Here is a 72,089-nt window from a genome sequence, read left to right as displayed (position 1 = left end):
GCCAAATCCACATGTTTCCCAGCTACGGAAGTGATTAGTAGATGACATGGAGATTGTACCTTTAGAGGATATCCAGGTTGATGATAACCTTAATTACATTGAGAGACCGATGGCAATTCTAGATCGCAAGACGAAGGAGCTGAGGAACAAGAGGGTCGAGCTAGTGAAGGTGTAGTGGCAGCACCGCAAGGGCTCGGAGTGGACTTGGGATCCCAAGGAGGAGATGGGGGAGCACTACCCAGAGTTTTTTTCAGACACAACAGACTTTGAGGACGAAGTTTAAGAAAAGTGGGGGAGAATTGTAACATCCCATTCCTGGTACACATTTAATTTTTTTAAGTATTTATTTTGTAAGAGCTACTCGATGAGTTGGTAGCCTTAACTCATTGAGTAGATGCCAGTTTGGACATGGGATTTAAGTGGTCTACTCGACGAGTCGAAATCCTTGACTCAACGAGAAGTTCCGTCAGGAGGAAAACCTAATCTCTAGGGTTTGCACCCAACTTAAGCATCATATCAGGTCTGCACCCCAGCCTCTATCATCTCCACATCCTACTCTCAAAACCCTAATAAGCTCTTGAGTGTTCTTAAGCTTTTTCTTGCCATTTGTGTGATTTGAAGCTAGGAGAAGGAAGGAAACCCTTGGTGATTCAAGAAGAGGCAGTAGATCCAGAGTTTGTGTTGCATTTCAGACCCTTTGGAGGTAGAAAGCTTATACATTTTAGACCCTTGTTCTACCAACTCGTCGAGTCCATATCCCTCAACTCGATGCAAATCCCTGTCTCCACTTGTCGAGCCTGGCAAGAACTCGACGGGTTCTTCTTCAATCTTACCCTCAGGGCCAACTTCATCTAACTTGCCGAGTACACAAACAAGGATAGGGTTTCGATATACTGTCTTGTGGGAGTGATAGGGATGAAGGAGGCTGGGATAACTTGTTTAAATAGGGTGCAAACCCTCAGATTTAGGGTTTCACCCAAACAGTACCTACTCGTCGAGTAAGCCACTTAAACTCTCCCGCAGCCACGACTCTACTCGAAGAGTTGGGCCATCAACTAGTCAAGTCCCAGAACAAATACAAGAAACCTTGAATTAATACATACCGGGAATCAGGTGTTACAATTAAATTAACGAAGACTAATTATGTAAATCAATATTGTTTGGACTATTGATCCATGTTGGGCTAAGTTTATGTAAATTTGTGTACGAGTTAGCCTACATGAGATATGGATCATAACCTAAGTGTCTGTGACATCCCCAATTTCACGGCCAGAAAAAGACCGATTTGTTTCTGCTTTGTTTTTAAAATCAGAGTAATCTTTTAAAGAAAACAGTTGCGGAATTTGTTCCCAAAACAAAATATGATAAGAGTTTTTCAGAGCATATCTTTAAAGAAATGTATTTTCATTATATAACAAAATCTCGGGATGTCATGTTCAATACAGACCAAAAGCATAAACAAAACAAAATAGACCTTACAACAGTTATTCATAACTATTGGCCTATAATCCAAAATCTCTCGTTATGTCAGCCAACTTATGCTCTCGTGCCATAAGCTGTAATACAAAGAAAACTGAGAGGGTCAGGCTTGGGAGTCTGGTGAGCATATAGGGTTTTCAACCCACAATAATATAATTATTATATTTAATTATCAAATAATCAATCCAATTACCCACCCCCTTTATCTCCATTTATTTAGTAAAGATTTACCCTAAGAACCGAATACCCTTCTCCCATTCATTCCTAAGAATTGCCCTAAGGAATTGGCACAAAGTCTAGTGCTGCCATGGTTCTTAGATTACCTTTGGTGAACACGCAGTTCAAAATAATTAATAAACACCTAGTTCAAGAACACCCATTGAACACACTCCGTTCAATAATACCTAATGAACACCTAGTTCAAAACACCTAATGAACACTTAGTTCCAATATTATCCAATGAACACCTAGTTCACAAACACTTAATGAACACTTAGTTCAAATACTACCCAATGAAAACCTAGTTCACAAACACCCAATGAACACTTAGTTCAAATATCCCTAGTGAACTCAATCACCTAAGGAACACAAAGTACGAAAGCTCTTAGTTCAAACCACGTGATAATAATGTATATCTCGATCCTACAAAACCACTAATATTATTAACACATATAAATCATATTTCTAAAACAATCTATCCCATCCCGTCGATCCCCACATACTAACCTTATACAATGATCTTACGAGATCTAGCCTAAGGAAATCGATATAAACAACAACTGACAAAGCTGCTTCGGAAATTCCCTAGCAGCAAACGAGGATCAATAAAGACATCAAATGAGGGGAATGGAATAAGTTTCACCACGAACCTTTGTTCGTAAAAGAAAGAACCACAAGACATTTTAAGTCAGGGGTAGTTATCTAGATAACAATGCCTAGGCGTGGTCTGACTATCATGAGGTATTATACCCCCAGACTCTACCTATCCCAGCATCGAACTTTGCCTAGCAGTGGTCTGAATACATGAGGTATTTAACCCCCAGACGCACCCTATCCAGCAATATAACACCAAACATACCTAGCAGTGGTCTATTACCGACACACTTTACTAGGCAGTCTACGAAGTTCCCTTAATTACTTTATGAAAGAAAACGCTGACATATGAAGCTCGGTCAATCACCTCATAAAAGAAACGCTGACTCCAAAGCTCTCTCAAAATAAAAGTATGGGGAAATACTACTAGAGTACTCCCGTACGCTCCCGTAACTGACACACAAAATTGTCAAACAGACTTTGTACATGATAGTACTTCTGGCACATTATAGTACTATGGTATGCGAAAGAATCGTACCCGAGAACATAATAGTACCCTAGCACAAGCAACACCCAAGACACAGAGCTTTGAAAAAGACTTCGTACATAAAATGTACTTCTGTACGTAGGACGTACTCCACCGATCATCAATCTCGCAACGCACGTACTCTTAATAAGAGACTACCCAATGTCCAAACTTAATTGAACTAAACATCCCATTTAAGTCTTAACCCATCACTAGGCAAACCTACAATACTTATAATCAATTTCCGATACTATCTTCATTTAGGAAAAAGCTAACTAGTGTATACTTAACACAAAGTTTTAAGTAATAATATCATATATATATATATATATATATATATATATATATATATATATATATATATATATATGTATGTATATATATATGTATGTATATACATCTTAACACATATTGAACCATATCTGATTCGTATGTTGTATATCATCAAATATATCTAACACGTATTTCGGACAATAACAAATACTTCACATACATATGTATATTTCATACTTTAATCAATTATTGTATTAAAATCACGTTCCTAAAAGGGACTATACACATGATACCTTATCGAATGAACACGTAATTCAAAAATACATAATCTGTACTCCCGTATCTAAAATTAACCTCTTGATCTGATCCCTACTCTTGGATCTAAAACTAATCTCTTGACCTGATCCATAATCTCGGATCTAAAACTAACCTTTTGATCTGATCCATACTCTCGGATCTAAAACTAACCTCCTGATCTGATCCATACTCTCGGATCTAAAACTAACCTCCTAATCTGGTCCATACATCCAGATCTAAAACATGTTTATCTATTTATCCTTTTATCTCATGGTCCAACCCATATTTTATCACCTACCAACGACCTCATCTACCCATGTTCTACCCAACATATTTTTTTGATACAAAATACATATATAGCTTAACTCATTAAAACTTATATAATTCATCCATTCCACAATCATCTCAAATAAACCACAATATATTATACACACACCACGTATTTCATAGCAAATTCTTAATATTTATGTGTTAGAAGAAAGTGACCACACACTCACTTGATCAGAAGATGATCAGACAGCACTACGGCTTGTAGAAGTAGTATTCTTCGGTGAAACCGGGATCACTTCACACACCGGGTTTCTCGCGGATAGAATTTCGGCTAGGAAACTCTTTTCTTCTCGGGATCTTCGGGCTTCGGGACTTGCTTCGGGTCTCGGGGTTGATACCGGGGCTTCAGGGGTACTTCTTTGCACGTAAATCGAGGTAATATGGGTGAGAGATGAGAGAATGAGCAACCAAACTCGGCTGACCCTTCAAATCTATTTATAGGGCAAAATTGGCCATTGCCACGTCGTGGGCTTAGTCGTCACTGCATGCGTCATCTCAAGTTGCATCTCGGGGACTCCTGGAGGTGTCAGAAGACCTGCCACATCATGGCACTACTTGCCACGTCGTGGTCTCTGACACAGCTTTGGGGTTCGCGCCCCGAACTTCAGAAATTCATAACTTTCGCATACGAACTTCGTTTTCGACGTTCTTCATATCGACGCGAAGGTGAGATTATGATCTACAACTCTCGTTTAGACTCCATTAGCTAATGTTGAATTTATTTTCAATATATTATAAGTATATTACTTATATATTATCTTTAGTAGGCCGGGACAGGAAAACTCCGTTCGAAATTCATAACTCCTTCATCTGAACTCCGTTTTCGTCTGTCTTTTTATCGTTGGACTACTATCGAAGAAATCTCCGACTCTCGTTTAGATCACTAAGGATAGATATCTATCTACCTTAAATTCACTATTTACGTCGCGCTGGGTCATGTCGGTTATGTCGCGAAACTTCGACAGATCATAACTTCTTCGTTATAACTCGGATTTTGGCGTTCTTTATATGCACGGAAACCTTGTGACATATACTACAACTTGGTTAAGATTAATCCTTCTAAATAATCTTTCATTAAAAAATCATTTTTGACGCCTATCATCTCTAAAATTGACTAGCCCGGATCTACGGGCGTTACAATGGATTAGGGTTTACCCATGACTTTTGGAATCCTACACTATATTTGTATTTCCCTCAGGCTAAAAATCGGACCTAATGAGTTCTAAGAGAACCCTAGCTGATTTTGGTGGTGCTTAACCTCTCTCTCAAAGTCCTCCTTTGTTCTTGGTGTTTGTGAACCATTTGAGACATCACACTTGAGGTGTTAAGCTCTTGAAATGACAAAACTACAAGCTACAATAAAGAGGTATTCTTCTAATTTGATTTTATGATGAATTTGACTTTTACAAGTTCAAACATTAAAAATATACATAAATAAGTTGTAGATTAATCCAAATACATTAAAATAACACATAACTATAAGTTTTATTGTTTTATGTGAATCCATAGGAAAATAAAATAGACACTGACACAAAATGTAGTTTTACATGAATACAAACAAGTTAAAATTTTTTATAACATTTACCATATGTTTTTATTTAGAGAAAACTAAATAGATTTGAAAAAAATACCAAAGTTTATTATGTTGATGGTTCTTTTCTATGTGTTTTTATTCGGTTCAATCAGTTTATTTTGACTGGTTTAACCGAGTTTTTCTAAAAACCGGTCAGTTCAATCCGATTTAAAAATCAACGTAAAATTAGTGATAGTTGAACTGTTCTCTCTTCCGGTTTCCGGTCCAACCGGTTCGATCGACTGACCGGTTCAAACCAGTTTTTAGAAACCGATTGATCCGACGGTCGAATAGGTTAAACTGGTTGAATTGGTCACCATATCGGTTCAACTAAAAAATCGATTTTTAAAAGATTAGTTTAACCTATTTTTATGTAAAGCAGTAAAAGACATCAATTAAATTAAAATATAAAATCTAATATAAAAAATATAATCCCATTAATATATTTCAAACTATTCCATAATATTCTAACAAACAAGCAATAATTTCCACCGAAAAAAAAAAAGAAAAACAATAGCCACCACATGCATTTGTGAAATCATTTTTTTAATCTAATATTTTTCCCTCTCAAAACCCCTTCCATCAGTCGGCAGACACAACTCATCCTCTCTCTCTCTCTGTACCGCACTTTAAATTTTCCTACCCTCTCCCCATCTCTCCCTACACTTTACTCCCTCTCCTCCCCTCCATCTTTCCCACCGATCAGAATCATGCCGCGAAGCTTCGCGCTTTGCATTGCCGTCGGAGCTGCTCTCCTCGCCATCGCCGGCGCCGAAGATCCGTACAGGTTCTTCAACTGGAATGTTACGTACGGTGATATTTATCCTCTCGGAGTCCGTCAACAGGTTCATCAATCATCTCATTGTCGATTTACTTACGTTTTTCGTGTTCTGATTCATCGATCATTGCGCTATGAAACGGATCTCGAAGTTAGATTTGCCTGATTTCAAACTGTTTGTCGTTAGATCTAAACTAGAAATCATCAATCATCAAATCAATGGCTGTTGATTTTCTAACTGTGTTTCTGTTGTGTGTGAGTGCAGGGGATTTTGATCAACGGACAGTTTCCTGGACCTGATATTCACTCTGTTACAAATGACAATCTCATTATCAATGTCTTCAACAGCTTAACTGAGCCTTTTCTTGTCTCATGGTAATTAATTACTTTTTTTAATTTTATGGAGCATAAACACTGTGCTTTTGACTGTAGCAATTCGAATTTGAATAAATATGCTAAAAAGCTCCATTGCATATTCTCATACAAAATTAAGGATTTACTATTTAGTATTCAAAGTGTTGATTATAATTTGAATAAATATGCTAAAAAACTCCATTACACATTCTCTTACAAAATCCGAGTTCAGACAAACATGCAAATATTCTGTTTTCAAAGTTAAATTATTCTCAAGAATTTCTAACTTTTTTGATTATTTTTATCAATAGACATGATCTGGTGGTAATCTAATCAATACCATAAAAAATACCACAATTTGTTTTTATTCATTTCTTATATCATATTTATTAAATATCTATTTCCATATACAACAACTTGTGCATATTATTTTCAAAGATTTGGTAGATTATGATTGCTATATTTATCACCATTAGTGTTACGTTAATTCAAATCTATTATTGAACCATATGATTTATCATAAGTGTACGTTTGTTTCCAACTTTTGACCCTTCTTTAATGGATTTGGTTAAAATCCGATCTACTCTCTGATTGTCTTTCCACAGACAAAATTTGAAGGTTTATTTTTGGTCAATCTCTAGTTATTTTTGCTATATAATTCAAGTACACCAAAAAAAAATTAAATTTTCAAATAATTCAAATAATGCCTGCCAATTAGATCCTTTTGACACAGAGTCATAAAATTGTATTGGGTCCACATAATGTAAACATTATAAATTGGCTCACATTTTAAGATAGTCATTTGTACTATTTTTCTTTAATTTGTTTTTTTCTTTTAAAAACACAAATCATCGAAAATTCAAAATAGTACTTGAAACAGGTCAGATTCGGTGCTCCCGTGTTTGCAATTGCAATCGCACGTGAAACTAACAAATTCGAATTCCGTGACTTTTTCGTCTTTCGGTAAAAAAAAAAAAAAAGCTACAATTAAATTCTCATTAGAATATGCTTCCTGTTTTTTGTACTTAATTATTTTAGGTGTTTCTTTTTTCCAATTTATTTTATTGAAAAACAAAATAACTGATTTTGTAGGAATGGAGTTCAACAAAGAAGGAATTCTTATGAAGATGGGGTATTTGGCACCACGTGTCCAATTCCACCGGGTAAAAACTTCACATATATCCTTCAAGTGAAGGATCAAATTGGAAGTTTTTACTATTTTCCCTCTTTAGCATTTCACAAAGCTGCCGGCGGTTTTGGAGGTATCCGGATTTTAAGCCGGCCTAGAATTCCGGTTCCTTTTGATGAACCGGCCGGAGATTATACAGTTCTTATCGGAGATTGGTACAAAGCTAACCACACTGTAAGTAAATACTAAATACTAAATACTAATCCTTTTCATTTGATTAAAATCTTATCTTATTCGTGATTATGAAAAGTTGCTTCGCTTATAAAAAGTCAAAACCCTAGCCCCCATCGTATTTATTTTATTTATTAATTGGCATAGGTCCTGTTTTTGCATTAACTAGGGTTTGGTTTGGTTTAGTTCTTTGGTCAACTTCTGTAGACTGCGTAACTCGCTATTACTTGGGGGAAGGGTAATTTGATTTCACGCGTTACTAAAAAAATCTCCTTACAAATATTTTCTACTAATTTTCTTTTCACTTCGTTTGGGGTTTAAAAAAAAAATCATTTTCGATGTTTGAGCTAAATTCCACTTGAATAAAATTTGATCTGATAATAGAAACAAATACATTATTAGTAAAAGTTTACAGCTATATGTTTTGGATCTTGTTTTCGTAAGTAAGTAAAACTTATGACTAATGTTTAACGCATACAAACTTGGCTACGTGTAAAGAAAGAAAGACGTAAAGATAACCACAACAAAATTTCTATAAAATTACATAAATTATTTCTACTGACATAAAGCTACGTAAAAGCTTATGATAGATTTAACAATATATGATTATATTACGTATTTTGCAAAATATGATTTTTTTCGGAATATTTTAAAAGATTGTGCCAAATTGTTATATATCATTATCAATTGGACCACATATCACTTTTGGTATTTTTGTAATCATCGAACATTGAAACGTTGAAAATAGCAAATTTATTAACACGTGACATAATTTAAGTGGACATAAAATTTATTGACCTGTAAATAAATATAAAATAAAATAAAATAATAACCAGTATGAAGTTATGAAATATGAAAGAGTAGGTCGATCGTCGGTAACCATGGTTACTATTTTGGGTTTAATAAGACTGGCCTACGACAGTCTTGTATACAGCTGGACTACCTTCACTTTTGATATATAGCAACCTTGTTGTAGCCCAAAAGACAAATTTTGGGTCCCACTACCTCAAATAGATAACAAAGCAATTAGATCCCCACCAAAGTTTCTTCTAGACAGTTGGTTCACAGCAAGATCTGAATATTATCGCACTAAATGCAATCCCAACAATATTATAACAAGTTAATACATCTATTTCCATTTCGAACAAACTTTTGTTTATTTATACTCAACTCAACGTGCTATTTATTACATATAAAAAGGTGATGTGTTTTAATGTTTTATGGATAGTGCTTTTATCTCAATAAATGTTTTTTAGGTAGGAGTAAAAAAAGTGTTGAGTTATAGTTGTCGCTTTTGCATTGTATTATAATTCACATGGGGTGTTTATTGTCGATGGCAATATATATGAAGTTGACACTATTGAGTTGCCACTATGTTGGTTCGAGTAAGTGGAACCTCACATGAGCCATGTGCAAATTTAGCTGATTGCCAAACTCCAGCCTAGACCCACACATTTTCATAGTTTTGTCACTTTTCTGCCTTGGCGTTTGTAGGTTTGTTTGTCATTCCACCGACTTAATTTTAGCATAAAAAATTCTTATTACTATCTTTTTTAAAAAAATTTATTATTATTATTATTTTTTATTATAATTCTGACCTACTCACAAAAGAATCATTTATTTTAGAGGTATTTACAATTTGGTCCAAACTTTTACTTTTTATAACTTTTTGTTTTTTCATGTTTAAAAATAGTTGTACAATAAAAATATTTATAAAAAAATTGTAAAACGGAACGCATCTGTTTAAGGCATATGTTTTTAAACTTTATAACTATTGTTTGTAATTTTCTAAATCATTTTTCTGTTTTCCAAAATCGATGACAAACATCCTTTCTTTTTTGTGGTGTTTAATTTTGTAAAAAAAAACATAAGTAGAAATTTAAATGAAAATATTTATAAAAATACTTAAATAAATGCGCTAAACATAATAAAACATAAGTAGAAATTGAAAGAAAAAAAAAAGGTTATAAAAAATTATAAGACAAACTAAGTTTGAGACAAATTTGTTTGGACAAATTTCGTAACAAAGTTCAAATATGGTCCAAAATAACAAAAAATAAATATTAGACATAATAAATAGTTAGTTAACGCATGTTTAAACTTTATAACTTCTTGTATTTGCTATATACTATGTCATAATTGGTTAAAATTTAGTATAATAAAATACGACAAAGGAGATAATTCATTGGCCAAATAGGATGTTAACCTCTTTATGTAAAATATATTAAAAGAATACCTGATGCTAAAAACTTACCAATATACCATATTAATTTAACATTATCCATAACAAATTTATTTTAATTGTTGCAGACCTTGAAAACAGTTCTAGACGGAGGTCACAAGATACCATTCCCCGATGGCATTCTCATCAACGGACGTGGCCCAGGTGGCGCCTCTTTCGCTGTCGAACAAGGTAATTATCACTTCAAAATTAAACATTTAAACCTTAATCTATAATGATTTTAAGTTTTAAACTTTGTTGTCATCATGGCAAACAGGAAAAACATACAGATTACGAATCTCAAATGTGGGACTACAAAACTCCCTCAACTTCCGAATCCAAAACCACAAAATGAAATTAGTAGAAGTAGAAGGAACACACACAGTCCAACAAACCTACTCTTCACTAGACATCCACTGTGGTCAATCCTACTCCGTACTCATCACCGCAGATCAACCCGGTCAAGACTACTACATCGTCGTCTCCTCCCGCTTCACCACCCCAATTCTCACAACCACCGGCGTCCTCCACTACGCCAACTCCGCCGGCCAACCCTCCGGCCCAATCCCCGGCGGGCCCACAATCCAAGTCGACTGGTCCTTAAACCAAGCCCGATCCATCAGAACCAATCTCACCGCTAGCGGACCCCGCCCCAACCCCCAAGGGTCATACCACTACGGTATGATAAACACCAGCCGCACCATTGTTCTTCAAAGCTCCGCCGGACAAGTTGGTGGAAAACAAAGATATGGAATCAACAGTGTCTCGTTTAAACCATCTGATGACACTCCGCTTAAACTCGCGGATTATTTCAACATCGGAGGTGTTTTCCGCGTCGGAAGCATCTCTGATAGACCCACTGGCGGCGGACTTTATACAGACACGTCGGTTATGGGAGCTGATTACAGATCTTTTGTTGAGATTGTATTTGAAAACCCTTCCGATATTGTTCTCAGTTATCACATCGATGGGTATCAGTTCTTCGTTGTCGGGTAAGTCATTGACTCTTTTTTATTTTTTGTTATGAATTAGGTCAAATATGAAATATGTTAATTTTGTTTATGAAAAAATAGAATGGATGGAGGAGAATGGACACAAGCAAGCAGGGCGGGTTACAACTTGCGAGACGGAGTTGCACGGAGTACGATCCAGGTGTACCCAAAATCATGGTCGGCGCTTTATGTTGGACTTGACAACGTGGGAATGTGGAATGTGAGGACGGAATTTTGGGCAAGACAATACCTCGGAGAACAGTTTTACTTACGTGTGTACACAAATTCAGGGTCGATTAGAGATGAGTTTCCGATTCCAAAGAATGCACGGGTGTGTGGGAAGGCTACAGGTCGCCATACACGGCCTCTTTGAGAAGGTATGAGGATTTGAGTTTAGAGATGTGTTTTTTTTTTTTTTCCTTTTTCTAGAATTAAATTTATTTTGGGTTGGGTTTATTTAATTCTTTCTTGTGGTGCTATGTTAGCACTGCTTGAAAATTAGTTTATCGGGTTCTTTTGTGTTAGTATAACTGTTTATGACCTTAACTCAAGGTCGCAATTCTTTTTTGTTTTTTTTTTTATATGAGTGTGGTGAAAGAAGGAATTCTATATTATTGTAATAAGAGAAATGGTTGTAAGAAAATTGTGATTCATGTTTATTACTTTTAACATTTTGTTTCGGTTTGGAATGTTTTTGTTGAATGTGATCGTACTTAAGTTCTAGTAAGTAATAAGATTTTATATTTGCTTAGAAACCATTCATCTATCCAATACAAGGGCATTGAATAATGAACCATTTTATTCTAAACAAGATAACCTTTGATCAAAAACTAGGATAGGATGACGACTTGGAAAAAGTTAACAACCTTACTTTTTGTTAATCAGTTGGTCTTCTCAAATTGATTGTTCCTATAAAACTGTCAAAATCTCAATCCTAATAATCACTACACCACAATGAACTTTTATGATAATTTGTCAAACTTGACAAATTATGTTTTTTTTTTCTCATAAGGTCATCTAACTTTTGCAATTAAGTTATTATTGTTAGTTTTTAACCAATTAGGTCATCTAACTTTTACAATTAAGTTATTATCGTTAGTTTTTAACCAATTTTCTGTTAACTAGTTATCTAAATTACACGAATGGTTCCCATGGTTTAAATTTCTTTTGTAATTGATCGTTATCAGTCATGTTTTAAATCACTCAATTAAAACTACCACAATCCTGAAACTCTAGGGATCAAAGTGTAACATTGTCATTACCATTAAATCTGTTTGAAACACGAAGCTTACTATTGGATTGGATTTTGTAAGCAACAGTCGAACTCGCCAATCATTCATCAAAAATCGAAGTAGATTTCGACTCCAAAAGTATATTACCAGTACAAGATCTAATCAATTGAAACATTTACATTCAACCAATTTCGATTCAATTCACTTCTCAACGTCAAAGCTTTAATTTTGACTTTAATTCGTTGACTTTTCAAATACAACCAAGTCGATAATCAAATAAACTATCATCTTCAATCCTTCGATTTCCATCATCCCTAGACCACAATACAATCGACTTTCAACACCATATAACGAATACAACACAATAAACCAGGTTATCTGACCCCACGATGTTGGACCGTGATCCCAAAACGAAACCCAGATCGGGAATGAAAACCAATTCGAACTCCATTCAGTCGACTAACATACATAACACAATGATTCGACTTTCACAAATCAAAATCAACTTCAAACTTTAACTATCGACTCTAAGCTTTCGCTTTTCACAAATTGCACCTTCGAAGTCAAAATAATCGTTGTACGTTGTTCACTCACGAAATCAAAACAATTGGATCCAAAATCAAATTGATATCAACATATCGACATTCGAAGTCAATTTCAACTCCAAATATATATATTCCCTGTTCGCTTTCAACCATCGATTATCAAAGACCTTTAAAATCATCAATTTTGACTTTCTGTGTTTGACTCTTAATTGAACTTCAAGAATAGATTCGATTTCCATTAACGTTGCCACGACATCAATATGTAAACAACAATGCTAGTCAAAATCAGATCGAATGAATCAACTCCATATTGAAACTATAGTGACCTTTTGATTCCTAACCCAAACATCGCCAAAATCAACTCCGATGCTTGACTTGATATGAAAATCAAATTAAATGAGTTAAAGAAATATATGGGCTTCGAAGTCGGATGAACAGTAAATGATTTTAGGTTATGAAATCCAATGGTATATGCTAACATTAAAGAAAAATTTGCCTATTATTTGGTTTGGTGCTTATGAAATCCAATGGTAAGCTTCGTGTTTCAACAAGATTTAATGGGGAGAATAATAACAATGTTACACTTTAGTCCCTAGAGTTTCAGGATTGTGGTAGTTTTAGTCGAGTGATTTAAAACATGGCTGATAACCACCGATTACGAAAGAAATTTAAACCATATGGGCCATTCACATAATTTAGATAACTAGTTAACGGAGGAATGGTTAAAAACTAACGATAATGACCTAACTGACATGTATAGTAAAAGTTAGATGACCTTATGAGCAACAAAAAACATAATTGGTCAAGTCGGACAAATCACAAAAGTTCGTTGTACTACATTGACATTATCCCTAGAATAATATGATCCTACGATCATCGGTACGAAAAACAAGTTGAATCGTATAATTTTTGTGTTGAATTACATTCAAGATCATGAAATCATTTGCGGGATCACTATTTAAATTGATCCCACCGTCGCTTGAAATTTTGAATTATGTTACCATGTGAGTCAATTTGATTCTGAAAAGTGTAACTCTTGAAACTACCTTCCTTGGTAAGACCCTACATCAACTCATGAAGACCATAATGGAGTGAAAATCTTGAATAATCAACTAAAGCTTACAGTTGGTCAAAACTACTAAACTACAAGATTCGACTTCTTGAAAGAGGCGAGAGTTAGAAGTAATTGTGATGGCATTGGATATTATGGAAGTACATAAATGTAGTTTTTTAGGTTGGAAAAAAACAAGAAGAGTTTTATTTTTGATAGTATTGTCATGTATTTTTATGATTGATTTTCGAATAGTTATAGAAAATGTAACTTGACTTAGACATTGTGGTTACAAAACCCAATGATCGAAAACTTTGTTTTTTGTTCTTTTTCTTCCGGCTTCTTTCTAATTTGGTGGTTTATAAAGTTCAATGGTTCAAAAAAATCTACTATTGATCAACTATCAAGTAGGTTAGTCCTGATTTTTTATGCTCATTCTTTTCTACAAGTTAATAAAATGTTTTTTCCAGGTTAATAAAATGTTTTTTTTGGATCAATTTTGACATTCTCCTCGCCTTTGGAAGTTAATGAAATGTTTTGATCAGATCAATTCCAACATTCCTCTTGACTTTGGAAGTTCATAAAATGTTTTGTATCGTTAACATTTGTTCGGAATTTATTATTTAAAGTATGTGTTAGATTGTACATTGAACTCCTATCCTATGGTAGACATGTAACCTTGTGGGGACATAGTTTCTACGGGCATAATAAGACTAATTTTATGCGGTATTTGAGACTCAATCATATGTATCTAGACAAACATTCTATTAAGTGCATACAAGATTGAACTTTTAAGAGCAGTTAAAGCATTCCTTATATGGTAAGTCGGTGCATGTGACATAACTTTGTGTCACAGACTGACTCAAGGATTCAAACACAATAAGAACTCAAAATACAAGGACTGTATTAATGATTGCAAGAAAACAAGAGGATATTCCGATACTGATTTGAGACACTAACGATCTTATAAGAAAGAAAACTGAACAATATTATCTGATGATTCATAAAGGGGGCTGATTTATCCATATGTTTTTTTTATCTATCCACTAAAAAAATGGTTGATAGACAATTATACCCTCATTTAACGTAAGAGTAAATTACGTAAAACAAATCTGCAAATACCCAACTAGTATTCTTCTTCCACTTCCTTTTCAGTGACCATGGAAAAGCAGGTCCTCCGAACTCCGGTCACTGTCTCTAGTGACCATCTCCTCTAAACTATCACCTCCCTCCATCCGCCACCACCACTAACCTCCACCCCTCTTACTCAAAAGTAGAACCTGACCCTCTCTTTCTCTCTCTCTCTCTCTCTCTCTATATATATATATATATATATATATATAACCCTCTCTATACTATCTTCCCTTCTCTTCCCCAATTACCATCTCCGGAAACCACTGATAAGTTGAAGGTCTGTAAGGTTGTGTTAGATGACACCCTTGATTATCTCTTTGATTCCATCTCCTCTACGGATGTGAAATACAGTGATAAGTTGCTCAGCGTTAACAAAATCGATGACCTGAAAACATGGTTGAGCACTGATCTTACCAACCAAGAAACATCTTTAGATGCTTTGGAAGAAATGAACTCGACATTTCTTGTAAATGTTAAGTAAAAAATGCAGATCTCCACCGAGTACGCCAACAATAGTTTGACAATTGTTTCCAAGATCTCAGGGATATTAGGGAAATTTAATATTCAGATCCATAGGAAACTGATGGGTGAGAGGGAATCTGAGTAGCCGAAATGGGTGAGCCTTGGTGCTCGGAGGTTGCCTTAAGCGCGACGGACGATGCCGAATGTGATGGTGGCGCTAGACGAGACCGGAGATTTTAAAACAATTAATGGTGGATCTTAATATAGATATTAATTGACATGGCGATAGTGAGTCGTAGGTTAGCCAGAGAGATTTGTTTACCGGTTCTTTGGCAGTGTTTTAGTGAGTTGCAGTTTCCTCGGAGAGGCGGAGATAGTCGTCGCCGATTGCAGGCGAGAGAGAAAGAGAATGGTTGTCAGAGATTGTGATTGGGATCCTACTATTAGGTGAGAGAGGTGGCGGTTTAGTAGTGGTTTGGAGAAGGTGGGGAGTGGTTAGTTTAGAGCAGGTGGTTAACGGGGATGGTGATTGGAGCACCTGATCTACAGTGGTGGTGGTGGTGGTGAGTGAAAACTAAAAAGAAGGTGGAACGGTGGAAGAAGAAGAGTCGCTGAATATTTGTAGATTTGTATTTAACTTACTCTAAATTAACGTGGGTATAATTATCCATCTACTAACTTTCCAATGGATGGATAAAAAAAACTAAGTGGAAATATCAGCACCCATTCATAAAGGACACACCACAACTTTACATAAGTAAGCATAACAACTTTTGGTACTAATTCCTTTTTCCGTTCTTGGCCTTTCTTTTGGCTGTCAACGTTCATGTGACCTAGAGTAGTCCCTATCCAATTTTTTTGCCTTGTTCTTTCTTCTCTTATATGTAAACTAGATGAGTGGATGCATAACATTACCTTTTTCCAATGATTGATCTTGTCCTAAAGGTCAAACTTAGGAAAACCTTTATGGTAGTGAATTCTTCCCGGTAGATTCAAATTCTGAAACATCTTTCCATTTGATAAATAATTCAGTTCATAGGCCCTTGTTGGTAGGGTTAGTACGAACCCCCAAGACAGTATTTGGTTATCTGTTAAGGTCCATGTCTTTTGTTAGTCGAGCGGGCAACACAGGGTTTGCTGACTAATGGGATGAGTGGAAAACAAGGTGGATTTTGTTTTGCCTAAAAGTTCAATTTTGTAAGCTACTGGCCTAGTCTTTTGAGTGATCATAAACGGCCCATAAATCTAGCCTGCTAATTTCTTAAATAGCCTTTTAATAACGAAATGTTATATATCAGATTGTAAATTATGGTACACCCAATCTCTCACATAAAAGGAAATGTCCCTTCGATTTTTGTCTGCAACCATTTTCATCTTTTGTCATGCTAGAAGAAGATGACCACACAGTTCATTCAGAATTAAATCTCTTTCTAACAACTGATCTTCTAATAATGACACCCCAATTTTCCTTTTTAACGTGATTGATCTGAGGTGGGTCCTATCCATACATGGCCTTAAATGGTGTGTATTTTATGCGTGGTATGATAAGTTATATTGTGCCAAATTCAGCCCAAGTCAACCATTATTACCAAGTACGTGGTTTCCCATGATTGAAACATTGGAGGAATATTTCTATGAATTTATTGACAATTTCAGTCTGTCCATCCATTTGTGGATGGTAGGTTGTGATCCTTAAGAGGTTAGTTCCTTATATTCAAAACAATTCTCACAAAAACAAACTCATAATCATCTTCTCACAGTCAGATATGACGGATGAAGGAAACCCATGAAGACATACCACCTTCTTGATAAGCGTAGCTACTATGGTGACAGTTGTGAATGGATGTTTCACAGCAAGAAAGTGGGTGTATTTAGTTAGGCGATCCACCACTACTAAAATCACATTATACTCATGAGACTGTGGTAACCCTTTAATGAAATTCATGGAAACTTCATCCTAAACCTGAGTCGGGATAAGTAGAGGTTGTAGAAGGCCTATTGGATGGGTAGTTAGGGCCTTTTATGTTTGACACACATGTTGGAGAATGGAGCCCATAGCCACAACAAGTCGGTAATACTACTGTAAATATCAATGTCCTTTTGCGTTATACACAAGAACAAAAACGAGCAGAATTAGATTTAGAATAAATTATAAGGACTCGTTTGTTAATTAATTAATTATTTAATTAATTAGATGAAACTAGGAGATTATGGAATATTTCGAATAAAGGATTTAAAGATGAGGATAATCACCAAAGTTAGAGAAAAAAATATTCTCAGCCATGATATTTATCTGTTAGGGTTGGAATCATTTCCCTATAAATGGAGAGGTCAATACCATGATTCAAGGGTTATAGAAATCAGTCAAACCCCTAGATAACTCTGTGGTAGTCCCGAAGTTTCAAAAAACCCATAAAAAGCATCTAAGCATCGCATAGTCATATTCCAGTGTCGGATCAATTCCAATTTTGGTTTGCTTTCTGTTTGGGTGTTTTCCTAGTTGTTGGTTTCTTCTTGTGTGTGATCACGAGAAAGGGATTCTACGTTGGGTCCTCCAAGTCCGACCAACCGTAGAAATCAAAGAACACAAGTGTATGGATTATATCTTTCTTGAATTTATTTATGTACTAGTTGCCTAGAGGCCCTTATGAGTTATGATTTTATTATATTGCTTTCGCTTTCCCTTTTGTTGTTTAAGGACTCTTATAACCTAACAACACACTGCACCATGGATATATTTTACAATGTTCGTCTCCAAAAATCACTTAATTGCCAAACACATATATGTTCTAAACTCATTGGAATGACCGCCAATTATTCAGTCATGAGAGTTTCTAAGGAGTGTAGGAATGATCTTTGACTTTTGTGGGATGTGTAAATTTACCGTCCGTGTATATTAACCTACCCTTGTCCATCATGTAGCCCGTGTGAATTTTACCACGTTCTTCAATTACATGTTTTAGATGTTTGTATGAAGCGATTTATTATGATTTGTTTATCTAACTTTTGTAGGGAGATTTAGGGTTTGTGGTGGAGATCCGAATACCAACTTGGATTGTGATATCACTTTCCGAATTGATATTCCTACCCTATGTCTGGGTTACAAGAAATTCAGCCTAAGATAATCCAAGTGGACACTTACGATTCTAGGCATAGAAATCGTAAGCCAATATGCTAGAGGATTCTATGAAAGTATGATGAAAAACGAGAGCTTAAGATCGTAATCCTCTTCTGAAGAGGAAGAAATGTTTATATATTAAACGAGATTAGGGTTTCATTAGGGTTGAACCGTCATTAGTTGTTTTAGAAGCAAGTCATGATAATTCAGATTTAATGAGGATTTAGGGTTACAAAAACTAACGAGTTTCGTTAGTTTTACCATAATCACCCTCACTAAATTGAATTTTCCACTATGTTCCCATATGTAAAATCCGGTGAGGTTACTTAAAATGACATGGTGACACTAAAATCACCAACAACTTTTCCATAAGAAGCGCCAAGAAGTCATGAGAACACTCGGATTATGTATGGCTATTAGCTCCGAAGAAAGGAAAAGGCATCTGCCACTTGATTTGTTGCTCCTAATTTATACTATATTTCGAAGTCAAATCCAAGTAATTTGTACATCCATTTTTGATACTTCGGCCCCACTTTGCGTTGTTCCATCAAACATTTAAGGATTCTTTGGTCTGTCAGGATGATAAAGCGTCGCCCCATTAGGTATCATCCATTTGAGCCAGAGTGATCGCCATTCCAATTTGTTTTGCATTATTGTTTCTTCTCTTGTATGTAAACTGGATCGGTGGATGCATAACACAGACTTGAATCTCCAAGCTCACCGTATGACACTTAGTCCTCAAACTAAGTCATAGTAACTTGAATTGCCAACACAAGATCAAGGAAAATAAGAAAGCAACTCAACACTTGAAAGCTCTCTATTGTGTTTGAGAACTCAAACTCGATTATCAGATGGGGAGAAATGAAATAAAAGAGCCTTATATATACATAAACAAGATGCTACTAGAAACTCCGAAACACCTTCTAGAATGTTTCTAGAAGATGTTTCTTCATGAGCATTTTATGATGTTTCTAAAAATCTTGTAGAAACTTTCTAGAAATTATTATTTTGTAGGCAACTAAAATATGTACAAAATATATCTAAAATAAACGGGTTTTATAGCATAGTTGATTTTATAGCATAGTTTTAGCTTAATAGTTTAGAGCATGGGTTAATAGTTTAAAGCATATGTTATATCATTATATGGTAAGTCTTGTACAGAATAAGATATGATAGCTTAATTTCCAAAATTACATCCTATATCAGCCATTTACTATGCTTATGTTGCTTTAGTTAGACACATGTAATAGCAGCTAGAGATGATGTGTGGTTCTGGGCTAATCTTTTGAAGGTGGTTCACGACTAATCTTTTGGGCTAACAATTTTAATGACGAAAAGCTAAAAATTAGACAATAAATAAATAAATAAATAAATGATATCTTATATTTTGGTGTTGTGCATAAAGACACCATAATTATGTCATTTTTTTGTAGAATTTTATGATCTTGTAAAACAAAAAACAATCATACTTAAAAATCCTGATTTTGACAACTTTAGTTTCAATTTCGATTTTGTTGTGTAATTTAGTTAATGATTTATAACTTAATACATAGATTCACACATTTTCATTTTATCCCCTTTGACCATGAGAGTCCACTTGCACTTTACAAGAACAAGAAGTGTATCTGAATTCTGAATCAACTCGACATCAATAGATCCATATCCAACCAAAATAAGTAATCACTAAAACACTTTTTAATTCTAAATTATCATCGACTAAATTTAGAAATTCTACTAAATATTGTGTTGATACTATTTCTTAGAAGAAAAAAAAACATATATTTAGTGTTAGGTTAACCCACAGTTTGAGTTTGACAAACAAATAAAGTTGATTTGGATAAGGTTTATCATGCAAAAAAAAAGGTATTTATCTTTAAAACAAATGATAGTTAATAAAAGTTTAAAAACATCTAATTTTCAAAACCGTAATTTTATATGGTGTTCGAATAGAATTTAAGTTTTAACCAAAAGCATCGACACACACACACATGCCATGTCTTTTCCTAGTCCTTTATATGCCAATAAAATAATAATCTTGGGTGAAGCATTCAGAATAATAGCTACACGCTTAAAATGAATATGTTTAAAGATTAAGAAATAAGAAATAAGAACCCCTTCCATTCACACAAATCAATCAATCAATCCAAGTTGCTCCAACCACCTTTGCCATGAACCCATACGAATCTGCCCATTCATCAATCTAAAAAAAAAACTCGGTTATTTTTGTAATAAAGGACCAATTTTGAAAAACTCAGCTATACTCAGGGACCAAAAATGTAACTTCCTCTACTTTTTATTAAAAAAAAAAAAAAAAAAAACATACCAATTTCTTTGTAGGGCGGCCGGATCCATGGCCAGCCTTGCAGTCAATTCTACCAAGAATGGGATTTGTCTGTGGGCTATTCTCCAAGCTTGTGCACAACACATATTGCATCGTCTAACATAAAACAAATATAATAAACAAATATGCATTTAATTAAATTAAATTAAACATACTCGAAATGAAAAAAAAAAAAAAAAAAAAAAAAGAAATACTTACTGCTAATAATTTCAAAGTGTGCAAGGGGACAACTCTGTCATCATGATCAGCTGTCAACAGTAAAGTTGGAGGGTATTGTCGGGAATTATCACAAGATTGCTCCCATGGTCTTTTCACATTATGTAGTGGCGAATACCTGACGAAAATGAAAATAAATTTTAATTTTAATTATTAGTAAAAAAATATTAGAAGTTTGACAATTTAATTAGAGTCAATTACACGAATGGTCCTTATGGTTTAGGGAAATTTACACGTTTGGTCCCTAATTTATTTTTTTAACTCGGAAGGTCCCTACTACTTGTTTTTGTTACGTGCTTGGTCCTTGTTTCACCTAAAATGACTATTTTGCCCTTGATTTTTTAAAATTTATTTAAATAAACACACTCCCAACTCCACCCCTCACCTTACCTTACCTACCCCACCATTTTTTCATATTTAAATAATTATCGTTTTAGGTAAGATAGGGACCAAACGCATAACGAAAACAAACATTAGGGACCAAACATGTAACAAAAACAAACAGTACGGACATTCCGAGTTAAAAAAATAAGTTAGGGACCAAACGTGCAAATTACCCAAACCATAGTGACCATTCGTGTAATTTACTCATTTAATTAAGGATAAGAAAATCTTTGAACTCACTTGATCAACCATTGGAACTCTTCTTCTTTGTCTGAACAACCATAGTCAGAAGTCCACGCATGACCTACCACAACCACGACACAAGGGTATAATTGTAATTTTAACTAAATCAGTTTAAAAAAAAAAAAAAAATTACTCACCGATTGTGAACTTGTGAAACCTGAGCATGTCCATTACACCAACATGAGCAAGTGCACATCCGAATAGATCAGGCCTCTGTCATAACAAAAAAAAAAAAGTTTTAGGAATAATAACAAAGAATAATTTATTAAAGATTTAAAATTTTATTGAATTAGAAGAATACCTGATTAATGCAAGCTCCAACAAGTAGTCCACCATTGCTTCCACCTTCAATAGCCAATTTTTTAGGGTTTGTATACCCTGAAGACACAAGATATTGAGCACTAGAAATAAAATCATCAAAACAATTTTGTTTGTTTGAAAGGGATCCATCTTTATGCCATTCTTCACCATATTCTCCTCCACCACGAATGTTAGCCACACAGAAAACTAAACCTAAATGCCTCATAAGCACAATTCGACTCACACTAAAATATGGTGTCAAACTAATATTAAATCCGCCATATCCATATAGCAAACATGGATGTGATCCATTTAAATCTATTCCCTTTTTTGCCACTATGAACATTGGTATTTTTGCACCATCTTTACTAGGTGCAAACACCTGAAACAAGGAACAAAACACATCAATAACATATACTAATACATTTACAATGTCTTACCACTAATAGCAACTTACTTATGTTTTTAATTTTTTTTTTTTTACTAATATGTAGCACATAAAGTACAATATAGAAAATAAAGCACATTACTTTTATTGATGGAAATTGTATCTATGTTGCTATTAAGAGTAAATTACACGATTGGTCCCTGTGGTTTGGGGTAATTTGCACGTTTGGTACCTAAATCTTTTTTTTAACTCAGACAGGCCCCATGATATGTTTTTGTTGCGTCTTTGGTCTCTACTAGACGTAAAAAGACTATTTTGCCCTTAATGAGAAACAAATAATAGAAAATTATAAAAGAAATTATTAAGGGCAAAATAGTCTTTTTACGTCTGGTAGAGACCAAAGACTCAACAAAAACATAATAATCCGGGTTGAAAAAAAAAGTTAGGGATCAAGTACACAAATTGACATGAACCACAGGGACCATTTGTGTAATTTACGCTTTACTATTATCAATACGAAGATGTATCTATGTTGCTATTAAATTATAGGTAATAAAGGCATATAAGTAAGTTGCTATTATGGGTAAAAAAAATAGGGTTACTCTCATAAAAGATCTTATATTTTGTGTTTTTTCCAGATTAAACCTCAACTTTATTTTTTTGCTGAAAAAAACCTTGCATTTTTTCCAATCTAGCCCTTTTAGTCAATTTTTTCTGAAAAAACTTGTAAAATGTGAGGCTTTTTTCAAGAAAAACAAAAAAAAATTGAGGATTTATTTCAAAACAGTTATAAGGTTGAGGGTTTTTATCGGAAAAAAAATACTATAAAAAAATACAAGGTCTTTTTCAGAAAAATTTTGAAGATGAGGTTTAATCCGGAAAAAACACAAAATATAAGGACTTTTATGAAATTAACCCTAAAAAATAAGTACCTGAGTGACATGAAACTCTGTCTGATCAAATCCAGGAACAACAATTTCCCTAAAAATCTTCAAATCAGGAATCCCAGATTCTAAATCACATTGATATATAACACCAGGTGTAAGAAAACTTGTGAAAGCAATAAAAAACAAACTATCTTTCCTTCGTGCGCTGACATCATCCACACTCCCAATACTTATAGGCAAATCATGCAAAAGGGCCCCACTTTCCAAATCCCTCAACTGCAAAATATGCTTGCAATCACTCAAATACGCCACTATCATCTGATTCTTGTTAACAGCAACAGCAGATTCAAGAACATCAGTTTCCCCTTGTGGAATGATTTCACTCCATGTATTTGGTTCCTTCAAATCTACACGAACCATTTTGTACTTTGGAGCATCTTTATTTGTTAAAAAGGTGAAAACAGTGTCATCATTTGCAATGGCTGTATACATTGCTTCAAAATTGTCAATGAGTTTGATGAAAGGAAGAGACTTTTTGTCTTTATAGTCTTTGATTCCATTAGGAAGAGTGGAAATATCACAGTAATACAATTTGTTTACTGGATCACAACCCTCGTTGATATAAAGAAGAACATACTTTCCATCTTCTGTTACAGAAGCTCCAATTGTGTATTGTGGATTATCAGGGTTTTCCCAACATAAAATATCTTCAGATTGATCTGTTCCCAAATAATGATAGTAGAGTTGATGATCAAGATTCGAGTTTGTTTCTGTTCCAGCATCTAGATTCTCTCCTTCCCTATCAATCATTCAAAATTAATGCTATTATGTAACTATATTAAGTTCACTTAGTAAAAAAAAAAAACCTTTAAAAAAACACATCAGGTGTTATTTGAACTTACTTAGGAGCAGGGTATCGGCTGTAAAAGAAACCTTTGTTATCATTTGTCCAACTGATACCCGAAAATTTAACCCATGATAATGTATCAGGCTCCACTTTCTTGTCCTTAATTTGCATTACTTTAATGGTGACCCAATCACTTCCACTTGAACTAAGAGCATAAGCCAAGTACTTAGCATCCTCACTAACAGCATAAGTATTCAATGAAACAGTTCCATCTTCACTTAGTCCATTTGGATCAAGTAGAACTTCTGCTTCTCCCTCTAAACTATCCTAAAAAACCAAGAAGAAGAAGAAGAAGAAGAAGAAGCTAAAGTTAACAAGATTTATGATCTTGGTGTATGAATTACAGTATTATACTGTTATCATGTCATACCTGCATGTAGAGGACTTTCTGTGGTTGAAGACCACTGTTGTGAAAGTAAAAGTATTTATCAGCTTCTCTAAATGGAGCACCAAACTTTGGGTAGTCATAGAACTTGGTAAGCTTATCATGAAGTTTTTCCCTTGTCTCACACTTCTTAAGCACAGATTCAGTCAAATCCACTTGCTTTTTTACAAATTCTTTCACCTCCTCAGAGTCGGGATCTTCAAGCCTGAAATATAAAGATTCCATAATAAAAAGTAGCATAAACAATGTGATTTATGATCATAATCCTTCGGTAATCCTTACAAAGAAGATGCTTCTTTGACAAATTTTGAAATTGGTAGGTGTTTTATACTTCAATTGTAACTTCGAGCATTTTGCAATGATTTTTATGGTTTGCCCTAACAAAATTTGCTTTCAGATAAGTATACAATTACCTCCAGTTCTGATTTTTGATTAAATATCACTTTAAAATTGCATACCCAAATACTACCTATATCTATGCCTTTTTGGAAACAAGGTAGCAATTCATATGGAAAAGAAGAGCTACAGTCTGACTTGCAGGGAAAAATAGGCGTAATGTTCAAATTCCGATAAGCGAATTCTACAAAAATTCAGTACATATTGCTAGCGGCATAAATCTGGATGAGTATTATTCAAACAGTGTACAAACCAATTTCGCTGTTAATAGGCAGATAAACAAACAAACTCACACACACCTTTCTTCCCTATTCCAAAGAGATATTGAATCAACACAAGGAAACGACCAAAAATAAGAAACAGAAGCGAAATTGTTACCATCGGTAAGGATCAGGAACAGGGACGCCATGGTAGGTATCGACAACGGATTCGTCACGGCGGAAGGATGGGTAGTGAAGAGGCTCGTCAAAAAGAGATAAGGAACCCATTGAAGAAGAAGAGGAGGAGGAGGAACAGAATAGGCGGAAATGACGAGGATTAACGATGCAGTTCAGGTGTTCGACGTTAATCCAAGTCGTCTGCTTCGTTGGTGTTGAGTGTTTGAGTCGTCTTAAAAGACGCGATGACTTTGCGGTCGTTGTGGAAAGAATGGCGCGCGTGGTAAGCACATGATAACATGGTGGTGCTCAAAGCCCAAAGGGATGTGTGTTAAAATCAAGGTAAACAATAAACAAAAAAAAAAATGGTGTTTTCTATTCCTTCTTGGATTTGTTTGATCTTTTGGGACCATTGAGGGATATATATATATATATATATATATATATATATATATATATATATATATATATATATATATATATATATATATATATATATATATATATATATATATATTGTTTACTATTGTTTTATCATATAAACACTTGAAAGTAAATTTAAAGGGTTTAAGTCATTTTTATCATTTAACTGGTTTTGTGTTTATTTAGTCATATAATACTTTTTAAGTTTTAAAAGGTTATCAAACTTTTGATTTTGTGCTAATTTAGTCACTTAACTTTTGTTTTGGTCATTTAACTTTTAAATTTGTGCTCATTTAATCAGCTAACTTTTAAAATTATGTTCGTTTAATCACTAGACTTTTGAAAAAAATTAAAAGTTTAGTGATTAAATGAGCACAATTTTAAAAGTTTAGTGACTAAAGGTGACAAAACCAAAAATTAAGTGACTAAATGAGCACAAAGTCAAAAGTTTGATGACATTTTAAAACTTAAAAAGAGTTAAGTGACCAAATGAACACAAAACCAAAAGTTAAATGACCAAAAATAACCTAAACCCAAATTAAAACTTGAATAAGTAATTGTTTGGAAAATATAAACCTAAAAGGTTAGTGTTGGATATCAAAATATTGATTTTGACATTATAAATCATAAACTTAAATTTATCTTAATATATATATATATATATATATATATATATATATATATATATATATATATATATATATATATATATATATATATATATATAATTTTCTATTTTAGATGTAAAGTCCCGTTTGATAGTTTCTGTCAGGGAAAGTACTGTTTGGTAAAGTGCTATCTGGAAAAGTTTTTTGACTGGGAAAGAAACCATGCTGTTTGATTGTACATCTGACTGATTGTGATGAATGATAAAAAATGAACTGGTATATGTCCGATAGTGGTGGGATGGATGAGATTTTATAAAATAAATTAGGATGGTGGTGGTGTTATAAAAAAAAGAACTAATCCAATAAAATGAATTAAAAATTTAACTAAAAGAAAATAATAATCTAATAAAATATTATTTATAATATATAAATATTATACATTATAAATAATATATATTATAAATAATATTTATGAATATATAATAATCTAATAAAAAGAATTAATCCATAAAAAGAAATTAAAAAAAAAATTATTTAAAAAAAATTAATAAGCCAATAAAATAATATTTATTAATACATAAATATTATATATTAAAATAATATTTCTTAATATAAAGTAATACATTAAAAAAGTAATAATTCAATAAAAAAACAGTTTAGAAAAAGTTATTTAAAAAAATTAATAAGCCGAGAAAGAAAGAAAGAGACGGGGTTTGGGGCATAATTGTCTTTCTAGCTCATTCAGTTAGAAATATATGATTTTGGGGATTTCTGGGAAAGATATATCTTACCGGGGAAAGACCCAATTTTTTGTGCAAATCAAACGGTTTTTCCGGTCTATTCAACCAGAAACATCTGTTTGGACCTGGAAAGATGCGTATCAAACGGGGCCTAAGTAGTTATTTTTAATGAAAATGTAAAAATGGATCTATGAGTGTCTCATTTGTTTCAACGATTTGAGGTGCATTTCTAGTCTTAAAACCATTTTGTCATGATTGTCTTAATATATATATATATATATATATATATATATATATATATATATATATATATATATATATATATATATATATATATATATATATATATGATTAGGTTATTTTGCTTTTACTAATTATTGTGTGCCACAATGCACAGATCTGGACCAACGGATATAATTAATCAAGGTTGTAAAAATCATTCGACTTTAGCTAGTCGGTGAACTGGGGTTAAGGGATTAATTGGCTAAGCGGAGATTAATCGGGGACCATTAATTGCTAAAGTGTTATATTTTAAAAAATTAAATAGGACTAATATCATATAAAAGTTCATAAATACCACTAATATCATAACAAAATAGGTTAATATGATAAATGCAACACTACTCATACCTCAAATAGTTTCTATTGAGATATAACTTCTTCAAAGTGTTAAAATTTCATCGGATTCTACTGTTTCAGTCATTTTGTATGCATGGATTAATCGCTAGGCGCTCTCTAATCGGTCGAGTAGCGCCTAGGGATTAATCGGGACCTAATCGGGATTTTTACAACATTGTAATTAATCAATGGACATGATTTCAGAGTGTATGATATTACAATGGGGCAACATATACCATATAATCACATAATTTTTAGCAAAAGGGTATTTTGGACAATTAACTACATTTATAAAAGGAAAATTTTGGATTTTTAGAATAATTAATTCTCCTAATTTAAAAAGTTTGAAATTTAATTAATTCAATTTTAATTCTAAAGTAATTTGTAAACATAACCGATTTTATTCTATCAAAATATTTTTTTGTTAGAATGATGTTATTTCAGAATTTTATTCTAATAGAATATTACTAAAGAAAAACAAAATTCTTGAATCCGAGGTCGAAAAATAACAACATTCTAATATATTCTTATACATCCGAACTTAATTATAAATTCATACATATTCTTACAGAGTAAAAGTCTTATACATTTTAATATAATTATATATTTTAAAAGAATATCAACAAAAATGAATAAAATTCTTAAAAAATAACAACATTCTTAAATTGTGAGTATGATCAAACTTTATTCATTCTTCAAGTTACTCCTATTAGGTCTTCAACACATTCTTCCAGCCACTCCTATCACAAATACCAAAAAAAAATAAAATAAAATAAAATAAAAAAAATAAAAAAACTTATAATGGTTAAAAACATGTTGCTTGCAATTAACTATCACTTTATATATTCTGCTAGAGTACATAGAATATGACAAAATACATAAAATATATTCTGGCAGAATACATAGATTTTATTAATGTCAAAATACATTCTGACAGAATACATAGAATACATTCAAAAGTATCGTATTTACTGCTAATATAATTTAGATTCAAATATACAATAATGAGGGACAATAAAAATTGGAATTCAAAATCACAAATTGAACCAAAATAATACACAAACAAATTAATTACCTTTTTAAACAATTACATAAAACATATGTTGCTAGTAATTTTAATAGAATGCATACCACAATGTTAAGTTATTTAGATTCTCTTTCAGGCATTTCAACAAACACTTGTTAGGCATTATCAACAAACAAGCCAAAATTCATCTAAAACAATTAATGAAGTTAGAATAATAATGTGGGTGCTAGGTGTGTATCAACAAATACCATGTTCCTTATAAATAAACAAATAAATCATCAAAAAAATGTTAAAAACCAATATGCATATAACATATGCAATATAATCATGTAATCCTACAACTGCAATGAAAAAAAGATGAAGACTTATATATAGGCATTTCATCGAGCATTTAGAGGGTAGAAAAATTATGCAAAATCTCAAGAATGTTGGTAGAGTTGGACAATTCATCAAACACTTGGCGTGCAAAACTAAAATACTATTCCAAATAGTAAACAATTGGTGGGTGTTAGGTGTGTATCAGGAAACTAACATGGGAACGTCCAATTTGATTCTTTAAACAAATATCAAAGGGGGCCACTAGCCTTACACAAAGGATTCTCATTATGGCAATTGAAATCATATGAACCAGTTGCTTGTAAATGTTTATTCTAAGAATAGTGTAAGGCTCAATCGTACTAAGCTTTGTGGTGTTATTTGAAACATCAATGAATCTTCCTTTAATTGTAGGATTAAATTAAATGGCCTCATTAATTGAAAATACAAAAAACCGAAAATACCCTTATTTGATTTAATTAGTTATTTAATATTTACTAATTTGTGATTGGTGCACACATTCACACAACAGTTGCTAAAAACATTTGAACCATGCTCTCTCTCTCTCTCTCTCTCTATATATATATATATATATATATATATATATATATATATATATATATATATATATATATATGGAAAAATTCAATATAGAACCATAATTATTGGTTCTCCAAGGAACCACTTTTTTTTTTCCAAGTTCTAGAGCTTATTCTTTATCGAAAAAAAAAACTAAAAATATCTATATTCATAACTTAACATTGTGAATGTTATATATATTTTTCGGATTCACCGTGTGAATTTAGATTCACATTGTGAATTTGACGGAAAAAAAATCTTATCGAATTTCATATCATTGGAAAAATGATAAAAAGTTATGAATTTCTGTATTTTTAGTTTTTTTTTGACAAAAAATAAGTTATAAAAGTTGAAAAAAGATTGGTTTCTTGGTTCATTGGTTAATTATGGTTTTCTCTCTCTCTTTCTCTTTTTTCTCTCTCTCTCTCTCTCTCTCTCTATATATATATATATATATATAAGCTTACATGTTTTTAACTGATTGACATACATGTTTAAAGCAGCCCATGATATCTATTAGACCTAATCTAATAGTTAAGACAAGATAACTTAAGGAGTTGCTAAAAAGACACCCTAATTTTCTATTTAGACATTCTATTTGATTTTAAGGTTTTTTTATTGGTTGAATCCGCATAGTTTTTTGAAGTAAATTATAAATAGTTTATTATATGTTGATTTTTAATAAAAATGTTCATAGGATGTCTAAGGGTGTCAATTTAGCAACACCCTAATTGAACGTCCTAGGCCTTATGATGACTTGCGACCCCTAAACTTAAATATGTTATGTTTTATATAGGTATATAAGCTAACAAGTATTTTGAATTTTCTTTTTAGACAAGAAAATACATGTTGGTTTTTAACCTTAACTTAACACCCAATAATTATTGTCTATTTTTTCTTCTTTAATTTTTATAGAGTAATCATGCAATTTGTCATCTGTGCGTTTGGTTTATAATTTTTTTTAACTCGGACAGTCGATAAGATTTAACTTTTGTTGCGCAGTTAGTCATTGTCCGACGTAAAAAGACTAATTTACACTTATTTTTTATATTTTAAATCAATTTAAATAATTATTTTAATTATAATAAAAAATATAAAGTCCTACTGTAACGTTTTTATCTCCTCAACTCAACTCATATGTATATAACCTAACCTTTTTATTTATTTCACTAAAACCGTCTCTTACCTTCCCCCTGTCTCTGCTATTGGAGCTACCGTCGAAGCCGGCGATGTCGCCGACATGTGTCACCCCTCAACTATTTTGGTTCTCTGGTGGTTTGCATATTTGGTTTCTAGTTTGATTTTGCTTTAGATCTAATGGTGATTTGATTTTTCGAATTTATCTTGTTCTGATTTGCTTTTTCCATTTTTTGGTTTGATTTCCTTCAAATTTGCTTCAGACATGGTAATGATTTTCCGGTTTTCCCATTTCCCATTTTCCATGTTCCTGGTACGATTTTTCTGTAATTTACTTTTGATTTGTTTTATATGAACAATATGGTGGTGTTCCGTCGATCATATCGGAGAAGACGAAGGGGGTGATTATTACCGGAAGAAAAGGTTGAGGAGGAGGGGGTTTGGTGGACCAAACACGTAAAGAGGAGGGGGTTTGAGAAGGAGAGGATTTGGTGAACATATATCTAGTTACCATTTTTTTAAATATTAATAAGTTAATAACATAAAAAAATACCAACAAAGGTAAAATAGTCTTTTTAAATCGGACATGAACCAACCACGTAATAAAATTACATCTTACAGATTGTCTGAATTAAAAAATAATAATAAGAAGAATCAAACAAACAAATTACCATAAACCACGATAACTATTCGTATAATTTATTTATTTTTATATTAAGTGGCCGGCCTAAAATATGTTTGAATTGCCATTTCCAACAAACAAACACACACTCCACAATAAGAGTAGGATATTATTTGATTCACCGAATGAAAATGCAAACAAAGAAAATTGGGGTTAGAAGATAAAACATCCCAAACTCACCCTCTCTTTTCCAAAATTTTCGTAAATCCACCTCTTCAAACGTAGTAAAGTCACCATTCAATGAGCTGGTAGTAATTCTCGCTCTTCAACATACATGATTATAACATAAAAGCGACATATCTCCCTTTAACAAGTAGCAAAACAACTTTTCAACAATAATAAAAGACCATACATAACCAGAAAAACTTGTTAATAGGTGTCATATAACTGTCTCAAGTTAACAGGTTATATATTGCTCTAATTGATAGAAAAAATTAAAGTAAAAAGCCTTAATACAGACATTAAATAATTCTTTCAAGTTAACATGTTATATATAAACAGAAAAACCTGATAATTGTGTAAGTGTCACAATGACTAATAGATTCTTTATCACTAAAAAAGTATTGTAACTATCCAAACATCTCATATAAATTTAAAAATGTAAGACTAAACTATAAATTACATGATGATCTTGAATTTTTCTGTTTAATTACTTGTATACTTTTTTTTTTTTTTTTTTTTTTTAAGTCGTGATTTTATAAAAATATGAATTAGTTATCACAATACAATGTGTAAGAAGGTAAACAGATAAAAAGTCTAACACACTTTTAATCGCGTGTCTTTTTTTTTTTTCTAAGGATTGACTTTCGTTTTGTCATCAAAGAAATTAACGCGTGTCTTTTTCTTTACAGAAACTCTAACACACTTTTATATGTTAAACAAAAACATTTTAACCTATATACTAAAAACCAAAGTCGGTGACCAGACTTTGGTTTGATAATTTAGATTTTTTTTCTCTCTTACATGTTGACCCCCACATCTTTTTGTCCTTTTTTTTTTCCTTACACACACCCAACTTTTCCTTTTTTTTTTCCTTGAAGGCAAACATAATTATTCCAAAACGAGACCCGTAAAGTATTCTAACTTGTACCCTGTGAATTGATAGTTGTACCTTAAGCATATAAACTTGTATATTCAAACCGAAGTAGATATAAATTCGAGACGGACAACTTCGTTCGACGTAAATGTAGAACTTTCGTTCATCAATTTAGAAAAACAATTCTTTTTTTAATTTACGCGCGATATAAGTTCGAGTTTGTCTACCTTTCAATATAAATTTTTTTATGATTTCGTTTTTTTCCCCATATATCCTACTTATGAGTCGGATCACATATAATACGTTTTTATTATTTGAAATTATGTTCGTTAATATAAAAAAAAATTAATTGTACTTGAGTTGCGTATTTATATGTATATGTTCGTATAAATTCGAGTTTCTTTATGTTTCGATGTAAATTTTATGTATGTTTTTGTGTTTATTTTTATATACATTAATCTTACGTCTATGTTTGGTTACATATAATACATTTTCATTCGATGATATAAATTGAAGTTATTCGTTGGTACCGACCTTGTATAGTTATATACCAACAAATACAACAATACCTAACTTTTATCGATATAATTGCCAAAATTCAACTTAAATTCATTACTTCTGCCGCAAGACACGGCATATAAAGTTCTAGTTACCACCAAAATGAATTCTTCATTCTTGAAGTTAAGCTACTTCGATTTGTATAATCACTTTGTTACAATAAGATTAACTAAGAAGTTACCATTCAAAAAAAAGTAAAATAAAACATATTGCATGTAGTTCATGTGGCTCACATTGTCAGTTTGTCACAATCATATTTAGTTGTTTGACAGTGTGCCTCTTAGACCATCTTCAATGCATTGAACTCAAATGAGTTCAATGGATTGCCACATGTACATACCACTCACAATACAATTTTATCTATTAAACTCTACACTCCATTAAACCCAATACAATTTAATGGATTGCTACATCATTTATGTATGTGTGTGTGAGGAGAGAGAGTGTGGAGTTCAATGAGGATTGAACTCCCCGTTCTATTGAGTGCCATGTCATTAACCCACAATGGGGATTTTGAGTTTAATGGGATTAAACTCCCCATTCAACTCTCCATTAAACTACCATTGGAGATGACCTTAACTCTTTTGAGCAAGTTGTATACATCACAAAATACACCACAATCAGGTAAAGTTATAAAAAAAAATATAAGAACGTCAATAGAAATATCAAGACAAACATAATCAACTTTATATAAGAAATCACATAAATAAGAAATTAAGACATAAAATAGAAAAGAAAATTATACGGCAACATTTTTAAACAATCTTACACCACCTCCATTCATCGTTGAATGATTTTTTACAACTTTAGATGGTTATTGTTTCACTACTTGTATGGTCTCTCTGTTAGCAAAATATCATGTAATGCAGGATTGAAAAGAAGAAATTGAATGTTATTAGGCTGTATTTAATATAATATCCTTAAAACAAATTCGTTTTGTTGTTTGTTTCCCAATAAAACAAAAACTAAAAACAGTTCTTCAAGACTGCCCAAACCCATCCAGGACTCTAGATTACCTTGAGAGTAGCAAGAAAACATAAAACAAATTTGAGAATAAGGGAGTTTAGTTGCATTTAATCCGTCACCGATGAAGATTAAATACAACCATTATCACAAGATTATAACTGAAAATTTGTGACTAATGTTTATTTTCCAATTATGTAAAGAATGAATATTTGGAAAAAAAAAGTACAAGAACTTGAACTTTTCGGGTCGACTGGTGGAGTATTGTACCTATATGACATACGCTCGCATGCAAGTTCAGTTAAACTAACCCAATTTGGTTGACATTCGCACCCCCTCCATGCATAAAAGAGAACCTTTGTGCAATAAGACTTACAAGGATTAAAAGTCTTTGTACTTATAAAACTACTTCCTTTTTATTCTCTCAATGGTGTGGAATGACGTAAAACCCATTAACACATTTGTTAACTTATTCTAAACACCTTATTTTAACATACAATTTTACATTCATAAAATTCATTTTAGACATGTGATATACGAAAACGAAGGTATTACGAAGGCCTACACAAAGATATAATCATTTGTCCATTTTAGAAATGTTTAATTTTAGATGTTCTTGCTCAAAATTAGGAAAAATCTCATTTTTGAAAGTGGTTAAAACTAGTATTCCAACATTCTTTAATGTCGTCCAATAGATTATGTTCCTATTCCTAATGTTTAGCAAGTAATATGGTCTAAAAAAATCATTGATGAAATTAATAAAACAATATATTAGGTTGTTCTTCTCATCTAGGTAACTCCTTGAAATGTTTAGAAATCCTAAATAGGTTTCGTAAGGAGCGAAAACGAGATCCCTAAAATCGGCCGGCAATAAATTTTTTTTGGCTAAGTGATGGGGTGTAAATGTTAAAGGAAACTAGCGAGGGAATGATGTGATACATGTATCTTTTAACTGAAACTTACCGATGGTAAATTTTCATTGGAAAAAAAATACATTGTATAACACCCCATTTTTATCTTACAGTATAAACGACCACTTACATAAATAGACGTTTTTGTAACACTCGATTTTAAATCACTTCTTTATCCGGGGCCATGGCCTGAATATCAGTTGTTGCAAGGCTTAGGGCCTTGGGGAAAGAGAGAGTTGGACCCTTTTTGGATGTGGGTAGTTTAAAATAGGTGATTCGAGAGTTCGGTTGCGTTTCGGAGCCCAAAGGCATAATCGTAAATTGTTAGTTCGGACCTTTATGAATTTTCGTTTTGTTCAGGAAGTCTTAAGGTGAGGATGAGTTGATAGAACTATAGAGCTTCTTTTTACCTTTCGTGGATATAAAGAACGTCAAAAATGGACTTAGAACGAAGGAGTTGCGGCCGTTTGAAATTGAAGTGTTTGGAGCTTTGATGAGTACGTGGGGTGTAATCATTGTGTACGCGGGGCGAAGTGGATGAAGTGATCACGAGTGGCATCTGAGTACGTCGGGGGTACTCAGTGGTACGCGGGGCATACTCCCTTCACCTTGAAACCCTAATTTTTAGGGTCTTGACCCTATTTAAGTTTCTTTTATTCATTGAGCCTTGCCTCTTATCAGCCTCCATACCTCCTAAACCCTAATCTCGAACCTTAGCCACCATCTTGGAGTTCTTAAGCTATTGTGAGGAATCTTGTAATGTTTTTGTCCATTTTGAAGAGATTGGAGCTTGTTGAAGAATCATCACTTGGAGTGGAGCTTGGAGATCTAGAAGTTACGCATCTTTTGCAACCTATTGAAGGTGAAAAGCTTTAATCTTGTCAACTCTTTTGGGTGGATCTAGTTTGGGGTGCTTTGTGGCACATTTTGGTCTCTTTGGTTGCCTTTATGAGAATGAGTTTGCTTCAGGAGTTTGGTCCCTAGATCTGGATGTTTTAGGAGTCCCAAATGCATAAAAATGTAATCTTGATGGATAATATCAACCAATGCATGAGTATTAGTTCCTTTGTTGAAATTGTAAAGTTAGAACTTGGATTTAGGCCCCTTTGAGCCATGAAAAAGCTCAAAGTTAACGACTTATTGTTTATGGTTTCAGGTACATCTGGTCCAAAAGGGAAGGGCCCGACGTGATTGCACTACATCCACCCAAGTTTCCGCAATGTGATGATTTTGAGATTGTACTCTAATAATTGTTTTATTATAAAATACTTTTAACGTTTGAATAAATACTTTTGAATGTTTGGATAAAAGTTAATTCGACTCTTTGGTTGAACTAAAAATGAAAATTTTACCTTATGAATTTCGGGTCGTTACAAGTTGATATCAGAGTCTTGGTTTGAGGGATTCAGGAACACTCTCGAGTGTGACTGAACTTAAACTGAGGAATTGGTAACTCTTCTTAAAAAGAAAGCAAGTTTTAAAAAGATTTTTGAAAAAGGAAAGGAATTTCTAAAAGGATTTTTTTTAAGACAAAGGGGGTGTGATGCGTGCAATCGGTCGAGCTCAAGTAAGTGATTCCTAGAATACTCATACATGTTTGTTATGATTATATGTTATGAAAATTGCATGCTAGATTAGGGCTAAGGATCTGCTCAGGATTTTATGCTAGGATAGATGACTTTATATGCCTAATTGTTGAGCTTTTAGAATTACATGCTAGTATGGTTTCAAATGATTGAATATAATGGCACGTTGGTTAGATTTTCCATTGTCCGAGTGTTGCTTGCTTTTTGATTTATGGGAATCTTAGGGATATGGGTTAGCTACTAATTGAATATGTTAAGTCACATGTTGCATAGGTTAAATAATCTCAAAGTGATGGATTTGACTGTAACGCCCGCAGATTCGGGCTAGTCAATTTAGAGAGAATAAGCATCAAAAATGACTTTTTGATAGAAGATTATTTAGAATAAATAATCTTAACTAAGTTATAGTATATTTCACAAGGGTTCTGTACATATAAAGAACGCTGAAATCCAAGTTATAATGAAGAAGTTATGACTTATCAAAGTTTTACGGCAAAATCAGCATGACACCGAGAATCGTAAAAAGTGAATTTTTGATAAACTACTTTTTAGCCTTAGAGATCAAAATAAAAGTTTAAGTATACGTTAAACCGAGAGCGTGCATAAAAAGAACGTCAAAATCTGACTTCGTATAAGGAAGTTATGATTTTTCTAAGATTTAGCATAACAATACATAGCCCGGAATTCGAATTTTAGATAGATCGATTTTTAGCCAACACAACTTAAATAAGAGTTGAAAATCTCATTAATAGGAGCTCAACGATAAAAAGACAGTCGAAAATAGAGTTTGTATGTAGAAGTTATGAATTTTACACGGTCGTTAACAGTGAAATCTTCTCATACTATTAAATTTAAAATTGGTCGAGAATTAGCTGATAGAGTCAAAAGGAGAGTTGTAGATTTTGTCAATACCTACGCGTGGATATAAAGAACATCAAAATCAGAGCTCGTATGCGAAAGTTACGGAATTTAGAAGACAGAAGGGTGCTAATGTGAAGTGGGTGACGTGGCTTAATCTGGACCATTGCTTTCTCCCCAAGCCTTGCCACCAGAGGGTGACATGTGGCACCAACTCGAAAAGTTGGAGGCCAAAAATCGACGAGTAGGTCCAAAATTCAACCTATAAATAGTATGCGAGAGTGCCTTCATTTCTCACACCAAAAACCCATTCTTTCCCACTCTAACGTCTCTCTAAGCGTCCTAAAACCCTCCTAAAGCCCTAGTAACCTCAAGGTGCTAGAGGAAACCCCCAGAAAAAGAGATTTTCGGCTCATAATTTCTGCCCCGCAGATCCCGGTTCCTCGCTAAACCCCTTATAAGTTGAGTTATGCTTACCGTACTTTAAGTATAACTTATGTTTAAGTTCATTATTGTTATTATGAACCTATAAAAAAGATTTATCAATGATTTCAAGTCATTATACTAATTGATATACTTACGGGGATGATGTCTAGGATGTGATTTAGTGAGGTGTTTAAAGTGATATTTCCAAACAGTATACTTCGTATCCAAACGGACTCTACATCCGATATGATCCTACCTGGTTGTTCCTAACTTGATAGATCATGAAAGTAGACTTTGAGTAAATGATGAATCTAGACTAATAATTAGTCGCAATAAATATTAGACTAAAACTTAGCGATAATAATGCTAGGTTTCGTCAAAGGAAAATAGATTCGTTAGAAGCGAAGCGCTGCCCGAGTTTGGAATCATCACTTTCACAAGCGAATGCGTAGTTACTTTCATCTTACACATATATATGAAGTGTTTAATATAAATTACGTGTTATGTGTAAATATTATATGTGTTCCTGTTATCCATTCTAGATGAATTATTTATACATATTTACGTGATTTAAACTATATAAGCATTTTTATAGTTATAAATATATATTGGGGATGAGAGATAGGTGATGATAGAAAGGTGGTGATAATTAGGTGATGATAGATAGGTGATGATAAATAGGTGATGTGAGATGAGAGGATATACCATAACCTTGATCGACGATGTGGCGATTTGATGATGTAATCATCTACCAAAGTATAGATGGCGACCACAGACTATTCTAGACAATCATGTGGAAACACCAGCAGACTCATAACCTGTAGGTGATAAATTACGAGTTCAGGCGATGTTGTAACTATGTATTCATGCAATGATACTCTAACCCTTACTAGGCATTACGAGTTCAGGCGATGTTGTAACTACGTATTCATGCGATGATACCCTAACCCTTACTGGACACGTATTGAGGGAGTAATCCCCGAATCAGTAATGTCTATGCGATGTAGGCGATGATCCTTAGGAAAAGTCCTTAGAAACAAATATATAAGAAAATGCGATGTAAGGAAATGAGAGGTAAATACTATGTAGGAGATGACCCTTAGGATAAATCTTTAGGGAGGATTAAATGAAGAAAATGAGAATGGGTAATCGGGTTAATTTTTGACATGATTTATGTGAAGAAACAAATTAACTACATTATTGTGGTTTGAAAACCCTATGTACTCTCTAGGTTTCTTAACCGGACTCGCTCAGTTTATTTGTATCACATGTGTCGATACGAAGCTACATTACACTGAGAGATTAAAGGAGATGTAGATCACTAATGTAAATGAATGTAAGGCTTGTTTATGCTTATGTTTATGTATTGACGATGACATCCCAAAGTTTTAATATAAACAAAATAAATTTCTTCGGAAATGCTTTGATAATATATTTATCATGTTTTTATGGGAACAAATTCTATAATAATATTCTTTAAAATGAATACTTTGATTTTCAAATAAGCATAAATAAATTTTTTAAAAGGACTGTGAATTTGGGGATGCCACATTGACCCTATTGCGCAACTATTGTCTCAATCTAACTGTTCTAGGGTTGAGTCTTTTACTCGAAGGATTATCTGATCTTTGTTGCATGTGACTATATTCATGAGGTAGTTAGTCGACATTGGTGGGAATATTTCAGCAGCTGATTGCAGGATGAGTTCATGAACTTAGGGGAGCGTCGCGAGTGCTCTTAGCGGGTTTATTGCGCTGTGTAGCGAGTATTTGGGGGCATCAGTTTGAGTAGGTGACTTAGAGAATTCAGGATTACTCTTGAGGAAAGTATGAGTAGGTGTGGAATGTAGTATTGGGCCCGTACTACTGAAAGCACAAGATCCATACTCGAACCGGGGAGAGTTTAGGAGAATCTAGGAAGTCTGTAGGAAGAAGATTCTTGGGTATGTTATGATTATTTGCATGTTGTTTTTTCTGTTGGCGACGAGCACTCACGAAGGAGGATCAGGTATTGGTTCTGGCTCAGGTGCAGATACTGAGCCGCTTAGTGAGCAGATGCGGGAGTTCATCTCGTCAGAGATTACCCGTGGTATTTTGGAGCAGACTCTTGTAATCTTTGGTACGGTCAAGGAGGGGATTTTGGAGATTTTAGATGAGTATATGGGCGCATTTTGCATTGAGATTATGGCTATTGTCGGAGCTCACACTCTTTCTTTCCGAGAGTTCCGTGCTTGTGGAGCTCCCGCGTTCTATAGGGAGAAGGATCCCATTTCCAGTAGGAGATAGCTAGCAGATATGGCTAACACATTCAAGATAAGTTTTTGCCTCGAGGGGTTGAAGGTTAGATTTACTTTTTTTCTTCTGAAAGACAGAGCTCGAGATTGGTGGAAGGAGGTAAACTTTGCTTTGGGAGGCAAAGCCCTAGAGACGATAACTTGGGATAAGTTTGTGACCCAATTTAGGTTCGAGTTTTCACCAACTACTGAGGTGCAGCAATTGGCGAGGGAGTTTTAGGACCTTCTTCAGACTACGAAGTCTGGAGAAGATATCACTTCCAAGTTTCGGGAGAGGGCTTTATTGGTTCCGCAATATGCAGCGGACGAGGAGATAAAGAAAGTAAGGTATCGTGATATGTTGAGGGATGACATCAGGGAGTTCGTGAGTATGTCAGGGTGCAAGACCCTGAATGATATGATTACTAGAACCCGAGAGCAGGAGATCAATTTAGAGCATATGGGAAAGAGGAAGCCAGAATAGTTGTAGGCAGTTGAGGGTCCTACGAGGAGACCCAAGACTTCAGATCAACAATTAAGGGGCCATCAGGTTCGGGGTCAGTGCAACTTGTGCGGGAAGCAGCACGATAGGGTTTGTCATTCTAGGGGTATGGGCTGCTACAAGTGTGTAATGGTTGGTCATGTCAGTCGGGATTGTCCTTAGGGGACAAGCCCATTATGTTTTCACTGCAACCAAGTAGGCCACAAGAAGGCCAACTGTCTGATGTGGAGAGGTGGAGCAGTGGGTGCACCTACTTCAGTTACTTTGAGGATCACTGATGGTCATGAGGGTAGGGCAGGAGCCCCAACAGAGAGGAGCTAAGCATTGCATTGTCAGTCAGGGGAGGCCAGGGTTTTAGCATGTGCTATTACGGGTATGTTATCTTTGCTTTCTTCTTGATTATTATTTGTATTTATATCACTTTGGATTTTTGTATTGGTTTGGGTAATCATTATCTTTGGTTTATTTCTCAGTTATTGTCCGGGTTATATCATCATGAATTGTTATATGCCATTTTGCATGTCACGAGTCGGTAGTGAGTCGTATCCTGCTGAATGGGTTTCAGTTTGTTCGGTTGTTGTTCCAGTTCTTTGAAGGGGTCAATTCAAAGGGTATTATTTGGAAGTTCTATGGTTGGATTAGTGGTTTAGTTCTCCACTGAAGGCAGAATTCAGTTGTGTTAGCAGTTAAAAGGTTGGGATTGACGGTTGTCTATGGAAGAAGATTTAGGTTCAATCACTACCACTGCTAGGGAAGGAGTGGTAGCAAGAATATGGTGGTGGCAGTCGCATGAACTTGTTGTTCATTGGAAGTGCCGGGGGAATTTATTTATCGCAAGGGTTGTGGTCTGTGTCACCAGCATAAAGGACTTAAGGATTCGGGTATTGTATCATAGGAAGCGATTGGGGGTTGTCAGACTTACTGAGATTTCGGGGAGTGTTTATCTAGATATCAAGAAATTGTGTGGTCGTTGGGATTGGCTAGTGATGGAACACTAGTATTGGTAAGTACCGGTCATTGGTGGTTAAAATTTAAAAGAAAGGTAACATGGGTTTAGAATCCATCAAATTTTGTGGGTTGGGAGAGCATCGACGAATTTAAGTGGGGGAGAATCGTTTATATTTTTGGAAACTTCCAACAGATGGTTGGCATATTCTTTTTGATGGATAGCAAGCATATAGATGGATCCAGGTTGAGGGTTATGTTAGAGCCTCTATTCCCGTTCTTGTCTGATTAAGGCTTTATGGTTCGAAGTATGACCCGAACACTTGATTAGGGTATAGTCAGATGCGTGTTCAACTCTAAATGATCATGGTTGGGTTGGTAGATGAGGGGTAAGACCATGGGCGCTGGCCATGGCAAGATAGGAGTGTTATAAGACTACGGGGTGGCCGTAGCATTCACTAGGTTGGAAGATGGTGTAGGAGTGTTGTAAGACTACGGGGTGGCCGCAACATTCACCATATTGGCAGGTGGTATAGGAGGTTTATAAGATTGCGGGGTGGACATAGCATTCACCGATTCTTGGGTGGCTGTGAAGGCATGGCAAATCTATGACTTGGCTTGTGGATTTCTTCAGATGTGATTAGACCAAGGTAAGTCAAGTTGTGAAACTGTGGAAAGGCCACAACATTCATGGAATTAAGGAAGTGGTAGGCCGTATGAGGCCGGTTGTGATATAAGACTATAGTTGGTCATGTGGAATTCACTTTTAGTAATGGATTTGGTAACATCAGGTTTGATGGTTGGTTACGATCGATTGGATCGGAAGGTGGTTGGAGCCATAATAGCAAGATAGATAGATAAATTATTATCAAATGAAGCCTTCGTTCGGAAGTCGCGTGGTACGACTGTGTAAGACTATTTTCCTCAACAACTTGGTGAAAATATGGTGAATCGGTTAGTTAGGACCAGGGAGGTATCGACTGCTTTTGGAAAGTAGATAGGAGGCATCAAGATGAGCTGAGGCAATATTAGTTATTTGGGACTCGTGTATGGAGTCTCTTGTTATTCAGTAAATACATTAAGTCACTTGCAGCTTGGATTAAATAATCTCAGAGTAATTGATTTGACCCTACTGCGCAGCTCTCGTATGAGTGTAACCGTTCCAGGGATGAGTCATCTACTCGAAGGATTATCTAAGCCTTCTGTCAAGTAAGAGTGTTCTGTAGCAATGAATGGTCAGTGATTTTGTTCCCAGTAGGAGCAACAAGATAATCAAGGGTTGGAAGTGTTTTGTCTAGTTTGGAGTACAAGGGAAGTTGATCTGATAGTGATAGCAACATGCTGTCTATCAGGGAGACAGACATGGTTTTGGAACTTCAAATTTCAGAGAAGGTGGTAAGGATTATTCCTCGAGGGTTAACTTTAGATATGTGAAGATCTATTCCTTTAGTCCATATAAGAGTTGTGGATGGGGTATTCGGGTTATCTGGTGTGGTTAGGTGTTAGTAAGGATAGATTTCGAGGACAAGATCTAATTTAAGTGGGAGAGAGTTGTAACAATCGATTTTAAATCGCTTCATTATTCGGGGTCGTGACCTGAATATCAGTTGCCATAAGGTATAGGGTCGTGGGGAAAGAGAGAGTTGAACCCTTTTTGGATGTGGGTAATATAAATTAGGTAATATGAGAGTTTAGTTGCATTTCGAAGCCCAAGGGTATAACCGTAAATTGTCAATTTGGGCCTTTATGGATTTTGGTTTTGGTCAGGAAGTCTTGAGGCGAAGATGAGTTGATAAAAGTGTAGAGCTTCTCATTACCTTTTTGTGGATATAAATAACATCGAAAATGGACTTAGAACGAAGGAGTTGCGACTATTTGAAATTGAAGTGTTTGGAGCTTCGATGAGTATGCGGAGCGTAATCATTGTTTATGTGGGGCGTAGTGGATGAAGTGATTGCGGGTGGCATCTGAGTACATCGGGCGTACTCAGGGGTACACGGGGTGTGCTCCCTTCGGCTTGAAACCCTATTTTTTAGGGTCTTGACCCTATTTAATCTTCTTTTATTCATTGAGCCATGCCTCTTATCAGCCTCCGTACCTCCCAAACCCTAATCTCGACCCTTAGCCACCATATTGGAGTTCTTAAGCTATTGTGAGGAATCTTGTAGTGTTTTTGTGTATTTTTAAGATATTGGATCTTGTTGAAGAATCATCACTTGGAGTGGAGCTTGGAGATAAGGAATTTACTTATTTTTTGCAACCTATTGAAGGTAAAAAGCTGTAATCTTGTCATCTATTTTTGGTGGATCTAGTTTGGGGTGGTTTGTAGCACATTTTGGTCTCTTTGGTTTGCCTTTATGAGAATGAGTTTGCTCCAGGTGTTTGGTCCTTAGATCTGGATGTTTTAGGTGTCCCAAATGCATAAAAACGCAATCTTGATGGATAATATCAATCCATGCATGCGTATTAGTTCCTTTGTTGAAGTTTTACACTTAGAACTTGGATTTGGGACCCTTTGAGCCATGCAAAAGCTCAAAGCTAACGACTTATTTTTTTATGGTTTCAGGTACTTTCGCTCCAAAATGGAAGTGTCAGACGTGACTACACTGCATCTACCCAAGTTTCCGCAATGTGACGATTTTGGGATTGTACTATGATAATTGTTTTATTATAAAAAACTTTTGAATGTTTGAACAAGTACTTTTGAATGTTTGGATAAAAGTTAATTTAGTTCTTTGGTTGAACTAAAAATAAAATTTTTACCTTATGAATTTCGGGTCGTTACAGTTTTTGATAGAAAACTATTTAGGATAAATAGTCTTGATGAAAGGCATAGTAATCGTAAAAGAGAGTGTGTGCATATATAGAGAATGTCCAAATCTTCGTATGAAGAAAATATGATTTTTCAAAGTTTCAGCGTAGCAATATGCCACACAGAAACCAGAACTAAGATTGGTTGATTGTTGGGAAAAACAATCTAAACGATAGTTGAAGATCTCGTCAATACATATTCATCGATATAAAGACAGTCGAGAACGAATGTTGCATGAAAGAGATATGATTTTTAAACAGAGTTTAGCAGCATAAACCTTCTAAAAATAATAAATTAAAAATAAAGTGAGAATTAAACAACAAAGTCTAAATGAAAGTTGTAGTACTCATCGATAGCTACATGTGGATATGGTTGAAAAAAGAGTTCATATGAGAAAGATAGAATTTCCTGAAGTTTTTAAAAAAGCGTCTCGCGCAGGTAAGTGTGGCGCACGCTTCTAGATGGTGCGGCATGGACCACATAGGTTTCTACTAGTGGCAGACAAAGAATGGAGCGATGACATCTTAGGACATGGCGTGCCTCCCTAAAACTCTATCTATAAATAGCCTCATTTGCTCATTTCCTTTCTCACTCCAAACTCTTTCATCTGTCGCTAAGATCCGAATTCCCTTGGGTTTTTTTGGGGGGTTTTGAGTAATCTCATTTTATCAAAGTTTCGAGGCATCTGAATGTCGGAGAAATAGAATTGCTCGGTATCGAAGTCCTGTTTACGCAAATCCCGATTTTCGCTAGAAATTTCGATAAGTTAAGCTGCAGTTACTACACTTTAAGTGTAACTTATATTTATATTTTGAGTAATTATCCAGGTGAATTATCTCACTATACCATGTATTATATATATATATATATATATATATATATATATATATATATATATCCATGTATGTTAGGATAGAGAGCTATTAGTGTAGAGCTGATAGAATAATCTCTATGTGCTTAATTGAAAATGTGTCTGTACTAGTAGAGTCTAAAGTGCAATCTCTATGTGCATAACTATTGTAATATTAGATTTAGTTAAGGTATGATGGTGGAAAAAAAAAGGTCGGGAGCATATAGGACCACGTGTTGACGAAATAGCATGTAGGCCGTAATTACACATAGAGCTATGTTGATGAAATGACATGTAGGCCGCAAGTACATGTAGACCCATGTTAAAGACGAAATAGATGGTCCATAAGTCTAAGATACACATATTACTTGGCAGATCGTGATCTATTGTTTGTATACATTTATATGTATTGTGGTATATGTTATTTTGAGAAACTTACTAAGTTTCGTGCTTACCCAGTTGAATATAAATGTTTTTTCAGGTACTTCATTAATCCGTGAGAAGGACAAAGTTCGACTGTATACATGCGCATTTGCAACATGTTTCGATATAACGTAATTATATTATGATATACTGAATATATAAAAGTGAAAAAAATGGGTTTTAAAATCGGGACGTTATACATTAATTTAAGAGTTTGATGTTTAGGTTTTTATGTGTTTAGCGAGCTAGAGAAGCGATAGAAGTTGTGGTTGTTCCATTGATAACAACAAATCAATTATAAGGTGTAGTTGATGCAACATAGTTTATGATGGCTCTCTACTCAACATCGAAATCTTCAACTTTGCTAGAATCGTTTCTCCCAAGGTTATCAAGCTTGGGATCCCATGTAGGACCATTTTTGGTTTGTAAGATCATGATGGTAAGATTACAACGAAATCCTAAGTTCCTACAAAAATGACACAGTTATAAGTTTAAAATATGAAACGTGCATCTCATACATAAATTGACCATTTAGAAATTATCAAATGTTCAAACATTAATGATAATAAATACAATCTAATCTATTATAACATAACAAAACAATGTGACATTTTTTGAACAACAAACATTCTACACTATATTATACTTATAAACTACATATTTTATCCACAATGGGGATTGAGCCCACAACCTATGGTTGAGGGTAGCATTTCATCAACACCTGATACCGCTAGGCTACAAGTTATTTGCTAACATAATAGTGATATGTTACAAAATGTATGAATAAAAAATCTAATATGTCTATCATGGTAATTTATGTACAATTAACCATATAGAACAGGTGGAAATAAGTAGAAACTAGAACATAGAAATATATAGAAGTTGAGTTTATATCAAGATGAATATAACAAATTAGCGAGTTTATATTCTACTTTTACAAAAATCATAACTCCTCCAAATAGAGTTAGATTTTAACAATTTTTATATCCTTGATATCATATCAATTAGTACTTTTCGAATATATTAATCGTTTTAAAAGACGGTACAACTTTTTGGACACTTAATTTTTTAGTTTAAACGTCGATTTATTTCTAAATATAACAACATATTTGACCATATTTATTCATAAAATCAAACATTACAATACCAAGTTATTACATTTATCTTTCCCTATTATTTCCTAACAGTAGTTGGTGAAGGAAATTTTCTTGGTTGTCACACTGATGCATGTCATAAGCTCAAGCTAGGTCAAAATGGTGAAATTAAGGTTATGATCTCATGCATGAAACCCATAACTTAATAAGTCTCCACATTTAGGACAAGAAACCTCAAGGACCCTTATAGTTGCCAAATCTATGGAATGCATACACTCAAACCACTGCAAACATGGAGAAAAGTGGATACAACCTAGATCTAGCATGCTTGAACACAAAAGGTAGAAGCTTGAGGACTTACAAGAGTCCAAAAATAGCACAAGATGATGGGGAATAGACTTGTTTGCTGGAAGAATGCACCAAAGGCACATTCTTCTTCTTTAAGGGACCAAAAACCACCACAAAATTTCACAATATAAAAAATGGAGGCTAAGGTTTGCTATAGGTCGAAAGGGAGGTGATGGAGGCCGAGAGTGTGCAAACCATAGCCAACACATCCCTTAAATAAGGTACAAAAGTTGGAAAATTAGGGTTTTACATACTGACCACCACTACATCGTGCCCAAGCACCTGCCATGTCGAGTTACACACATATGTTGTGCGTTTCCTTTGGCCATGACTAGGTCGTGATGCATCCTTACCACGACGTGGCCACCATAAAACCCCTAATTTTAATTGTTTAATTGTCATAAACATAAATGAAGTGTTTACCTGGAACACGTGTTACAACAAAATAAAGCAGAATTGAAAAGATATTTATTTTAGGAACTTGTGTTGTTGATTACTTAATAATTTAATAAATTAATTAGAAAACATGGACAATATATAGAATATTCTATAAAGATTTAATTCTTGGATAATTACCAAAAGCCTAGATAATTACTAATATCTTTGCTAATTATCTTTAAGGTTTCAAATCAACTCCCTATAAATAAAGGGGTCAAAACCCAGTTTTGGAATAATGAAAAGATAGCCTTATACCTCCAAAAGTCAGAAACCTTAAGAAAAACCCTAGAGGAGACCGAGCTCGTCGCCATATAGTGGTGCTTACTTTGCCACGCTGCGGTCTCAGTTAGATCCATTAATTGAGTCTAATTCATGTTGGTTCTCGAGGTGCTTTCAAATATGTTAGTGCTTTGCGTTTTGGATGTGATCACAAGAGAGGAACTCGACGTTGGGTTCTCAAGTCCGATTAACTTGCTAGACCAAAGAAGTCGAAGAAAACCAAGAATGTACGATTCGTTTTAATTAAGCCCATTAAGTTGCATATATTTATAAATCTATAGATCAAAATTGTTATTGCTATGACTAGGCTCATAATCTATTACTATTGTCATTAAAATACAAAAGAATTTAGACAAACACATTAATCATAATGTCATATAAAAGAAATAGAATAAAAAATGGTTATGAAAAATAGAATTGTTATACAATAATACATAAAACTTGATATAGATTCGTCAAAAAGTGCTAAGTAATATTGAATTTGAATTTGATGGAACCTTTGAGTGTTATAAAATAGAAACTATTTATTTCAATATTGAAAAACTATTTTAAGTTAAAAAAAACTTTTTTTTTAAAAAAAATTTTAGTTTATTTTAACAACTTGCAAAGTTAAAAAAACAAACAGTTTTTTTATTGGATACCGGAGACGTTTGAACATGCATATACATAAGATGACGAAGGCATTATTTAATTATTTAAAATATAATAAAGGTAAAATATACGGTTTTATAGAAATGTGTATGAGACGGTTTGATTCGGTTATTGATTAAAACCAAACCATAACCATTATAATTGGTTAATGTATTTCGATAACCATTAAAAATCGGTTAATATTGGTTTTTGTTAATGGTTTTAGTTGGTTAATGATTAATATCAGTTAACCATAATGATCTAATATGATATAAAAATAAAAATAAAAATTATATAAAAATTGAAAAAAGTAAAGTCCATTGTTATAAAAAATGAACGTTTGTATGTACATAATTGTATTGATAGTAGATTATTTATTCTATTTAATTCTAAATAATTATCCTTTAAATTTTCAATTGGTAATATAATTACATACCATATATTTAATATTATATTATATTAAAAAATTTATTAATATTATTGGTACGGTTCAGTTTTTATAGTGGTTCAGTTTTAGATGAAAACCATAACCGAACCATATGTATTTTGGTTAATCAAAATTAGAAACCACATCATATATTTTAGTAATTATTCGGTTATATTGGTTAATTTGATTATGATTCGGTTTTAGAGTTATATACTCACGATTTAAAGATTTCATAATTAATACAACATATTTAGGTTACGCTAATTTTGATGTAATTTGGCTGGTTACTATTAATAACCCTATCTTCTTAGCTAGGAATGTTAATATATGTCTAACAAACACTTTCTTTATACTTTTACAATATTTTAATGTTTAATGCATATATTTGAGATAACGTTATAAATCCATATATCTATTTGGCCTACCTCTTTATCCCTCCTTCCTGTAACATGCATCATTAAATGTTGGTACAAGACTACAATCTTTTCAACCAGGAGCTAGCTAGTACCATCAACCAGTACACCTCGATCCTCTGTGTACACCAAGTCACCGAGCGAGGCATACATGCACTCTGAACTATTTCTAAATTTCAACCGTTTTTCTTATAATTGAAATCAAATTTTGATGGCGATAGACTTTGTAATCTTCTAGGTTCTTCCATTAGATCTTGTATGTATTACAAACGTCTACACAAAATATATAGATAAATAAGTAAATAAGACAACCCTCAAGAAAAAAAAAACTTTTAGATCATTTAAAGATCACCCACAAATTAATTTAAGGTGAAAATTTCTTGAATCATGCTTGATTTTTATAAAGTTGGGTTTACAAGTAATCTTGGAATATTCTAATGTTCTTCCTTTTGTAAGTTGTAGAAGGATAAAGTAGGCTTTAAGATCATGAAATCCTATTAAACACAAAGTTTTAATAGAAAACCCACAAGATAGAAAGTTACTGATAATTACAAAGATTACCAAGGATTTTACAAGAAGATTAAAATTTCTGGATCAAAAATATAATTTGAATTTTTAGGTTGATGATAGAGTATATATAGTCTTTAAGTAATCCTCTAGTGTTCTTCCTTTAAGGTTCTACAAATTATCATGTCTGCTTTAAAATCTTGAAAACTTAAAGGAAAACCACCGGTAGGAAGCGTCAAAGAGTAGGACTTACATAAGCATGTGCTTTACTTTTGATGATGATATCTTCTTTTTGCGATGAATCATTACACCAGTACTGAGAAAAAACATACATAAATTAAATATAGTAGAAGATTAGATGGTACATAGGTAAAATCATAATTAATCACCCTTTAAAAAACCATGCATGGTCTCCTAGCTAATTGAAGATATAGAAGTCACAGAAAAAAGAACATAATATATAACTCACATAAGGAAGAGAGAAGACCTGTTGAATCAAGCTTAGAAGCACACATAAAGGTCAAAGTACTATTAGCATGCATGATCTCCTGAAAGACTACAAGTGAATTTATCAAGTGAAGTTGAAGTAAAAAATTAATCAAACAACAAGAACGAGTTAAATCAAGATGGAAAATGAACGATATTGCAACGGAACCTCTTCATTTAATTTTGTGTGTAAAGCATCAATAAGGATGAGAGTCCAACAAGGTAAAATATATATCATCAAGAGGGTTTTACAAAGAGATACCAACAGAACTCCATTAGCAGTATGCCCACCTCCACCCCCACACAAATAATAAACCACCATCTCTATCGATCTTATATTTTCTTTCATCTCGAAACGACATACTAATCACACACACAAACGAACAAAATCACTAGTGGGTTTTTCTTCTATTTCTTTTCTGTCTTCTTCACACTAAACACACACATACACAAAAAAACATATAAAGGTAGCTTCTTTCTGTTCATTCTTCTTCACACACACACACACACACACACACACATATATATATATATATATATATATATATATATATATATATATATATATATATATATATATATATATATATATATATATATATAACACGTAAATGTATCTACTCTATCTTGCTTCTATTCTTAACACTAGACCCTAACTTCACGCTCAGATGTACAAAGTTTCTTGTTTTTTCCGTATATCTATACCCTCTTAAAGCCGTTGGTTTTGATAAATAAAACGGGGAGGTGGACAGAATGCCAAAGAACTCTGTTGAGAAACCCTTTGTTAAACACCCATGAGATCAGATGAAGGAGAACGGATCAAAATAATCGAAAGAAAGCACTAAACCTATTCTTATAATAAGGAGAGGCAGGGGAGGATCGACACTATTTATGAGAGAGAGAGAGAGAGAGAGAGAGAGAGAGAGAGAGAGAGAGAGAGAGAAAATAATTGAGATGGTTGAAGGTAAGTCCTGAGACAAATAGAGGTTTCGAGGTTTCGCGCGCGTAAACACGCAGAGAGAGAGAGAGAGAGAGAGAGAGAGAGAGAGAGAGAGTTATATTTTACTCATATTACTCATCTTCACCCGAAAAAACGAACAAATCTTACAATACAGTGAGAATCGACAGAAACAAGAAACAAGAACACATTAAACTCATATAACAAAAGCTCGTAAGAAGGCGTAAAAAATGGTTGGACTTAGATTTTAGGCACGAAGAAGGAACTTTGTTGGGTTACCCAAGTCCTTGACGACAAAACTAAAGAAAAGTATCGGTAATCCAAAGATGAAATCTATTTGATGAAAAAGCAGCTTTAGGGTATTAAGGTATGAGGGAAAGAAGGAAAGCTTTTCCCACGCTCCTTTTTCTCATGTCAATCATGCTTTTATGCTGGCCTTTTATATAGTATTTAATTTATCTAGTTTTACATGAGGGTCAAATTCATGGATTGGCTGTGGCATTCTATAAAAAACGAGTTGGCATATATTGGTTATGAGTGGCTGAGTGCTTTTGATATCCGAAAATTATCAAGATAATGTATTAACTAAAAGAGTAAAAAAAAACATAATTCAAAAACAATTTCTCCTTTTATAACTTTATCATTTTAACCTAATCTAACAACCATAAGAACATTCATAATAGGAGCATGTTTTAGAGCTTCTTCAAATGATTTTTCAAATAAAAGGCTTCCAGTATTTCTTTAACAAGTTTTATGGAGAGGTTTTTTAAAACTAAGCTCACTGATCATATCAATTTCAGTACTATACTACCATACGGCCATACCCATCTCACTATTTGATAAATATTACTCAGTAGATTATTAATTATACTTATTAGAATTTATCATAAGGAATAGTCAGGTTCCCATTCCTCCATTTCTTTGTTCATATTAATTAACGTCAAATCAAAATTTTCTTTTCTCATTCTTATTTTATTCCAGTATCATCTCATAGCAATAAAAATTGTCGTATTTTTATCCCATTCAATCTTTCATTTCTTAATAAAAAATTACATTACACAAAATAATATAAAAACTAAAAACTAATGATCATAACATTTCATCAAGGTTTTAAAAGTTCGTCATGGTTTCGCTATGATACGTCATATGACTCCAAAATTTGTATTTGACATCACATTTTAACAAAATATCGCCTTAAGTCATATATATACATATAAAAATGAAAAATAGTAGAATATATTAAGTTATTGGTTTGGAAGTTGGTGAACTGCAAGCAAACACCGGGCGTTTGCATGTGAATGCTCGGCATTCGGACGTCAGACATCATAGGAAGGAACGCCAGACTTTCTGTGTAGAAGCCCAATGTGTCGATTTTAGGCCTTGGTCTATTTGGGGTTTTGGACTTAGTATGGTTGGTCTTTTGCATAAAGGGAAAAATGGTCTTTTTGCCCTCATCATGATGAGGAATGGACTAGCCTATGGGTTTGGATTAAACCCTAATTTTTGATTAGGTTTGGTTTTGGTTTTGTTTTAGTGTGAGGAGCATTGTTTGCCTCTGATCAAGTGATGTTTCAGTTATCATCAATAGATGTGAGTTTTCTCCCGGTGCTCGTGAGTAGAAGGCACCAATGTTGGCTTACTAAATTTTTTATGTAGGATGTTAGCTGTCTTTGTGACTCTTGCATGTTTGTATGAGCCTGTGTGGTAGGATAGTTGTATCTGTGATGACCAGCTGGGTCTACCTGTTATTATTATGTTATGTTGTTTATATATGGTTGATACTGCTGATAGTCTCAAGGGTTGTTGATAACCCACCAGGTGTGCTGTTAACCCACTGGGACTGATGATAGTCTCCAAGGTTGATGATAACCTGCTGGCCATGTTGTTAAACCATTGGAATTGCTGATAGTCCCCAGGGTTGCCGAGAACCCATATATGTTTATTTTTGCTGTGTTTTGTGTGGTATTTTAGCGAACTCACTAAGCTTTGTGCTTACGATTTGTGGTTTGCATGTTTCAGGTTTTCTTATATTAAAGGAGGGGCATGGCTCGATTGCATTACATCAATGGGGGACTTGTGAACTTGATAACTTTTAATGATACTCTGATAAATGTTTTAAGATCTTGCAGTTGTGATCTCAATAACTACTTAAATTTTTAATAAAAAATTTTGAGTTGAATTTTAGGGTGTTACAAGTTGGTATCAGAGCCTTGGTTTGAGGGATTTAGGTATACTCATGGGTGTGCTTGAACTCAAACTGAGTATTTGGTAAAATTTTCTAAAAGAATTTGATTTTTCTAAGAAAATTTTAAAATAAAAAAGGGTGTGATGCGTGCAATCAACCGAGCTCAAGTAAGTATTTCCCAAAGTACCCATACGTATTATATGATTGATGCTTGACATGAGTCTATGAGAATTTCATGCTATATTAGGGATGAGGATCTTCTCATTGCCGCATGGTAGGATGCCTGATTAGGAGAGATTCCTTTATGACTGTATGTGAGCTGGTAGTGATGCATGCTAGTACTTAGAGATCTTCAGGAGCTTCTAAGGTAGCAATGTCTGTTTATATGATGCTTTTAGTGCTAGATGCTTGAATGTCGCTTGATTTGTGCTTTGTAGGACTATTGGTGTAAGTTAGCTACCGTATGAAAATGTAAAGTATAGATAGGTGTGGAAGGTAATTGGGCCCGAACTACTAGAAGCACATGATCCGTACTCGAATCAAGGAAAGTCCTGAAAATTTTGAGGAACTGTTTGAGCACAAGAACATGGTTTGGAACCATGAGTCGGTTGTAACATTATGAGTATCATCAACTTTTCGGTTATGGCTGTCCGGGAAGAATATGGGTCGGGTGATCATTTGGGCCTTAGCGGCCATGTCAGTTAGGGTTAAATTGTGCAGAAGTAGATGAGTAGTTGATTTCAAGGTCTTGGGGCCTTACCTGATGTGGTGTCAATTCGAGTCGTGGAACTCAATGAGGGAGCGGTTGGGATGAGCAACTTGAGGATTGCAGTCTTGAGTTTGAGTGATCAGCCGATGGCTTATGATGTCATTTTCTATGATGTGGGTTTTATCCTTCCAAGCTTTCATAAGTGGAAGGAAAGTCATTTTCATGGAGATTATACAAGATGAGGATCAGGGGTATGCTTTCCTTGAGTTCAATTAGAGCGTGTTCTAGCAGATTGTTCCAGATTATCAGGAAAAGCGGATCGGAAACAACTTTTGTTGTGTCTCGACGGTGAGGATGATGCCTCATGTTGCATGATTGCATCTCGCGATGGAGTATAGGTCATGGAATCGTGGGCAAAGTTTGTGGTAGTCTAATTGTTCTTAGATAAAGAATCAAATCTATGAATGGGATATTAGAGTTATTGCTTATGCATTTGCATGGGATTCTTGATGATAGATGTGGTTAGGTCTTGGAATTTTTCGAGGTCTTCATCTAAGATTTGGAATGTCTTTGAGTTTATGGATCTTTATCTGGGAGATTATCTTGCCTTGTGTTATACATTCAAAGAGTCAGGGAAGTATGTACCTGGCTGAGTTGGTTTGAGTGGGGTTTGTCTGCAATGTCAGTTGGTGATAGTTTGAACCCAAATGGGGGATAACTAGGCATGCTATTTTGAAAAATCATCAATTTTTTTGAGTTTGCGGTTTCAGAAGAATGAGTTATATGGATTTGCAGTTCGGATATGCGAGGCTTTGGTTTTTTGATGTTTTAGGTCATGACTTGTTTGGGTCGCTCAGGTTGAATATTGGTGTTTGAAGGACTCGTCAGCAGGGTGTAGATTGCTACCTATAGTCTAAGATAAGTAATGGTTGATCTGTCAATTGACTTTAGGGTTGGGTAGATATAGTTCTACATGATTTTAGTTCAACAAAAAACTACGGATCACCAGGTTGTTGTAGTGCATTTATCGATCACTGGTTGTTCTCATTCATCATCATGTTCTATTATAGTATATCAAGGTTTTTGGGTACGTTTACCTAAATTGTTGGATTGTGGAATTATGGTCTATAGCAGTCTCGGGGTTGTTTTGATAGTACGAAGAACATTGAAGTGATTATCTATCTATTCCAATTATGGGTCTTTTGGGTTCCTTATCATCTGTTGGGATAGTAGGTAGATGTGAAATTATATTAATGGATGGTACTTTGGATACAACAATCCTTGTTGAGAAAAGTAAAGTGCTTCATCTGGTCTGAGGTGTGAGAACCCGATATTATTTAAACATGGGATCTTAGTCCAGTGAGCTCAGTGTGTTGGTGATTTGGTAGGAAGTTGTGGGATGGCTAGGTAATCCAGTGATTATGAAGTTATTAGAATGTAGATGGATCCAAATGAGGGATGATCACTTGGGGCTACCGAGGATAGTTCCAAGTGCAAGCCACTTTAGAGCTTGTACCCATGTTGCAGTGTTGGATCGGTATATCTGGAGGGAGCGCTAGGGTGCCTTGAGGTTGGGAAGAATCCAAGATAGGTCAAGATTGTGAGTGTGGAACAGACTAACCCTTGGTCGGCGGGGCCTTGAACGACTAATTTGGAGATGCAGATAAGATTTAGTTTGATTAACCAGTAACTGGGAAGGCAGTCAACTAGAGAGCCAGTTCTAGTTGTGAGAGGGTTCAAAGTTAAGCAAGAAATAGTGTTCTTTGGTTAGTGATGAGCATCAAAGCAATTGATATGGATTCATGGTTAGGTTTAGGTGAGGTTTGTGTTAGGACCTCTCTGCTTGTTAATGTCTGATGAAGGCTTATGGGTATGAAGCACGGCCAAAACACCTGATAGAGTCCGGTAGGTAGGGTTTTGGCTCACAATGTTCTTGGTTAGTGTGTAGTTGGAGAGGTGATGTAAGACTATGGAGCAGCTGTAGCATTCCCCAAGTTAGTGTGCGGTTGTAGGAGTGATGTAAGACTACAGAGAAGTCATAGCATTCACTAGGTTAGCGTCTAGTTATAAGAGCGATGTAAGACTACAGACCAGCCGTAGCACTCATCAGGTTAGAGTGTGGTTGTGGAAGTGGAGGAAGGTTGTGGAGCAGTCGTAGCATTCACCTTGCTAGTGTGCAGTTGTAGAGGTGTTATAAGACTACAAAGCAGCCGTAGCATTCACCAGGTTAGTGTGTAGTTATGGAGGTGTTATTGGACTATGAAGTAGTCGTAGCATTCACTATAATGGTAGGTGGTGGTAGCAGTGATGGAAGTCTATGACTTGGCTCGTGGCACTCTCTAGGATGATTTAGATCACCACATGGTTGGGTGAAGGCATGTGAACGAGACTCGAAATCTATAATACTAAGAAATTGTAGGTTGGTTTGGGGCTGAATGTGATTGTGAGATCCTGTACCACCCTGGGGAAGGCCAATGTGGTAGATAATGCCTTAAACCGCAAGGCAGTGAGTACACCTATAGGGGACATATGTCTGATGATGGTTATCATTTCTCTTTTGTTGGATTTTATCATGGAGGCTCAAGTAGAGGTGTTGAAAAAGGAGAATTGGTAGGCTAAATGTATTAGCAGGTAGATCCCGAGGTTTGGCAGAGATAGTCGAGGGTTGTTTACTCAGTGTGGTAGAGTTTAGGTTCCGCCTTTGGGTGGGGTGAGGCAGATAGTTTTGGAGGAGGCTCATAAGTCAAGGTTTTTAATTCATCCAGGTACCGTGAAGATGTATCGAGATATGAGGTTGAGTTATTAGTGGCCCCGTATGAAGAAGGAGATAACATGGTTCGTTAAGCGGTGCTTGACTTACAGGAAAGTTAAGTCCGAACACCATCGATCCCACGGTAAGATGCAGCCATTACCCATTCCTATGTGGAAATAGGAGGAGATTTCCATATATTAACCAAGAGCCCCCACTGCATACCTATCTCCAATAGTATATTTGCTGAAAAGTTCGCTGACATCTACACTCGGTAAGTGGTGATTCGACACGCGGTGCCAGTTCCGGTAGTTTTTGACCATGTTGTTCGCTTTACTTCCAGATTCTGGAAGAAGTTTCACTAGGAGTTGGGTACTCAACTATACTTAAGTACAAAATATCACCCAAAGATCGATGGACAGAGTGAACAGACAATTCAGATACTTAAGGATATTCTCTTTGCATGTGTATTAGACTTTGAAGGTAGTTAGGATACTTATCTTCCACTGGCAGAGTTCTCTTACAACAACAGTTATCATGCCAATATTGACCGATCGCCATTCTGTTGTTTATTCATGATGTGCTATGTGTGGTATTTTGGGAAACTAACTAAGCTTGTGCTTCTGATTTGTGGTTTGCATGTTTCAGGTTTTCTTATATTAAAGGAGGGGAATGACTCGATAGCATCGCATCAATGGGGTGCTTGTGAACTTGATAACTTTTAATGATACTCTGATAAAAGTTTTAAGATCTTGCAATTGTGATTTCAATAAATACTTATAGTTTTAATCTAAAATTTTGAGTTAAATTTGGGGATGTTACATTAGGTACTTCTGAGGTTCGTGGGAAAGCAAAAGGGTGATCGTGCACAACTTCCTGTTTTATGTCACTAGGTCTTGGGAAAACTCTGTTTTGAAATAATGACTCTTTTTTTATATAATATTGGTTAATGGTAAAATTTTACATTTATTTGATTTTTGGAGTGTTACAACTATGGTTTCCCATAGTCTTTCATACAATTGCAATGATCTCCCCATAGTCTTTAACGTAAAGTTCACAAAGACAGTCTAGCATACCATAATACTTAGTATCCTACATAGTATATTGAGAAGACTCACCTCGTAGATAAAACATATAATCACCATAACTCGCAGGAAATGTGATGGCTGGTCTCACAAACCACCTATACATGAAATAAAATGTCAAACCTCAGTCTATGACCTATAACCCTAAATTTGACCCAAGGATAAACTTAGTCAAAAAGTCAAAATGCACACATTTAGTCAAAAAGATGCTCCACACCCACTAAAAGACAAAATAGTTGGGTTTTAAGTCTAAAACAATGGAGTTTAAGAGAACTTCCGAAGACACGGCGGGCCTGTGAAAGACACTTCGTGTCCAGACCTTCTTGACAAGGAAAAACCGACTTAATCCATAAAGTCGAAGCTTAAACTTCCAGTTATATTCCTTAACAATGTATTAAAGGATAAAGTTTCCAACTTTATCCATTAAGTTATCCTAATCAAGCAAGATCTAGACTTTTATACTCCATAAAGACCTAAGACCCTAACAAAACTTGCATCGCTTAGAGGGAAGGAAAAAAGGTTCATACTTTCCTAGTCTACGAGGTCCAAGGAGCATCCCAAAGTTCTCAAAAGGTGTTGGAGTTTTCTCAAATCCAAGATCTCCAACAAAATGGACCAAAAGTGCATAATATGATATATGAAAAGATTTTAAATGAATCAAAGAGTAAGTTTGGATCTTTTTAATCACAAAAGTCCAGAAAATATGCATGATTGTTGTATCTATACTTGAGCGTTACTTCAATGGACAAAAGAAACACTTTGATCTTTGAGCTTTACATAAACAATAGGGAAAATAATCTTTCAACAGGAATCTAAGGCTCCAAACAAGGAAGAGAATGCTAGAGTTGTTGAAAGTTCTCCCAAAGGTTGATGGAGGTTGAGAATAAACCAACCCTGTGGGGTTAATGATGATTAAATATACCTGAAACCCTAAAAAAATCTTTAACCCACTAGGACAAAGGCACATTGTGCCTATTAAAAGGCAGCCTAAGTCTTTTATGATTAATTCTGGATTCTCAGAATTTTCAGTTGTAACGTCTCAAAAATCACAACAAATTTGAACTTTTCAAAACAACCTATTTACTAAAAAGAAGCATTTATATAACCATTGTTTTCAAAATTTTATTCAAAAACAAAGTCTACCAAGATCAACAACATAAAACTCAAGATATGTATGGTCACGCCTTCGCCTTGCCACGTTCCTCTGAAGTACCTGAAATAAAACTAAAACTATAAACCAACACTTAGTGTGTTCTCCCCAAAGTACCACCACATAAACTTAATAAACAACAACATGCATACAAAGGCTTTAGCATGACTGGAGTGCCTCACTGGTCCTTCGTCCTATCTGGACCACTATTTGGGCCTTCGGCCTGATTGGTCCGCCTCATAGGTCTTCAGTCTATCTGGACCGCCTTGGGTATCTTGGCCTTCAGCACAAAGCAGGACCGCCTCAACCTGGTATGCCATCACATATCAACATATACCATAACAATAAATAGCTAGTATATATAGGTAGTTATACAGATCTAACATATCACTATAGCATAGTAACATCCTATATACCATGAAACAAATCTAGCAGATTACTACAACATGGCAACATCCTATATACCAAGATACAGATCTAACAGATCACTGCAGCATGACAACATATGGTAAAACCAGGATATCAATCCAATGGGCCGACCTTGGTGCCTTCCACCTGTAAGTACAGTGGGGAAAACTCACATCACAATCTGAAGAATAGTTGATCAATACTCTACTCCCAAATATTGGCTCAACCCAAGTCCTAAATGTCAAAACATTTCCATTCTAAACTAATAATATTTCCCCAAAATACCCTTGGTTAAAACTGGTCAAAGTCAACAAGTCAACCTAGTCAACTCAGTCGAGTCGACTCAAGCTTCGTACGTGGGGCCTACTCTGGAGGTACGTGTAGCGTACTAGCTGTCTGAGGCATCAGGGCCAAACTTTGTGTACGCGCAGCGTATGCAACAGTCCCCCTCTTTGATGGGTATTGAGCATTACAACATTCCTATGGTGCACATGCAACCCTAATTGCTTTGGATCTAGGTTTTTCTCAAGTTATACATGCATAATAATTTTCCAAAGAAAAACCCTAATCTAGCATACATATTTTCAAAATCAATAACTAAAGCAAAGTTAGAAGAATACCTTTTTCTTGTTGATTGGTTGATCTTGACCTTGAAGATCTTAGTGCCTTAATTATTGCACCTCTAATGGAGTCACAAAGACCACAAGCAATGAATGAATAAGAGAGAGAGAGAGAGAGAGGATATAGGCTACTAAAATCGGCTAAGGTTCTCTATGAATGCATAAGGGCCGGTTTCAGCTAGCCAAGGGGTCCTTATATAGTTTTGTTGCTAGGGTTTTAGATTGAAACCCTAATTCTCTTCTTAGGCCTTAAGCAATCTATGGAACCCTTCTAGAAGGCCCTTTAGACGAATTATCTTATGGGCATCCTATAGAATTCATCCACCCCTTCTATTAGGAGTCCACATCCCAACTTGGAACTACCAGTAGATTGCAATGTCAGTCCCTATACATTTAATCAGTCTTTTTTTATTACTAAATTAATTCCAAATTAATTTTTGATCAATACTAAATAAATAATATGATTTCTTAATTAATATATTATTCTTATAATATATTAATAAATGAGTAAATTACTGAAATCGTCCCTATGGTTTGTTTAAAATTGCACGTTTGGTCCTTAATTTTTTTTTGCACGCCGATCGTCCATGTGGTTTGATTTTGTTGCATTTTCCGTCCCTTACATACATAAATTTAAGGACCAAACATGCAATTTTTACCAAACCATAGGGACGAAAAACACAACAAAATCAAATCACAGGGAAGATCCGAGTGCAAAAAAAAAAAGTTAGGGACCAAACGTGCAATTTTGACCAAACCACATGGATGATTTTAGTAATTTACTCTTAATAAATCATTTATCAACCTCTTTCCCCATAATTCGTCCTATCAAGTTGCTATGGTGAAGACAACCCAAAAGGACCATGCTACTATCAGATCAAGTACATCCCAATTATAGTTAAGGGCTTAGGCACCTAATCCAACAGTCTCCCACTTAGATAAGTCTAATAACTATAACTGTTAATGCCCTTTTAGAATATGATTAGCAATCGTAGCTCTCAAAAACCGTGGTCGAACTCTAACCTAGTCAATGACGCATCCTTTAGATTAAGGATCATATAATCCTCAATTCTACAAGATATCGTGTGGACAAATACATGGAACATAATCATTCTCAATGTCTAACAGTTTGTTTCCCGACTTTTGATTTGTATGATATAGAACTTAATTGAACACATCAATTCAGTCCTGACCAGACCCGAAACATAAGTCAACACAAAATAATTTAGGGTCCCAAGATATCGCTTTTACCCTCTTAGGATAAAAGGAACAAATAAACCTTGACTTATATTCTTGTACTATTTACTCGGTAAATCGTACACCACAACACATTTTATAACATCAAGTTACTGATGCGTTTACGCATTATCAATGTATAACCGACTTGTAAACAACAACTCATATATATCTCGGTTTAAACATTATATGATATTATCATCTCACAATCACTCGTGATAAATTCCATGAAGCGATTTACATGAGTGTGGGTTTAATCCAATACTCAAATCTTATTTCAAGAGTACTCATGAATGTTGCAACAACCTTTGCTATGTCTAAACACTTAGACAATCTACAAACCAATTCATGATAGTCTAACCTCATAACTTACTCCCAAAGTATGATTGACCGTGGATAATTTAAACAATCTAATTATTCTAGTAGTAAAACATGCAAAAGTGAAACTATAGTAAACAATTGACACAAGATAGTAAACTTTACTCATAAATAATTCTCCATTAATCAAATGTCGATTACATTTAACTATTACAAGTTTGTAAACATCTATCTAATAACTAAAACTAATATCATGCTTTAGACCAATGCTCCTCGCATGTTGTAAGTGCTTAACCCTGCTCAGACCCTTTATGGGGGGATCTGCTGGGTTCTCCTCTGACGATACCCTCTTAACCATGAGGAGTCCTTCTTCTACTCGATGTCTGATGAAGTGGTATTTTCTGTCGATATGTTGGGATCTGCCATGACCCTCGGTTCCTTGGTCAAGGCAATCGTTCCTTTGTTATTACAGAAAATTTCCATAGGCTCCTTTATGGATGGTACAACTCCAAGGTCTCCAATGACGTTCTTCAACTATATCGCCTCCTTCGATTCTTCGTTCGCTGCTATGTACTCTGATTCACATGTTGAATCAGCCATGGTCTCCTCCTTGGAACTTTTCCAAGTAACTGCTCCTCCATTTAGGGTAAACACCCAGCCCAACTGAGAGTGGAAGTTATCTCTGTTGGTCTAAAATCTGGGATCACTATACCTTATCACTCTTAAGTCATCACTCCCACCAAGTGTAAGGACCCAGTCCTTAGTCCTTCACAGGCACTTAAGAATGCTCTTCACTACTATCCAGTGAGCTCTACTCGGGTTCCCTTGATATCGGCTAACCATGCTCAACGCAAAAGCCACATCAAGGCGAGTACATGTCATAGCGTACATGATCGAGCCAATAGCGGAAGCATATGGCACTCGAATCTTTTCCGCAATCTCGACATCGGTACTCGGAATCTGATTCTTACTCAGCTTGGTATTACTCTGGATTAGCAGTTCTTGTTTCTTGGAATTCTTTATGCTAAAATGTTTCAACACCTTGTCCAAGTAGGTACTCTGACTAAGTCTTATTAGTCTTCTACCCCTATTTCTCAAGATCCTTATTTCCAGAATATAAGCAGCTTCCCCTAGATCCTTCATAGCGAAACACTTCCCAAGCTAGGACTTAACCTCCTGCAATGTCGGTATGTCGTTTCCTATGAGTACTATGTCATCAACATACAAAATTAGAAAGCTAACTATACTCCCACTAGCCTTGACATACACACATGATTCATCATCGCTTCTCGAAAATCCAAACTCTTTAACTTTTTCATCAAAACAAAGATTCCATCTGGGAGACGGTTGCTTTAATCCATAGATGGATTTCTCAAGCTTGCATACTCTATTAGGGTACTTTGCATCTACAAAACCCTCTGGCTGAAACATGTAAACATCTTTAGCCAGCTTCCCATTAAGGAAAGCGGTTTTGACATCCATCTGCCATATTTCATATTCATGAAATGCAATGATGGCCAACATAACCCTAACAAACTTTATCTTGGCCACTGGTGAGAAGGTTTCATCATAGTCAACCCCCGTGATTTAAGTAAAGCTCTTCGTAACTAGTCGTGTCTTGAATGTATATCCTTTCCCATCCATGTCAGTCTTCTTCTTGATGATCCACTTGCACCCGAGCGTTTGACGACCCAATACATTATCAACCAGGTTCCAAACCTAATTGACATACATGGATTGAATCTCACTGTCCATTGCCTCTTTCCACTTTGCAGACTCTAGGCCCACCATGACTTCCTTATAGTTTTTAGGTTCATCGAAATTTATCAGTTTACTATTGGTTATAAACATATCACCTTCAGCTATTATATGGAAACCATACAACATAGGTGGAGCACTAACTCGACTAGAATATCTTAGAGGTAAGGACTCGTCAACTGGTTCAACAAGAATCTCTTCCTCAGGTTGAGTGCTAGTGTTCAAGGTTCCTTCATCGCTTGATTCTTGAGGCTCTTCAAGATCAATTTTTCTCCCACTGTCATCTTGGTATATGAGTTCTCTCTCGCAAAAAACCCCACTCCTCTATGAAGACCATGTTGTCACTAGGTCTGTAGAATAGATATCATAAAGACTTCTGTGGGTAGCTGATGAAAATACACCACTCACTGTGAGGTTCAAGATTTTCGTGAGTCTCTCATCTTACAAAATCCGAGCAACCCCAAACCTTGATATGTTCCAACGAGGTAACCTTCCATGTCCACATATTGTAAGGTGTTTTAGCAACCTTCTTTGTTGGGACTAGATTAAGGATATTGGCAGAATTCTCTAAGGCATACCCCAAAATGAGATAGGTAATGAAGCTTGAATCATCATGGAACGAACCATGTACAACAAATTTTGATTGAGCCTCTCAGCTTGACCATTGATCTGCGGTGTCCTAGGTGGCGTCAATTGTGAAACAATTCTAAATTCCTTAAGATAGTCGTGGAACTCGATACCACAATACTCACCACCCCTATTGGATCTGAGCATATTTATCTTCCTACCCAATTGATTCTCCATTTCTTTCTTAAACTCTTTGAACCTTTCGAAGGTTTCCGACTTGTGCTTGATTTAGTAGATATACCCATATCTGCTATAATCATCGATAAAAGACACATAGAAGTTGTTAGCATCCCTTGTGGTGGATCTGAAGGACCCACGTACATATGTGTGTATGAGATACAACAATCCCTCACCTCTTTCACATGTACCAGTGAAAGGTGATTTAGTTATCTTTCCAAGTAAACAAGACTCACGCGTGTCATCTGACTTTAGGTCAAAGGACTCCAAGACTCCATCCTTTTGGACTTGGGCTATGTGCTTCTTGTTGACATGTCGAAGACGAAAATGCCACAAGCATGCCTTGTCTAAACCATTAGAGGAATCGATAAAAACACATTATTTCCTAAGTTGTCTACAACCATCACAGTTTCATATATACCATTACAAGAAAAATGCTTCAAAATAAAAAGTACCATTATCGAAAGCATTAATAGAACCAATTTCATTGTTAAACTAAAATCTAAAACCTTGTCTGTACAAACCATGAAAAGAAATAATATTCCTCGTTATCTCTTACGTGTAGCAACAGTCATTTAAATCTAGCCCTAACCCACTAATAAGTACTAAAGAATAAATCCCAATCTTGGTGACATGCGACATTTTCCTATTCCCCATTAGCAGGTTCATCTTCCCATGCTCCACATCCCTACATCTTTTTATCCCTTGCAAATCAGAATAAATGTGAAAACCATATCCTGTATTAAGTACCCAAGAATTAGCATTTGATCAGTTATTAGATTGAAGAGTATAAATACCTATGAAGGTGGGCTTTATCTTCCCATCTTTGATGTCCTTCAAGTATTTAGGGCAGCTTCGTTTCCAATGCCCCTTGTCGTGCCAGTAGAAGCACGTTGCTTCCTTCGGATCGGATGAGGGAGTGGCAAAACCGGTTTTTGCTTTGGATCCATTTGAAGTAGATCCATCATGAGACTTTCCCTTGTGGTTCTTGGAGGGAGCTTTCCTATTATTCCCTTTTCCATGTCCTATAGAAAGGATCGGGGTAGCAGTAGCAGGGGTAGACTAGACAGTTTTGCCTTAAAGTCCACTTTCAGCAGTTCTCAATAAACCTTGAAGCTTGCTCAAGGGCACTTCCTCCTTGTTCATATGATAAGTCATCTTGAACTGATCATAACAAGGAGGTAAAGAGTGGAGAATGATATCAATCGCTAGCTCTTCCTCAAAGTTGACATTCAACTTGAGCAACCGATCGACATACCTTTGCATCCTTTGCAAATGGCTCATGATGGACTCTCCATCTTTTATCTTGGTTGTGACTAACGAGGCAAAAATCTCGTACCTTTCTTGATGCGCACTTTGATGGTACTTTTCCATCAAATCTTGGCACATCTCGTAAGGCCAGTAGTCCTCGTAGAATCGATGCAACTCAGAAGTCATATTGGCTACCATTATACACGACACCTTTGTCAAGTCCTTCTCATGAGCCCTATACTTAGCTATCTGTTCAGGAGTATATTACGATTAATCGATCTCGTTGAGTTGTTTGTCGATAATATATTCCTTCTCTTCATAAAACAATGTCATTTGAATGTTGCGGATCCAATCATTGAAGTTGGACCCATCGAAAGTGATCCTCGCACAAATGTTCATGAGAGAGAAGGAGCTTGAGGAGTTGGAGTTTGAGCCAGAAGCATTGTTTGAGCCAGACATCTGAAAAAGAAAAAGAACAAAGTTTAGATAAGATAAAGAATCCTTAATATAACACCTAAATGAAATATTAAGGCTAGGACCCAACACAATAATATACAATTCAGAAGAGGGATGATGTAATCCAATTGCAAATTATTTGAAGGTAGGTAAATGATGATTTACCAATTCCATCGCGAAAATTAAATGAAAAGGTAGGTTTTAAATGAAATGAAATTCTAAGATTCTTTTAATATTCATTGAACTTTTCAATGGCATGTTTAATATCGATTATGCCCTTCAAGTTTGTGACTGGGATACCAAGGATCATAAACAAGGTGTGAATAACCATGCAAATTAGCTTGGCACTCTCGAGTCATTTACCACCTAATCTATGTGTTGGTTAACCACACACGCTCCATTGATCTATGATAATTCTCGAGCTACCCTTCGCCACCCTTGTTAGTCCAAGTTAGTGTGCCGGTTAACCACACACGCTCCACTAACGACTTGGCAAGGTGCAAAGCGCAATTGCATGGAAAATCATCATTTTCACATTTTTCTAAAGTAACTAAGATTGAGAATTTTTTTAAAAACATTTAGTTACTTTATAACTTTCATTATACTTATTAATGAGGAATTAATGTCCTATCCTACCCATTCAGCCTACGACCCTCCACCAATCAAGGAAGCGGTGGGTGAGAGTGGACACCCATTCAAACGCCATTTTATAGGCAGTTTCCTTATACCCCCTTATAGACCAACTTCGTGAATGAGGCCTACTAACGGTAAGACTGACTCATCTTATATATATATATATATATATATATATATATATATATATATATATATATATATATATATTAACCTTTTAATATTATAATAGTATAAGGGTTGTATTTTAAACTTTAAAAACACTAGGGTTTTAGAATTTAATATTTCAAAATTAAAACTTTTAATCAAATTTTAAATTCCAAAACTTAAGGGCAAGTTTTGAAACTTTTCAAAACTTCTAGATCAAATTTTAAAATAATCAAATTAATGATATAATTTTACCCTTATCATGAAATTTGACCTAATCCATTTATATGGTAATAAAATTCAAATCAAATTTTACAAATAATTAATTTAACACATAATCTTGTAATTATCTTAAAATTTGACAATTATCTTTCAATTAGATGATGATAATCATTACCATAACAAAAAATTCGAATTTTAACAGTTAAAACAATTGAAGGTAATGATCCTAATCTAATCTAGGCTTGAAATCCGAAAAATTTGCCATCTGAAAAACCAACTCGTTGAGTCAGGGCATGGACTCTTCGATTTTGTCCAATTCGTCGAGTTCCTTCATAGGACTCGTCGAGTCCACCAGTCAGAGACCAAAATCGAAAATTTTTCATCTCTGAAAACATTACAATCGCATCATATAATAGAAAAACACCCTAAGCTTTGATACCATCGATGGTTTTGAGCATTACAAAATTCCTATGATACACATGGAACCCTAATTGCTTTGGATCTAGGTATTTCTCAAGTTATACATGAATAATAATTTTCCAAAGAAAAACCCTAATCTAGCATATATATTTTCGAAATCAATAACTAAACAAAAGTTAGAAGAATAGCTTTTTCTTGTTGATTGGTTGATCGTGACCTTCAAGAGCTTAGTGCCTTAATTGTTGTACCTCTAATAAAGTCACAAACACCTCAAGCAATGGATGAACAAGAGAGAGAAAGAGAGGATGTAGGCTACTTAAATCAGCTAGGGTTCTCTATGAATGCATAGGGACCGATTTCAACTAGCCAAAGGGTCCTTATATAGTTGTGCTGCTAGGGTTTTAAACTGAAACCCTAATTCTCTTCTTAGGCCTTAAGTAATCTATGGAATCTATCTAGAAGGCCCCTTGGACGAATTCTCACAGTGCAACTGGTAACTACCATTATATTGCAATATCAGTCCCCATAAATTTAGTCAGTCTCTTTTGATCACTAAATTAATTCCAAATTAATTTCTGATCTAATAATTAAATAATATGATTTCTCAATTAATATATTATTCTTATAATATATTAATACATCATTTATCAACCTCTTTCTCTGTAATTCATCCTGTCAATTTGCTATGGTGAAGGCAACCCAAAAGGACCATGCTACTATCAAATCAAGTACATCCTAATTATAGTTATGGTCTTAGATACCTAATCCAACACTATTAACATATTAAGTGTTGGATTATGTGTCTAAGCCCATAACTGTAATTTGTATGTACTTGACCTGAGAGTAGCATGGTTTATTTGGGTTGTATATCACCAAGACAATTTGATAGGATGGACTTTTGAGAAAATGGTGTTTATGATTTGTTATTATATTATAAGTTCTAATATATTAATATGAAAATCATATTATTTAATTAGTATTGATCAAGAATTACTTTGGAATTAATTTTTTGATCAAAAGAGACTAATTAAATATAAGGGGATTGATTTGGTAAATCATTCATTCTTATGGTGTGGGCCAATGATCCATGATTCTTTATGTTGGGGTAAACCAATGTTACAACCAATGGATGATCCATGGGGGTTTAAACCCATGGAGCCTAAGGAATATGGAAGGTCATGCACATTAGGGTTTATATGGTGTAACCCTAATCTTGCCACACTATATAAGAAGCCCCTTAGCATCTAAAATTGGCTACTACATACACTAGTATTCTTGGAGATCATTGAGTCGATTCTGGTGTTAGGATATTCTCTAAAAAGTCATCATTTGTCCTAGGTGTGTTGTGATTCCACTTGAGGTGCAACACTTGGGACAATAAGTTCTTAAAGGCCAAACTCAAGAAGTTCTACAAGTTACAACAAAGAGGTAATTCCATAACTCAATTTTATGTTGATTATGTCATTTACATGCTAGTTGTAGACTTAAAGCTTTGGAAACAATATTGCATGTGTAATTAGAGAAAACATAGATCCAAAGCTTTTAGGGTTGTATGTGCACCATAGGATGTTGTAGTATACAAAACTCATCTGTAACGACGAGGTTTTCAAAACAAAATTTTCATTTTTCAACATCCAAATTTATATAAAAATATTCTCAAAAGTATTCAACAATAGTTATCAGAGCATAACATATCCCAAGATCACAAAATCAAATCCCTTCTCTGTGTGTACGAGTCACGTCGGCGTCTTCCCACGGTCCTCGCTAGTACCTGAAACACATAACACAACAACTGTAAGTATAAATGCTTAGTGAGTTCCCCAAAACACCACATACAACACATACGCCACCCGAGGCTACTGTACGACCCTCCAGTCGATCTGTCTCAGCGGGACCCTCCAGTCCCGTAGCTTGTTGGACCCTCTGGTCTGGTCATAGCTCGTTGGGCCCTCCGACCCGATCTGAATCATTTGACCCTCCGGTACGGTCTATACAATTATATATCATACATACAACACATAGTACATAATCGCATATATGGCACACAATCTCATACATAACACATAAGACCTTCCGGTCATATCATAATACCACTCTAGGTAACGTATAGTGAGAAGACTCACCTCGTGTAACTCGGTGACTCGGGAATCTCGGAGTCCGTGAAATAGGATCTAGCCTCCGCCTAATCATACGAAAATAAACACTCGGCATCAACACATTTCCCAAGGCTAGACCATTCCCTCTCTTAGCACTCTCAGGAGGGTAAAAGACTATTTTACCCCTCTTAAGGCTCAAATACTCTAAAGTTGACCAAACACTAAAAGTCAACAAAAGTCAACGGTCAACCCTTTGACCAGACTCGCCGAGTGCACTATTGTGACTTGGCGAGTTCAGTCATGAACTCACGTCCTTAAAATCCCAAATGACTCACTGAGTCACTTCCCCAACTCAGCGAGTTACCATCTGTGTGATTTATGGGGAAAACCCATCCTACTTGCTGAGTTTGTTCTTGGACTCGGTGAGTTCAAGCCATGCTCGAACTCAGATGACCTTCTGAGGTCAGATCTGCTCCTCTAATCCATAGATCTAACCTCCCCAAGCTCAATAAACACGTAAAGGTTCAAACTTGATACACATGCAACGTCCAAATGACACTACTTGATGATTTAGTCCCAAATACAACACACTAAGTTCATTTCTTCCATAACCTAACATAAAGCAAGATGTATAACCTACACTGGCCCACTATGGGTCCAGATCTGAAGTCTAAACATGATAAGGGACCTTATTCTAAACAAATCAACCCAATAAAGGGCATAGGAAACCCTAGATCCATGGATGCTTTAACAAAATAGAAAGAGGATCGATATGCTACCTCAAAGATGATGCCCTCTGCTTGAAATCCACAAATGTGAAACCTCCTTGGCCTCCTCCAAGCTGAAATCAACTTCTTCTTGCAAAACAAACCCACAAAGGTCCAATAATGGCTTCTTCTCTCTCACAATCGCTCAAGCACAATAAGGGTTTCTCTCAAGGGTCTAGTAGCCGAAAATGGTGGCTATAAGCCCCTTTAAATAGGTCTCAAACCTTAGGGATTAGGGTTTCATTAAACAGCGTGGACTCGTCGAGTCCGCCATTAAATGTGACAACCCTATTCTTCCCAAAAGCATTGTAAACACTCGAAAGCTAAAAACAACGAAATTAACCTCGAAAATAAAGTGTTCAGGTATCTAAGTTGGGATGCATCGAATATTAGATATCATGCCCGGGTTTCCAAAAACATAAAGAACACTCAAAACCGAGTTATATTGAAGAAATTATAACCACTCGTATAATTACGACACGACGTTAAAACATAATTTGATGTAAAAAGTGAAATCTCAATAAAATACATTTTAGCCTTAAAGTATCTAAACAAAAGTCGTAGATCTCGTTGAAAGATGAGCGTGCATAAAAAGATCGCCTAATTTGGACCTCGTATGAAGAAATTACGAATTTTCAAAGTTTCGCAACAGTAGTAAAAGGCTAAAAACTCGGATTAAAGATCGAGTATTATTTAACTATCGCCACCTAAACGGAAGTTGAAGATCTCCTCGGTGATAATAAAACAATAAAAAGACAAACGAAAACCGACGTCGAATAAAGAATCTATGAAATTGTAACGAACTTTAGGAGGCCCGGCCTATTAAAATTATATCATTAAAAATAAAGTCAAAACTAGCCGACGGAGTCTAAATGAAAGTTGTAGAGCATAATCTCACCTACGCGTGGATATAAAGACCGCGAAAAACAGAGCTCGTACGCGAAAGTTACGGAATTTAGAAGTTGGAAGCAGGGATTACGCCCCGCGTAATCTGGGAGTACGCCCCGCGTACTAGACCCAGGGTCGAGTCCCATCGGCCCGCCCAAACTACGCCTAGCTAGCCAGGAGTCGTAAGCCATGACGCCTTATTACGCCCCGCGTAACCGAAGTACGCCCCGCGTACTCCGGCAGTACGCGCCGCGTACGGGGGTTTTCAGCCCTATAAATAGAGGGCATAAGGCTCGGGTTTTGGCACACCTTCACCAATTCTCAGACATTCTCCCAGCTCCAGAGACCCTTTTCTCACCTCGGTTTCCGCACTCGAGCCCCGACGGAAGATTTACGTAGCAGAAGTTCCCGAAGAACCCGACGATGAAACTATCCGAGATCGAAACTCTGCTCAACTCTAGCCCCTCTCTTCAAACTTAACGAGTGAGTTCATACCCCTACTTTTAAATCCTTTTACATGTTTTAGGGGGGGAAATACAAGTACATTACACGTTAAAAGTATCGTTTTCTAAACATAAATGCAATTTCTAAACTTCGAATATCGATACAAACATCTTATGTATACAAGGGCAATTATATCACTAAGTTATGTCTACGAAATGGAACATACTATCTGAAGAACTATAATGGATATAGTTAGCAAGTCAATCCCACATTTTTATACAATTTGAAAAACGAAACACTTTCAAAAAGGAGTAAAGTCATTTCATTGTAAATCTATTTATACTAGGTAAATGTGAGACATTTAAACTTCAACGTACATTTTTGTACGCATTTCAAGTCCTGTATTATATACCATAATCTCTTGGAGGGAGAGCCTGATACTTGTGTATAGATCTATACGGGATTGACAATCCCGCACCTAAACTACTAGCTATAGTTAGACCGGCAGGTCTGGGGTGACAAATGTCATA

At 34.9% G+C, this 72,089-nt stretch overlaps 2 protein-coding genes and 1 long non-coding RNA gene across 3 annotated transcripts; 1 reads left to right on the top strand and 2 right to left on the bottom strand.

Annotated features, from left to right (window-relative positions):
* The first annotated feature begins 5,863 nt into the window (after positions 1 to 5,863).
* Positions 5,864 to 11,665, top strand: LOC145014389 (L-ascorbate oxidase homolog). The gene is made up of 6 exons (XM_078972762.1): positions 5,864 to 6,136; positions 6,335 to 6,444; positions 7,516 to 7,786; positions 10,094 to 10,196; positions 10,282 to 10,996; positions 11,078 to 11,665. The coding sequence occupies exons 1-6, from the start codon at positions 6,002 to 6,004 to the stop codon at positions 11,367 to 11,369; spliced, it is 1,626 nt and encodes a 541-aa protein (XP_078828888.1). The 5' UTR covers positions 5,864 to 6,001; the 3' UTR covers positions 11,370 to 11,665.
* An 8,867-nt stretch (positions 11,666 to 20,532) lies between these two features.
* LOC145014956 (uncharacterized) lies at positions 20,533 to 25,706 on the bottom strand. The gene is made up of 10 exons (XM_078973404.1): positions 25,364 to 25,706; positions 24,575 to 24,794; positions 24,200 to 24,471; positions 23,343 to 24,096; positions 22,024 to 22,404; positions 21,860 to 21,935; positions 21,720 to 21,783; positions 21,078 to 21,213; positions 20,862 to 20,975; positions 20,533 to 20,738 (listed from the first exon to the last, which is right to left on the bottom strand). The coding sequence occupies exons 1-10, from the start codon at positions 25,471 to 25,473 to the stop codon at positions 20,673 to 20,675; spliced, it is 2,193 nt and encodes a 730-aa protein (XP_078829530.1). The 5' UTR covers positions 25,474 to 25,706; the 3' UTR covers positions 20,533 to 20,672.
* Positions 25,707 to 49,175: 23,469 nt separating this feature from the next.
* LOC145018697 (uncharacterized) lies at positions 49,176 to 50,783 on the bottom strand. Its single transcript, XR_013667126.1, has 3 exons — positions 50,257 to 50,783; positions 50,023 to 50,085; positions 49,176 to 49,535 (listed from the first exon to the last, which is right to left on the bottom strand). It is a non-coding gene; the product is annotated as an uncharacterized LOC145018697 (long non-coding RNA).
* Positions 50,784 to 72,089: the final 21,306 nt, after the last annotated feature.

This window comes from Lactuca saligna, chromosome 9 (assembly GCF_052625555.1).
Source record: "Lactuca saligna cultivar CGN05327 chromosome 9, ASM5262555v1, whole genome shotgun sequence".
NCBI lineage: Eukaryota > Viridiplantae > Streptophyta > Magnoliopsida > Asterales > Asteraceae > Lactuca > Lactuca saligna.
Note: the sequence above shows the minus strand (reverse complement) of the source record. Positions and strands in the feature narration are given on the sequence as shown.

Coding starts and splice junctions, on each gene's coding strand:
- LOC145014389 (XM_078972762.1), top strand. CDS start 6,002: ATGCCGCGAAGCTTCGCGCTTTGCATTGCCGTCGGAGCTGCTCTCCTC. Junction 6,445..7,515: donor GAGCCTTTTCTTGTCTCATG/GTAATTAATTAC, acceptor CTGATTTTGTAG/GAATGGAGTTCAACAAAGAA. Junction 7,787..10,093: donor GGTACAAAGCTAACCACACT/GTAAGTAAATAC, acceptor TAATTGTTGCAG/ACCTTGAAAACAGTTCTAGA.
- LOC145014956 (XM_078973404.1), bottom strand. CDS start 25,473: ATGGGTTCCTTATCTCTTTTTGACGAGCCTCTTCACTACCCATCCTTC. Junction 21,784..21,859: donor GTTTCACAAGTTCACAATCG/GTGAGTAATTTT, acceptor TGGTTGTGGTAG/GTCATGCGTGGACTTCTGAC. Junction 21,214..21,719: donor GAGTTCCAATGGTTGATCAA/GTGAGTTCAAAG, acceptor CATTTTCGTCAG/GTATTCGCCACTACATAATG.